The sequence below is a fragment of the Solanum dulcamara genome, chromosome 10, assembly GCF_947179165.1.
Source record: "Solanum dulcamara chromosome 10, daSolDulc1.2, whole genome shotgun sequence".
Taxonomy (NCBI): domain Eukaryota; kingdom Viridiplantae; phylum Streptophyta; class Magnoliopsida; order Solanales; family Solanaceae; genus Solanum; species Solanum dulcamara.
Genome location: NC_077246.1, coordinates 24,263,607 through 24,335,695, shown reverse-complemented (window position 1 = coordinate 24,335,695; position 72,089 = coordinate 24,263,607). Strand labels below are relative to the sequence as shown.

Sequence of the window (72,089 nt, the reverse complement as noted above, 5' to 3'; positions counted from 1 at the left end):
ACGATGGCTCAATCCGTATATTGTATAATAATGCTGAGGTATGACGGCCCAATTTATATATAATATAATATGTCATAGGACGTACGGCCCGATCCCCATACAACAAAATATGCTGAGGTACATTTGGCCTGATCCATATATATATTATAATGCATATACGTGCATGTAAAACTCTGTAACATATCAACCATCCCTCAAATATCACCATAAAGCATGTTCAAGAGCCCCTAGGTGTAGGAGCTTACACCTGCCATCACTATTCATCCTATAGAAGGCTCAAGGGTCATAGTTCAACTACTTCAAGGCCCTTATCATTCAAAAGTGAGTACAAGTCATGAGTTACATCCAAAATCTATAAATGGAACTATCTCTAACTCATATCACATATCGTTTCACTTACATTAAGTCATTACAAGAGAAGGGAGGTATAGGCTTCACGTGTAATACTTTTCATCACGTAGAAGACATACAAGAACATAACTCAACTATTGCAGGAGTTCTAACATCGAGAAGTGAATAAGATTTATGAATCATGCTCGGGGTTCTATGAGTGGAATTATCCCCACATTACATATACCATACACCTATGGCTAATAATTGCCAAGAGAAAAGAAGAGTTAAGCCTTACATACCCTCTGCTTTTCGTCATCTAGGAGACAGTGAGAGACACTAACTTAGTTAGCATAGGAGCTCTCACTTCAAGAAGTAGGTAGGAGTCGTGAATCATATTCGAGGCTTCATGAGTAAATTTGTCCCCACATTTCATATGCTTATCATACTTAAGACTAAGACATGCCAGGATAAAGGAAGGATATCTTTACATACTCATCATTTTCTAATGTATGGAAGGCTTGAGAAGCCCTAGTTCAATTACTGTAAAAGTTCTTTCATTCAGAGGTAAATGAGGACCGTAAATTACATTTGGCATTTATGAGTAGATATACCCTCAAGCTCATATCATTCATTACTTAACGTGAAGACATGCCAAAAGAAAAGAGAGACAGGCTTTACATAGTTATGCCAAAAACATACCAAGAGAAAGAAGGTGGCTTCACATACCTCTTGTTGATTGCTTTTAACCCGACTTGTCTCGTCGTCCTTTGAACCTATTCAATACGAAGGTAATACTAATATTAATAACCTTTAACTTTCCAGCTTCTAAACCCACAACTAAGCACCCATAGGAATAAATTCCTTAATTGCCTTTCTTGACTAGTCTCGACTAGTCTATTAGTTAATTAAGAAGTTAACGGAATTCGAACAGTATTTCCTCTATAACTCGCCCTATCCGAACTTACAATTAACCCCCAAACCTTAGCAGCCATATTAACCATAAAAACCTGCAGCCAATACACAATTATACCACTTCAATATTACACGAAACAAGTCCCAAACAGCCCGCTAAAACTACGACTCCAAAATACGGTTTTCAATCTTTATTTCGTAAAATCTTAACCACACGAAATGGGATAGGATGTGGCTGAAACCACCAGCACTTATACCTATATTTAGACATGTTTCCATCCCTGAAACATAAATAAATCACCTTCAAACATGATACCATGCTAACGACAACACTAGTTAAACTTTAAGCCGACTAGAATATACCAAAACAGTCCCTACACGACCTGCAGCCTCCTTCAGCAGTGACGTACATATTTTCACGTCTCCAACTTATATTTACACATATATAACATGCTAAAACACTTACCCAAATGTGGGAGAATAGAATCAAGCCATACCTTAACAAACGACCTCCCAAACTTTGCTGAAAATTACTTCAGAAGCTCCTTAACATGCTAAAAGTTGCGGGCTGTTCACATCACTTCTTGGCTGCCCCAAATAGTAATTTCACATTGTTAAACACCATTATTTAACCATAGGATAGCTTAAATAATTAATTCATGGAATAAAAATGGAGGCCCTACCTTGTTGCAGCCAAGTCGTAGCTCTCTCCTTTGTTTCTCTCAAGTTCTGTCAACTTTTCTTAAGTAAACGATGAAGAATGAGAGTATTTTCAACAACTTACACACATATATATCCTTCTTTGGAGAGGGACATGTGGCAGCCCCTAGGGGTGACATGTGGAAACCCCCCTAGGGGTGACACATGGTAACCCCGTAGGGCGCCATCTCATCCATGCATCCAATCCAAAGCCGCCATGTGGAAGCATGGGGCCCACCTAAAGTAGGTGTGTCACCTACTTGGTCCAAGTAGGTGCATCACCTACTTGTCACCTACTTGCTACTTTTCGTAAGTTTAGAATCTAGTTTTTGCTCCTTTTCATGGGTTCGTGGTCTCATCTCACTTTTAGAATCTATATAATCTTTGCTACTTAAGCTCGACGTGTACTCAAGTAGCTTAATTTTGTAAGCCATCCAAGTTTTTAATTTATGTGAGTAAGTTGGGTTCCACGACTTTTTACTTAGCCTCCAACTCCGTTCACATCTTTCCAAATTTATTTCCAATTATTTGGGATGGCCTCATCCTCCCTTCCTTAGGATTTTTTAGTCACATTGTAGCCTGCTAGGATCACATGAAAACTTTCAAGAAGCTTGAGAACATATCCCAAGGTACAAAAGTATGGGGTATAATAGGTGGGAGCATTGCAAAGGCCAAATGGCATATGCTTAAATATATATGTTCCATATGGGCATGTGAACGTTGTCTTTTCCTGGTTTTCTGGTGCAATGGTAATCTGATTGTAACCCGAGTATTCATCCAAGAAATAATAGTATTCTTAAAGTGCTAACTTGTCAAGCATTTGGTCAATAAAAGGTATATGGTAGTAATCTTTCCTTATGACATCATTCAATTTTCTGTTGTCCATGCATATACGCCACCCAGTTACTGTTCTTGTAGGAATTAACTCATTTTTCTCATTAGTCACCACAAGCATTCCCCCTTTCTTTGGTACACATTGAAATAGGCTTACCCACTTACTGTTAGAGATTGAGTATATTATGCCTGCATCTAGCGATTTAATAATCTCTTTCTTCACCACCTCTTTCATGATAGGGTTCAACAGGCATTGTGGTTGTGCACTATCCTTATGTCCTTCTTCCATGAAAATCCTATGCATGCACAAAGCGGGGCTGATACCAAGAAGATTAGCCATTTGCCATCCAATTGCCTTCTTGTGCCTTTTTAATACCTCAAGTGTTGTTGTGACCTTCACCTTAGACAAAGCAGGTGAAAGAATTATAGGTAAGGTATTATTCACTCGAATAAAAGCATACTTGAGATGTGCTAGAAATTGCTTCAACTCCAAGTTAGGAGCTTCTTCTAGAGATGGCTTGGGTAAAGGACCCAATTCTCTATTCAAAGGTTCCATATTCTTTTTCCACATGCTGACATTTGGCATATCAAGCACAGTAGCTAACTCTTTATCTTTCATGTCCTTTTTAATATCTTGACCCATCATGACTCTTTTCAAAGGATCTTTTGTTAAAATATATTGAGCTGAGACTTCCTCATCGATGACAATTATAACAGACAACTCTTCATAGACTGCAAGCAACTTCAGTTCCTGATATACATCGAACACCTCTACTTTTCCATATGCTCTCATAGTCAGTCTACCTACAGCCACATCAATAAGTGCACCGCCTGTTGTTAATAATGGACTCCCCAAGATAAAAGGAACATCTAGGTCAGGCTAAAAATCTAATACAACAAAATCAACAGGAAAGATGAGGGATCCCACTTAAACTTACACATCCTCAATAATACCATCAGATATAGCTACAGAACGATCAGCTAACTGAAGAAAAATGGTGATTTCTTTCAGTTCTCCCAGACCTAATTTCTTTAGCATAGATCTAGGCATCAAGTTTATACTAGCACCTAGATCATAGAGACCTCTTGCATTACTATACTTACCAATGGTTATTTTTACCGTGAAACTACCTGAATCTTTTTATTTAGCTGGAAGCTTAACTTTGTTCAAGATTCTTGAACTACACTCTTCAGTGAGTGTCACTGTTTCAAATTCAGCTAACTTGCTCTTGTTGGACAAATATCTTTGACAAACTTGGCATATTTTGGAATGCCTGCAACACATCAATCAAAGGTAAGTTAATTTATACCTGTTTAAGCATGTCTATGAATTTTTGAAAACATTCCTCTTTTTTCTTTTTAAATTTTTGTGGGAATGGGGGAGGTAGTTTTATTTTTTGCTCTTGCTCCATCTGTGGTCAGCTAGATTCACTAGCTTCAATCTCTACAGTGTTACCTTTGCTTTGTGGCACTAGCTCAATTAATGCTCGTCCACTTGGTGTGCTTACATCATTTACCAGTTTAGGGTTTGGATCAGTGTTACCTGATAAACCACCTTGCAAGCGAGAATTTTGAGCACTTGCTAGCTGTTCCACTTGTTTCTCTAAATTTTGAGTAGTGATTTGGTATTGACGAACATCTGTAGCTAGCTTATCTTGATCATTCTTGAGTTTTTGAAGCATGTCTTCCACACCTATGTTTTCTACACTACTTGATTATTGGTTACTCTAGTCTTGCTGGTTGTAGTGCTGGCCTCTCCCTTGTGGTCTATATTGACTGTGACCTTGATTGTGGTACTGCTTCCCACTTCCTTGTGGTCTGAATTATATTTTTCCTTGATGTTGTTTTTGCTGATTTCCACCCCATGAGAAGTTCGGATGGTTTCTCTAGTTTAGGTTGTAAGTATTTCCATAGTTCTGATTACCTCCACCCTTAGGAGCATTACCCACGAAATTAACTGACTCAGGATTAGCCCCACAGTATTCTGCCACATGTTCACAACTGCTACACACCTCACACCGCATGTGTTGTTGCTGAACCATATTCACTAGAGCTTGCTATTGTCCTTTTGCTAAAGTGTTGAAATGCATTGTCATCATATTTTGCATTGCTGTAATCTGTGTCGTCAATGCTATCACTGCATCAACTTCTAACATGCCTTCTTGTTTTTGAACCACAAGTCTAGATTTTCCTCCATTCCACTTAAGATTTTCCTGAGATATGCGATTAAGCAATGTGTAGAGTTCATCATATATTTTCTCTAGTGCCTGTCCACCTACTGTAGAGTCAAGACGAATTTTGATGTTGGGTTTTAACCCTTATATGAAGGTATGGACCAATACCTCATTAGCTTTATGATGGTGAAGACAACTAATGAGTAGAGATTTAAACATATCCCAAGAGTGGTACATATTTTCTTCATATTTTTGTTTAAAGCTTAAAATTTCAGTCCTCAACTTAGTTTTCTTCCCCGAAGGGAAGAACTTGATAAGAAACTTGCGAGCAAATCATTCCATAAAGTGATGAAATTTAGTGGTTCAGACTTTAACCACCTCTTAGCTTCCCCCAACAAAGAAAAGGGAAATAATGTTAACCTCACATAGTCAAGAGATACCCCATTAGGCATATAAGTATCGTTGATCTCCAAGAAGTTCGGGATGTGAACTTGAGGATCTTCATGAGAAAAATCTGTAAACTGCCCATTAGAGTGCAACAGCTACACCATATTTTGTTTCAGTTCAAATCTTCCTCCAGTGGGTGGTTTTTGAATGTTAGAGGTGACATTCGATGTGAATGGGATTGCCACATCACGTATTTTCTTGGCTTCCATCTCCACATGGATCTCTACAGAAACTTCTTTAGTATCACCCAGATTTACCTGTGGTATGGGATATAGAGCAACGGATCTCCTTCTTTGCTGATGTAGAAATCTTTCAAGCTCAACTAACAGTTCTACAATGTTTCCACTTCTGTCTAGTGTGCCTTTGTGAGTATTCTTGTCAGAAATAATAGCTAAGATAAGGTGGTTAACACCAAAACAAATAATAAAGAAACTTCACAAATAAAACTATCGCCAGATTAAACAATGTTCCCCAGCAACAACGCCAAAAACTTGTTGCGTTCAAATGCACATGCAAGTGTACGCGGTCTCAAAATTAATATAATGACCCTCTTTAATAGTCGGATATCGAACCCACAAGAAAATATAATTAGGCGTTAGTTAGCTTTTCAATGATTCAAATTATTCATGCATGTTTTCAAAGGGTTTAGTTCATTTATATAAAAGGGCAGCCCGGTGCACTAAAGCTTCTGCTATGCACGGAGTCCGGAGAAGGGCCTGACCACAAGGGTCTATTGTACGCAGCCTTACCTTGCATTTCTTCCGAGGCTATTTCCAAAGCTTGAACCCATGACCTCCTGGTCACATGGCAACAACTTTACAGTTACTTCAAGGCTCCCCTTCAGTTAATTTATATATATAAAAATAATTATACCAATACGATATGAGAAAATGATTGAACTATATTAGAGAAATTTTATCGATTTAAAGAAGAGTCTCAGGGTTGTAGCACTCAAATATTTCTAGTCTAAACTCCTTTACCTTGGTATTCAATAGGTTTTCGATTACTGGTTTACATGATTGATTTTACAATTATGATCTTTCGGGCCTCTAATTGCCTACTCTTGTTGACAACTTAACTACATCGTTGAGCGGGGATAAGCATAAAACAACAAAAATGCATTAATCATCATGTTTAGTAACTAAACATGGTGTATAGATATGTTTCACGGTCATTCTATACATGAATTATTCTAGGCAATTCTAGGACAAACATGCTCCTTATATTCTAGTGTTCTATCCCCTTTCTATCTTCTGAGTTCTGGGTTGACAAACAATTTGGTCTAATGGTGATCAAGTATTAAAATAAACAAAACAAGAATATAAGAGTAATCACATACAAAAACCCATTTTCAACCAAAAAAATCAAGATTCAAACCTTCATGTTTTGGCTACAACCCAAGAACAAGGGGATTTAGCCACTCATAATTTGTAACTTAATTACATAAATCATTACTAACATAAAAAATTTAATTCAAATAAAACAAAAGAAGAAAAAATCATCAAAAGTAGTTCTTCCTTCGTCTTCTTCAATCCTTTCCCGACAATCTGATCTTCTTTCTAATAAAGTATGTAAAGGTGCTATTTATAGCACCAAAAATACGGAATTAAAGTAGGCGCATTGAAGTCCGCGACATGGACTTGGTTCATTTCAGTGCAATTTTTCATTTTCTGTGGCGGCAGAAATTTATTCTATCCAGAACCGTGGACCTGACGCGCACCATACTGTTAAGTCGAATAAATTTCAAGTTTTGAATTTATTCACTGAAGCTCAAGTCCGCGACGTGGACATACTTCTTTATAATGCAATATTTTCACATTTTGTTCCCAACTTCTCTTTTGAGCTCCACTTTCATTCCGACCATGCTTTGAATGTCCATTCTTTCTCAATTATCCCTGAAAGTGTCTAATCATATTGGTTGGTTACAACAATACACAAATATGCAAAAATATGAACTAAACTATAGGAAATTGCTCTTAACTTGACTAATGAATTATGAATTTTATGTGCTATTGGACACATAAATATACCCAAGATCAGATAACAATTAATTATACAAATACAAATGTTGAACCTGATACAACATTAATACAATTGCATTTGCTAATAAAATTTATTCATTAATACAAATTATATTCGGATATATATATATATATATATATATATATATATATATATATATATATATATATATATATTATGTTGTTGTACTTCCTCCTTTTCGTTTTTGTTTGTCGATTTTGACATATTAATACTTTGATTGTGTCAATCTAGCCAATAAGGATACAAATGCCATTTTATCTCGTTTAGCAATTAGCAGTATCCTTAAAATATTAAGTACGCATTTCATTGCATTATGTTATGGAAAACTTACATAAATACACTATATTAAAAAAATATTTACTACTTATAGCAATAATAGTTTTTTTACTGGTCACTTATAATACATTTATAATACAATTTTAATACATATAAAACTCTTATGATACAAGTTTTATTCATGGATAATATATTTATCACACTTTAATACACTTATAATATATTGTGTCAATTTCTTACCAAACAATATAATATATTTTAGAACACTTATAATACATTTATATTGCATGCATAATTCACTTTAATACATGACAGATACATCACAATATTGCTATGTATTGCTATAGATGATAATAAATAAAAAGTATCACTAAAATTAATAATTATTTATTAAAAAATATTTTTCCTTGTATTTTTTCTTATGTTATATGGTATATTAGTGGCGAAACTCCGTGCTTTGCACGACCTAATATTTATTTATGAAATTATTATTTTTAAAATAGTATTGATTAAATAATTTTTATCTAAAATAAATTTATATATATATAGTAAATCATCTCGTTATGTGCACAATGAATACCTACAAATATTATAACACTGAAAATTTTAAGTGGCTTTGATTAAAAATAATATTAAAATTTTAATATAAAATAAGTTATATAATTGTGTGGTATTAAATTATTAATCAAAATTAAGTTATATAGATGTATTTGTATGATAGTAAATCATCTTATTAAGTGTAAAATTAATTTCTATAAATATGATTAATGTTGAAAATTTTAAGTAGTGTTGATTAATTTTTATCTTGACATAAATTATATATATTTATGTGATAGTAAATCATCATTTTTTTTGTTTTGAAAAAAATCTAATATTGGAGTGGAGCCAAGATCTTGATATTACTATGAAGTCTCAAAGAAAATTTACTTCAAATAAATTAACTCCAAATTTCCTAAAATGCTATATATATTTGTGTGGTTATAATAAATTATCTTTTTTTTTGGAAATATCTAATATTGGTGTGGGGCCAAGAGCTTGACACAACTATGAAGTCTCAAAGAAAATTCAATTAAAATAAATTAACTCCAAATTTCCTAAAATGCCCCTTCTACTAAATCTCAAGGAAATGTTACACAAATAAAATAAGAGATAAGTGTTAACAACACAATTAAACTATCACATCTTTTTGAGTTTCATACCCAAACTATTAGAAGTGTGAGTTTCATACCTAAACTATAGCTTATTAGTTTAAAAAACACACCTCAATAATACACTCTCTTTTATCTGAAAAACTCTTGTCACATGGCATTTTATATGAATAAAATATTTCACCTTAATAAAATAAATTAAACTTTTAAAGTGTTACTATCCAAAAAAATATATTTTTTAAAATTAAAATTAAAAATATTTTTCTCACCCAACTCTACTACCTCCCCCCTCCCCCCTTCTCCCACCCCACCCCACCCCACCGCCCAACAATCCCCCACCCTTATATTTTTTTAAAATTTATTTATTTATAAAATACTTTTGAAAAATTCAGACATTACCTTCTCCCCTAATCCTTCTTAAAAAAATTGATATTATTTTTATTTTTTTAAAAAATAAATTAAAATTCTACCTACCCCATCTAACCTCTGCTCCTAATTTTTTAAAATATTTTTCTCATTTTGTGTTAGATATTTACATTTTTTTTTTTCTATTTGTATACTGAATATAACAAAAATAAATTTTATTTTTAAAAAAATCTTGCGGCAAGTGTGTGTGTGTGTATATATATATATATATATATATATATATATATATATATAGATAAACACAAAACAAGAAAAAAATTTAAAATGAAGGATTAGGTGGGTGAGAAAGAATTATTTCTTTTAAAAAATTAAAACAATATCTAAATTATTGGGGGGGGGGGAGATGAAGTAAGAATTTCTTTTAAATTTTTTACAAAGAAAATTAAAAAATAAATTTAAAATTTAGTGGGTGGGAGCAGGGTACGGTGAGAGAAAGTGGTGGATGGTAAGAAAAATATTTATATTTTATTTTATAGTATTTTTGGGGGGATAGTAATACTTTAATATTTAACTTTAACTAATACTAATAATTTATTTAATTTTTTTCAATGTGAAATGTTTTGTCCATGTAGAATGTGATGTAACTATTTTTTTATAAATAAAACAGAGAGTGTAGTACACACACTATAAAAAGAATATAATAAAAGAGAGATATGTGTTTCTCAAACTAATAAATAATAGTTTATGTATGAAACTCACACAACCAATAGTTTAGGTATGAAATTCAAAAAATATAATAGTTCAAATATGTTTTTGACACTCATATCATAAAATAACTCCAATTTTCTATATTGTTCCTATAACTATCGGAAGTTGCTCAGTTATTGCCCTATGTATAAGTAGTAATATATACTCTGCAAATTTTTTCATTAAGTAATCTTTTCAATATACTGTAAAATGCGATTTGACAACATTAATGTTTTATTTACATATTTTATGAAAATTTACAAACTGTAAAAAAGTTGAATAGGATATTTTCTTGTATTTCTCCTCAATATGTACAACCACATATAGAAAAAATAACAAAGAATCAAAAGTATATTCCTGTATATTTGTCTACATCTAATTGGATTAAAATCTAACAAATTAACCAAATTGTATTTGTTGATCACGTGACCTCCTCCTTGGTTGTTTCTAATGTGTAGATAGGATTATGTCCAACACAAGATGATCAAATGGATGTAATGCCAGGTGTCTTGTTTGTGAGCAAACCTAAGACAACTAGTGAAATTTGAAAATGAGACTTGGAATTCTTGTTTATTGTTGTCACGATCCTAATTCGGATGTGATGACATCTGTCCTTTCTCACCGGAGAAGTTAGTCTAAAATCCAATATTTACAAAAAAGTACAGCGGAAACAATTTAAATAAGTAAATAATAAACAAAAGCGAAAGTCTTTCAACTTAAATACCCCCAAAGATTTGATTGTCACATGTACAAGCCACTAAAATAACAAGACGGAAATAAAATCACAAGTCTCAATATATCTTCAACTCTCAAACAAATTAAAGAATAAAAATACACGAAGTGCGAGAGTTCGCTGAATATCAATAGCTACCTCTCTCAACTCCCAGAAGCCTCGAATGATCAGAAAAAATGGTGATCAAAGTTCAAGCTCAGAACCTAAACAAGTGTAGAAGCAAGAGTGATTACCAAACAACACGGTACCCAACGAGCTAACTAGAAAAACTAAGTAAATCTAAAAGGATTCACGAACTCCTTTCCAACCCAACCGAACCTCCAAACTAAAACCTGCACAGAAAATTCAGCCCAACCTAATAGTTCATGCCAAACAGTTCAATAAGGTTTAAATCACAACTCAATTATCACAAGATATATCGTACAAATCTCACAAGTCACAAATAGCCATCAAATTGCCAACACACATATGCAGAATATGTATATGTACACTCAATGATTATGCATGTGTGCAATTGCCGGGAAAGACCTCAACATAATAAAATTTGACCAGAAATGACATCAGTCTCATAATCTCTGATCGAAAATGACCTCCGTCCCACAACCTTGCCGAAAATGACCTCGGCAATATAATCCCACTGGAAATGACCTTGGCAATATAATTCCGCTGAAAATGACCTCGGGAATATCATATCTCTGACCAAAAAAGACCTCGGTCTCACAATCATATACCTCTCATCACTGTGTTTTAGAACTAATGCAAACAACATTCTCAACAAGTAATGAGGAATAATCAATTCAGACAATCCGCAATCAAAATCACACTATCAAGTATTTCATGAAATACACATAGATATCTAGATTATGTCATGTGATACTCAATATTCAAAAATATCACACATCATCTTTTATTAACCTCGTCTATTTACTTTAGATTAGTTCATATCACAATTAAATGTGTAACCTCATCCCCATTATGCCCCAACACATATAAAATGGGATATTCGAGAATTGTAAGAGATTCTCAGAGTTTTAAGAATTCACTTGCCTTAACCAAGACGTGATCAATCAATCCATGTGAGCCTTTCCCTTCCGATTATACTTTGAATCGCCACAATCTATTCAAATATTTCTTCACAATTAAAAACCAAGTCTAACAATACTAAGAACGCGAAATTCAATTAAAAAGGGGTCAAAGGCTCAAAATTTAACTTCAAAAAATGGGGGTCTAAATTTAGGTATTTCTACGTGAAAACATTCCTTGGAGTATTAGGAATCGATTGTTGAAAACTGTTTTGAAAATGGGGTTGAAATCAGGTCACAATCATCCTTAAAAAGAATTTTTCATGTTCTTAAAGAAACCTCAAATTTGGGGTCCAAAATCCTCAATTTGAAATCGAAATCATGATAAAATGGATGGGTAACATAAATTCTTGGTCAAGAACACTTACCAATCACCAACACAAGAAATCCCGCATCAAAATTTGTCTATTCGAGCTCCCAAGGTCTAAAATGGGGAAAAGGACTAAACTCCAACCTTAAACCCCTCTCAGATGTCGCTTAAGTGGCTAGGGGTTTGCTTAAGCAGACCTCGCTTTCGCGACCCCCTCCCCTTCGCTAAAGTATTAGCTCAGTCGCTTTCACAACTCCTCAACCAAGTGCTGACCTTCGTTTTCGCAAAGGGATTCTCGCTTAAGCTGTAATGACCCATTAGGTCATTTCGAGGATGAATTCTCCTCCTTTTATAAAAGAAACTTTCCATAAATTTTTAATGGTTTATTTGGACTATTCGATAACTACGGTTATCTTGTTGAGGAGTAACTTTAGATAACTAATTTAATTGGTAGGCTAAAATGATAATGTAGTTAATATATTATACCACTTGTCCCATATTTATTAAAATAAGTAGTAGAGTTTTTCACTTTTAGTACATAATTAATTAGAAGAGAAAAGTTAAAGAGATTAAGCGAGAATCTTACCTGTGTGGCTTGAACGACGGAAGAGAAACACTACAAAGAAAGAGAGAACAATCAGGTAAGATTATAGTTAGGGTCATATTAGTATTCTACAACAACAATAACAACCCAGTGAAATTCCACAATGTGGGGTCTGGAGAGGGTAGAGTGTATGTAGACCTTACTCCTACCAAGGTAGGACGGTTGTTTCCTGGAGACCCTCGGTTCAATAAAAGCATAAAAAGATGTCAGATAAGGCTAAAAAATTAAAAGCAATATGGGAAAAACAAATAACGAAAGCGTCACAGATAAAATAGAGTAATCAAAGTATAGAGAGTAATAAATAATAACAGAAATAACATAAATCAGAGCACACGAAATTGTAATGCGCTAATGCACCTACGAATAGGAAAGAATAACGAGACTGTGTACTAACCTTCTACCCTAATGTGGTTCCTCCACAGCCTCCTATCTAAGGTCATGTTCTCGGTAAGTTGTAACTCTGTCATGTACTATCTAATCACCTCTCCCCAATACTTCTTCGACCTACCCCTACCTCTTCTAAAACCATCCATGGCCAACCTCTCACACCTCCGCACTAGGTCATCTATGTCTCTCCTCTTCACATACCCAAACTATCTCAGTCGCATTTTCCGCATTTGTCTTCCATCGAGGCCATTCTCACCTTGTCCCGAATAACCTCATTTCTAATCCTGTCGCTCCTGGTGTGCCCATACATCTATCTCAACATTCTCATCTCGACAACTTTCATCTTTTGAATGTGAGAAGTCTTAACTGGCCAACACTCTGCCCCATGCAGCATAGCCGGTCTAACCACCACTTTGTATAACTTGCCTTTAAGTTTTGATGGCACCTTCTTGTCACATAACACTCCGGAAGTGAGCCTCCATTTCATCCACCCTACCCCAATATGATGTGTGACATCATCGTAAATCTCTCCGCTTCCTTGCACAATAGAACCAAGATACTTGCAACTACTTCTCTTTTGGATGGTCTGGGCAACAAGCCTAACTTCCACGCCAACCTCCTGAGGTGTCTCACTGAACTTGCACTCTAAGTACTCTGTCTTGATCCTACTCAGCTTAAACCCTTTAGACTCCAAGGTATGTCTCCAATCCTCCAACTTAACGTTAACTCCGCTACGAGTCTCATCAATCAGGACTATGTCATCAGCGAAAAGCATACACCATGGCACCTCATCTTGAATTTGTCGCGTCAATCCATCCATCACCAAGATATGACATAACCCAATCTCTAAAAAAATTAGGGCCTATTGGGAAAGTCCGTACAGAATCACAAAAGCGGCCAAACAAGGGTCATACAGACTCTAGAGACCAGACGACATAAAACCTCAAAGAAGTTGGAAAGCCACGTACTGAAATTATAACCATTTCTAAGGTAACCATTGATTTATATAAATGATTTATTTTCTGTCAACTAATATATTTTTGCAGGAGCCTAAAAACACACAATGAGAAGTTATATGCCGCCAAAATATACCGTCCCCACATCTTGGTGGTCTTATAGCGCCAGAATAAATGGTTAGACAACACATCTTGTGATAATACTTAAATTGGGGGGCTCCAACATACTCGAATAGGCAAGGCTTTTTAGATACAAATGCAATACATGGTGAACTCCCATTTAGCGAAATATTTTATTACAGTGTTAATATGTTAGAATTAACACAAATATCAATAAAAACTCACCTTGACAGTTTGGAAATTGATCTAAGCTGGATGGGATTGGGAGAAAATGCCTTAGCTCCAAAATCTCACTATCTCACCTCCCCCCACCCTCGTACTTCCTCCTTTTATATTGTCTAATTGCATATGAGGAAAATATGTATCGCGAGAGGTATCATACAAACTTGTCCAAGTTCTTCAATCATCTTGAATGAACAACCTTTGGAGTCCCCTGAACATTCTGCTTCTACTTGTTCGGCCAAGATTGTCTCTCACAACTTAGCACACGAGTCACATTGAAAGTTTTGGATTTATTTTGTTTCCCTCAACATTTGACCATGGTTTCCACTACCAACACTCTCATACTTATACCATGAATAGTTTAACACTCTGGAATCATCTCCTACCCTTGTGTGGATCCCACGAACCTCGGGTTGTTTAATGACTTTATTTAAGATGAGATTAGCCTAAATAAGTAATAAAAAATTGACAGGGCTTTACTATGTTTGCAATTTCCCAAAAAAATAATTACGGGCTTTATGTTGTTTCCACGAGACTAAACTAGAAATTGCCAGAAAATTTGAATTTTTATGGCAAACATATTAAATCTTTTGCTATAGTAGATCACCTTGTGATGACAATTTAAAGATTGCTATATATTTCCTTCAGGCTTCTACATATTTCCTTTGTCATAGCAAAAGAATAAGATCGTTTGAGAATCCTCCATCCCATAAAGAAAATGTTGCTCTATCAGCAAGTCCAATAGAAGATTTATTCAATGACCCATGATTTATTGAGGCTATGGCTACATTAGGGGATGGAAGCGGTACAAAGCCTGCACCAACGGAAGGTAATGACATCAATGTTGAAGATGATAAGACATTTCAAATACCTCGATTCAGAATATAATAATTACGTTTTTCTATCATTGTTTTTTCATGTTGCTTTTTTCATAGTGTGCATCTTCATTTGTTGCATTTTTCTATTAATTTTGTGTTATCATACTTTTTATTTCAACTATTTACGAACGTTATTCTATTTTGACTAGGAAGGGTGTTGTGTACATAGACTATACCCCTACCTCATAGTGGTAAAGAGATTGTTTTCGAAAGACCCCTGTTTGTCGAACCAACCACCGACAACTTTGAACTTATTTATCTTCATTTCTTTAGCGATAGACAATCCTATCATATTCGGAAATTATGCTTTCTTGGCTTGGTACAACATATCAAAATAGGTATGAAAAAGGAAAAACAACGGTGGAAAAACAAAGAACCTAATAAGAAAACAGTAACAACCACAAATAAATGTGACAACCTAACACAATCAACAAGTGATGATGGAATCAAAAGCAGACACTATATGAATATGGCTAAACCCCTCGAAAATCAAGATAACACTCCATATCTATTAATATTCTACCCTAATACGTGACCTCTCCATCCTTTTATCTAAAGTCATGTCCTCGATAATTTGGAGTTGCCTCATGTCCTATCTAATCACATCTCTCCAAGACTTTTTTGGGGTTTGTGGCTTTGTTTGGCTTTCGAGATGGGTTATGGGTTACTCATTTAGCCTTGGCTAGAGATAGTTTATTATGTAAAGTGGATTGGCTTATGGTGAATATTGGGGATTTGGAAGAATGACTTATTATGAGTAATCGAGCACCGGACCTAGTAAATAGATATTATATGACTTGATTTGATTATTATTGATATATCACTCTATTTGAAGTATTCTATTATTATAATATTAAATAGTGAATAGTGTGTTGTCAAGACAATTGGTTGCTTCCACTGGTTTCGACCAGTGGCTTTAATTTTAGTTATTTTTATTTTGTTATCAAAAAACAAATTAAGTTTTTATATATTGAGATAGATAATTAAATATTATGTGTGTTGTATTATATGAACATCATTAGATTTATGTTATTTGGAGGAATTGAGACCTAACCCTAGACTTAATATTTAGGATTTGATTATAAATTTGGGTATGTTTTTGGGTCTAGGCTAGACATATAGTGATATGAATGTTGTTAATTTCGAAATCTTATGGTGATTATTCATTTGTTAGATTACATTGATTTGAAAACCCAACGAAAGGGGAAGGCTCAGGTCTTAGAGTAATTGCTTGATTATTTGAGGCAAGTGAATTTCTAAACCTCAGTTTAAGCTTGTAGATGCTTGTATTTCCGTGTTATGTGTACTGGGGATTAATGAGAATTGGACTGGGTTATTGACTTTATGATTGGCCTTAAAAATGGTGATCTAATGACATGTATTGGTGGAATTGATATGTTGTGATTATGGGTTTATTTTGGACATGTGAAATGCCTATGTTGATGTGAGATAGGAAAAATTATTGTTGTTTTCATGTTATTATCGTGAATCATATGAACATGAATTGATTGCATTAGTTCTGACATACTGTGCTAAGACTGAAAATGATATAAAAGATAGGGGTCGGGCCACATGCTCCTTGTCAGGTATTATGAAACAAAGAGTCGGGCCACACACTCCGTGGCAGGATATGTATATTGTGGGGATGGGCCACACGCTCTATAGCAGGGAACATGGACAGAAATATCCCCTATTGATTTCAGAATGTAATTCAGTGGATGTGTACCGATAGGACTGTAATTCAGCGGATCGTGTTGTTTGGTACTCACCCCTTGCTTCTACACTTGTGTAGGTTGTGAGCCCAGACTTGCTTGATCTCCTCATTTTTTATACCATATCTGAGGCTATCATCTCGAGTGTTGAGGTAGCTGTTATATCCATCTAGCGGACACCTCTTACTCCTTTAATATGTTTTAGTCCTATTCTAGAGACAAAGACATTGTGATCGTATTTTGTTTCATACTTCGGTAATGTATAAGTGGCTTATACAAATGAAAACCAATCTTGAGGGAATTTGATTTTTTTTATGTGCTTTCGATTAAGTTAAATTTTGATTTATTTCTTTTTCTTCCACATCTACTTTTCATTAGGTATTAGGCTGGCTTATCTCGGTGGATTGAGATGAGTGTTATCATACCCGGATTTGCATTATGACATAAGCGAGTATTGCAATCACGACGTACCCCCTCGCGATTGCGAGGTCTGCATCAGATGGAAGAAAACCAGCAAAAACTTCTAAGTCTCAAAGTTCTGAATTGACCCTCAGGATTTGTTTGGGATCCCATGTAGACAAATGATATATGCAATCCTACTAAACTCGACGATTCAGACTCAATGGAATTATCGGAATTCAATTTTGAGGCTTGTTTGACCGAATAATCAAAAAGTCACAATTAAACCAACATTATGCCTCAAAAGACCACAATGCCCTCAAAATTTTTGAAAAATATACAGGAACTCTCCCTAGGCCTAAAATAACCATTTATATCCAATGGAGTCCTCGGAATTCAATTCTGAGCATTCGATTCTCAAATATTGACCAAAGTCAAAGCTATGGCCCAAAACCTAAATATTTCCAACTCAACCCCTCAAATCCACAATATGACCTCGATTATGATTTCGTCAACTCTCCTAGACCAATTTCAATATTTCAAAACTAATATAATCGACATAATTTCATTCCGAGACTCAAAATTCTAAATGACCTCAAATACCACTTTTGAGTCATTCTAAACCTCTAAACCTCAAAGTGTATGAAAAATCTCAACCTTTCAAGATATCAATTAAATATGACTCGGAAAAGCTATCGGGAGGGGTAAAATTATTTTTTATGAAAATTTCCAAAAATAACCTTTAGGGTCATTACATCATCTATAATTAAAAATCATGTCCGTCCTCGAACATAAAGTAAAAGAAAGTACCTGAAGCCTCAAAAAGCTGTGGATATCGATACCGCATATCATCCTCCGACTCCCAAGGTTTGACTTTGGTCAACTTTCGGAGTTTCAATACTCAGAATGGAATTCTAGTGAGTCCATTGAATTCGAGGAATGATTTTTGGTCTAGAAGAAATATTGTTCAAATTTTTAGATGTCCCTAGCCTGTTTTGGTATTTTGAAGTCCTAAGTTTGCTAAGTTGTGACTTTTTGATTTTTGGGTCAAGAAGACATGAAATTCAAATTTTGATGGTTCCATCAGCTCCAGAATGTTGAAATTAGATTAGAAGCATGATCAATACGAGTATTGAGGTAATCGACAAGAGTTTGGGGTCATTTGGCTCTTTTGACTTTGAAAGTTAGCATATGGTTGACCTTTGTCAATATTCTTGATAAACATACTCGAATGAAAATTCTGACAGTGCGCTTAATTCCAAAATGTCGAGTTTGGTCTAGAATGACCCTTGGTTCTCTTTCCAAGGCTTCCGGTCTTATCTCCGGGCCCGTTGTGGAATTTTGCCTAAAATAATACTTAGATGTGGGACCCACTTTTTATTAAAATGACCTCGTATGGGAATTTTAAGTGCTCCATTGAGTTCAAAATATCAAATTTAGTGAGGTAGCATATCTAATTTATTTTTATCGGGTCCTAAATGAATTTTGAGGATCCGTTCGGAGACTTTAAATACACCCAAAAACCAGAAAAATCTGGTGCAAGTGCTGATTTTTTTTAGTTTTTTCTCTCAACTTTGAAATCCCACTTTTTGAGCTTTTCAAGTCCAAAATTAGAAATTCAAAGGTCTAAATTCAAGAGAATTTTGTGAGAAATCTAGTGGTGAGCTCAGAATCTTAAGGGAAGGCATCGTGTGAGGTGAATTTACAAAATTAGTTGCTGCTTTGGTCATTTTCAAAATGTAATTTTATTAAACTTTGGGAGATTGTATCTTAATTATATGAACTCCCCTTTTAGCAATATTTTAGGCTAAATTATAGGGTTTTTCGCAAGGAACATCGTGGTATATTTGGTTTGGGTCGTGGGGGTGTCGTTTGTGAGAAATAATTGTGTAAAGGTGCTTTTATGTTCATCTCCTTAGCTTAAAATTTGAGAAATCATTGTATAATCGTCTTGTGTTTTTTTCCACCTCAGATTATGTTGTAATTTGAGTCTTGAGCTTGGGGAGCTGTTTAGAACCTATTTTGGGGTCAATTTCAGAATTTCGAATGTGGGTCTAATATTTTTTGTTTTAGACCCCGAAATTGGTCCGTCTCTAAAAGTTATAAAATTAGTGTCTAAATGACCATAACGATATTGTGATTTAATTTTTGACAGCGTGACAGCGTTCTGAGGCCATTCAGAAGGGAAAAGCTTTGACACAATGATTTAGAGTGCGCGTGTTCAGCCTACAGGTAGGCTATGACTTTTTTTTCTTTAGATTAAGCTGAAATATGTGAAAGCATGTTGAGATTGTTGGAATTTGGCTTGTGTAGCTTGTTTTTATATCTTAGGTGTTAGAAATCATGTTTTAGGCTTTTACTAGGTTTTTTTGAAAGTATGTGACCATTTTTTATATTTGTTAGTATTGTAAGAGGAGTTGGATGATTATGTTGTTTATATTTTGGAGTATGTTGGCTTTATCATAGGTTATAAACTTGCCTTAGTTTCCCCGGCGTCACTCTGGCGGGCTTAGATCCTTGTAGAACGATGTAGCGGGCTAGTGCTTGATAGTTTGGCCTTATCTAGGTGATAACTTTGCTCTTATGAATAGAATTATCCAAACTTAGCATAATTGTGACTTTCGAGATGCGTTGACGATGCTAGACTTTATGATCATTTTGTTTCAACTTTAGGTAATGCTTCGGCGGTATATCAGTTAATTCATTAGGAAAAAAATTCTTGGATCTATTAGCATCTAGTTGGAAAGAAGAACATTCAGCACCATGGGATAAACTATCTATGAGCATTTGGGTACCCAGTCCTAGTCTCCGTTCTGAATTTCCATCGGGGAGCATCCGAGTACCCAGCCTCAGCCTCTACTAGCTTGCTAATATAACGAGCATCCAGGTACCCATCCTCGGCCTCGATTGTAATGATGTGTTACGACGAGCATCCAAGTACCTATCCCCGACCTCGACCGTACAGATGTTTTATGGAGAACATCCGAATACCCAGCCCCAGCCTCAACCACATTGATTATTCGGGCGAGAATCTTGGTCTCAGTCCTAGCCTCGATCTATTAAGTATTCCTGGTTTATTTATTCTTAGAGACTATGGGTTCGAAAATGATACAGTTTTTCGATTCCTAACATCACAAATTCTTGGTTTCTAGCCTTGGTAGTTGTAGCTATTTTGTGTACTCGATGGGTTTATGAGGGACTAGTTGGGTATAGTTAGTTGTAGTTCTTGTAGATAGTACTATTTTCATTTTAAATGCTTATGATGATTTCTGTTTGGGCTTATTCCTCTTTTTCATATTATTTTTACCTTTTTTGCTTAGTCGTCCTATGATGCCTACTGGGTACCTATTATCTTGGTACTCATACTATATTTTGCATCTACTTTTGTGATGTAGGACCGAGCACCAGCTATCGTCACGGATAAATTGAGCCTATTATAGTCAGCTTTGGAGAATAGGGTGAGCACTTGGTGTTTTTGATTGTTTCTGTCTCCTTTAGTATGGATGACCCGTCTTTTGCTTTTTGAGACTAGCCAGTTGTTGTACATATTTCTGGTCTAATTTTGGGACTTGTACTCGCCTTGTATTTTGTTGCATCTCTGTATTTGTGAGTTCTAGGTTCTAGGAAGGATTTTTAGTTGTTTATATCATATTTTGGTTTGCTTTCACTTATTTATTCTGCTTATTTTATAATTTTCCACTCTTGTTTAGTTTCTGCCCTCAAACCTACTACTTGTTATTTTAGGTTTATGGGTTAGCTTACCTATTAGTGCATTGTAGTAGGTGCTATTATGACCTAAGGAATTGGGTCATGACAAGTTGGTATCATAGCCCCAGGTTCGTTGGTCTCACTTGTACAGAGGTAACATCTAGTAGAGTTCCATGGATGGGTACGGAGAGGTTCGTAACTTATCTTTGGGAGGCTACAAGATGTCATTAGGAATGTTCTATATGTTGTATCATTTCATGCAGTTTTGTGTCTTATTAGTTTCCTGAAATCTCATTTATTCCACTCTTTTGAAGGGATGAATTGTTCGCGCGGTACCATAGGTGCTGATGATGCACTAGAGACGGGCAGGCCTAGAGGATAGCCTTGTGGCATAGGTAAGAAAGCAACACCAGCTGTCGATCCAGATATAGCTCCTGAGCATGTAAAAGAGCACCAGGACGCTCCTATTCCTCCTCAGCCAGAGGGGCCACCACCAGCAACACAACCTCCAGCCGCACCTGTTATGACTTTAGCATTATAGGAAACGACTTCTCAGCTGCTTATGGCTATCAGGTTTATAACACAAGCCCAACTCCAGTTGCAGACATGCCAGTACCATGGGATTTTCCAGCATCACCAACACCTGATGTTTAGCCACCTCCACCAGTTGTTGCACCCCCGCCTATAGTTCCAGGGGGTGTGATGTCATTATAGGAAAACATCTCCATTCCTTTGGTCTTGTGGAGTCCATAGGTGCCAACTTTACTGCTTACTAGTTTCGTAGGTCAGCTAGGCAGTAGTGGTATTCTTACTTGCATACCATGCCAGTTGGGTCACCATTGTTTACATGGGCCCTTCTCAGAGGTCTTTCTGGCTTAATACGTCCCCGAGAGCATTAGGGATCTACACCAGGATCAGGTTACTTAGTTGGAGTAGGGTCAGATGATGATTGTTGAGTATTAGGTCAGTTTTCACCAGCTATCCCGACATGCTACTATAATTTTACCTACTGAGGAGGAGAAGGGGTTCGGGTCCACTTTTTTCCAATCGCGGATGAGTTATCACAGGCCGCTTGGCTTTAGGATGCTTTGATCGTGGCTTACAAGATCACTAGTTTAGAGAGTGACCTAGCCGGGTTAGACCATTGGCAGTAGTACTACCTTTACTCGGAGGTAAAGATTGGGGTCAGGGTTGTAGTGATGGTCAGCAGGGTGTTCGGGGATGTCCACAGAGTGACAGGTCAGGTGGCCGGCCAGATGGTCATTGGAGAGGCCGACAAGGCCATTTCTATGCTACTCCGGCGATGGTTGAGGCTGAGGCATCAGATGATGTTATCAAAGGTACTATCCTGATTTTTCAGCAGAGTACTTCAGGTTTATTTGATATGGGTTCCATTTATTCTTATGTGTCTATATATTTTTCTCCCTATATGGGTATTGTTTATGAGTAACTTGGGTGTCGTTGCATGTTTCGATCCTGGTAGGGGATTCTTTAGTAGTGGATCAGGTTTGTAAATCCTTTTTGGGGACTATTCAGGGGAATAAGACCTGGGCAGATCTTATTTTACTTGATATGTTGGACTTCAATGTTATTCTAGGCATGTATTGGTTATCCCCTCACCAGGTGGTTTTGGACTGTTATGCCAAGACCATTACATTAACCATGCCTGGAATTCCCACGATCTTATGGCAGATTGCTTATAGTTACTCATCGATTGGGATCATATCCTTTATGTGGGCACATCGGCTAGTTATGTCTGGGTGTTTGGTGTACTTAGCATATGTCTGTCAAGTGTCCAATGAGGCCCTTACTGTTGATTCAGTTCCTGTGGTTAGGGAGTTTACTGATGTCTTCTCTACTGACCTACCTGGCCTACCCCTAGAGAGAGATATTGACTTTGCCATAGATTTGGAGCCGAGCACTAAGCGCATTTCTATATCACCTTACTGTATGGACCAGCAGAGCTTAAGGAGATTAGTGTGTAGCTTGAGGATCTTTTAGGTAAGGGATTTATTCACCCGAGTGTGTCACTGTGGGGTATACCCACCCTGTTTGTTAAGAAAAAAGATGGGACTATGCAGATATGTGTTGATTACAACTAGCTAAACAAGGTGTCGATGAAAAATTATTACCCCATGCCTCGAACGCTGCGATGTCCTTCTTCATCCACACCACTAATAGTGCTGACTAGGCTCATGATACATCTTTGCCATGCCCGGATGAATAAAATATCAAGAACAATGAGCCTCTTTTAGTATCAATCTGATAAAGTTGCCCACCTTAGGCATACAAATCTGGCCCCCAATTCTGAAGACACCCTCTAAATCAAGTCTGGCCTCCATAGCTCCACCCCTCAACACCTTGTCTCGAATAAGACCTCCATAGCTCCACCCCTCAACACCTTGTCTCGAATAAGACATAGCTTTTTATCATTAAGATACCTCTCTCGAATCTGCTTAACTAAGGATGAGTGAGCCTCGATAGAAGCAATAATTCCTCCACTCTTCACAGAAACTCTCACTCGAACAAGATTGTTGGCTAATCTCTAAAAGCTCTAGCCAGGGGCCTCATATCAACACGAATCTCCGTCAGACTCCCCATACTAGAAGCCTTCCTACTCAAAGCATCAGCCACCATATTGGCCTTCATTGGGTTATATAAGATAGTCATGTCATGGTCCTTCAGTAGCTTATGCCATTTACGTGTCTCAAATTTAGATCCTTCTGACTGAAGATATATACTGAAGACTCCGATGATTACTGAATACCTCATAATGCACACCATATAAGGAATGACGCCATAGCTTCAACACAAATACCACTGCTGCTAACTCTAAATTGTGGGTATGGTAGTTCTTCTCATGAGCCTTCAACTGTCTAGATACATAGGCAACCACCTCCCTATCTACATCAAAACTCTACCCAAACCAACACCAAAAGCATCACAATAAGGTGAAGTCTACACCCTCCTCAAGTAAGGTCAAAACAGGAGCTGAAGTCAACAAGGTCTTGAGCTTTTTAAAGCTCGTCTCACACTCATCGGACCAATGAAAGTCTACTGCCTTCTAAGTCTATCTAGTGAATGGGGCCGCAATAGTAGAGAATCCTTGCACGAAGCATTGGTAGTATCGAGCAAAAACCATAAAACTCTGAATCTTGATAGGGGAAGTAGGCCTGGTCTAGTCCCTAATTTCCTCGATCTTGGCCGGATCCACCCTAGTACCCTCCTTGTACACCACGTGTCCTAGAAATGCCACAGAATCAAACACAAAACTCACATTTGGAGAACTTAGCATACAACTTTTGCTCTCTCAATTTCTGAAGCACCAACCTCAAATGACTAACATGATCCTCCTATGTCATGGAGTACACCAAGATATCATCAATGAAAACAATGTAAAAGGAGTCCAAATACGACATAAAAACCCCATTCATCAACTCCATAAATGTTGCTGGGGCTTTAGTCATCTCAAATGATATAACCAGAAACTCATAATGGTCATAATGAGTTCGGAAAGCAATCTTAGGAACATCTGACGGTCTAATCCTTAACTGATGATAACCAGATCTCAAATCTATCTTAGAGAACAAGATCACTCCCTGAAGCTGATCAAACAAATCATCAGTACGAGAAAGAAAATATTTGTTCTTGACCGTCACCTTATTCAATTGCCTATAGTCGATACACATCCTCATAGACCCATCATTCTTCTTCACAAACACAACTGGTGTACCCCAAGGTGACACACTAGGGCAAATAAACCCCTTACTCAACAGATCCTGCAATTTGTCCTTCAATTCTATCAACTCTGCCAGAGCCATGCAATAAGGTGGAATAGAGATGGGCTTAGTGCCCGACTCTAAGTCAATAGAAAAGTCAATATCCCTATCCTGAGGAACTCTCAGAAGATCAGTAGAAAATATATCTGCGAACTCCTTAACTACAGGAATAGACTTCATAGGAGGTGGCTCAGCACTGGTATCCCGAATAAAATCCAAATAGGACATATACCCTCTATCAATAAACCTCTGAGCACGCGTATAAGAGATGACCTTACTAGGATAGGAACCACTGGTTCCCTTTCACTTGATCCCTGGAAGACCCGGTATTGCTAAGGTCACAGTCTTAGCATAACAATCAAGAATAGAACGATAAAGAGAAAGCCAATCCATACCCAATATCACATCAAAGTCTACTATCCCCAGTACAACCAGGTCTACTAAGTATCATACTCGACTAAAGAAACAAGACAGGATCGATACACTCAATCTACCACTAAGGGCTCACCTACGGGTGTAGAGACATAAACAGGCACGGGCATGCGATCATAAATAAAATCAAATCCAGATGCAAAATAGGTAGACACATAGGAGAATGTAGATCCAGGATCAAATAACACAAATTTAGGTCCATGTAAAATTGGGATGATACCTGTAATAACCGCATCAAAAGCCTTAGCCTTGGGTCTCCCCCAAAAAGCATAGCACTGAGTTCCTCTACTACTACCCACCTGACCTGTACCCCTATATCTAAAACCATAACACCACCACCAGAGGCCCTACCACCTCTACCTATCGGAGCTCTACCTGGCCTCTAGCCGAAGGCACCGAATCTCTCTCGAGAGTCGTTGAATAAGTGCATAGGGGTCCTAAATAAGTCTATAGTAGGCACTGGCACATCAAATAACCCATAACTCAGCAACTAAAACATAAACTCAGAATAGAAGAAATCTACAAAGACGCTGATGGAATACCATAACCACCTCAGCTCGAACTCTGAGACCTTCGGGCTAACTGACCACTATCGGCTGCTGGCATAGAAACATGAATAGTCTCTAGTGCTGAAACTAACTACCTCCTCTATATGAACATCTACCTCTAGATGAGATACCCAAATACTAACCACTAACACGGGGCCTCTTGGGATCCCCAAACTTCTCTCTAACCATCAATTCCACCTCCTTGGCGGTGCTTATAATAGATTGAAAGAAATCCCCCTCACGAGCTGATCTAAACACATAGGATCGAATAGAGAATGTCAAACCCTTCACAAACCTACGGACTATCTCTACATCATTCAGGATCTACGTTATAGCATACCTCGACAACTGGAAGAAATGAGACTCATACTTGGCAACTAATATGCCTCCCTATATCAAACTCCCAAATCTTAGTCTATTCTCCTCCCGTACGCTCTATGGGATGAAGCAATCCTCAAAATCACTAGCAAAAACTCTTCACTCAACCGGAGGGGATCCAACTAGTCTGGACCTCATGAATGTCCTTTACTACTTCCTAGCTGACCCACAGAGTTGGAGTGAAATAAATCAAACACCCCGGCCATCATCCATGCTTACTACCTCCACATCTCACGACACAATGTCAAAAACTCATATGCATCCTCACTCTTACTACCCTAGAACTAGAGTGGTTTCATCTTCTAAAACCTCTTATAGCACTGGTGAAATACTATAGTTATAACCATATTTGGAGCAATTTGTGCACTGACAGCTGGTATAGAAACTAATAGTGGTTGGCCTACCTGAATCGGAACCACTAGGACCTGATGTTGCTCTGGAGTTTGTACACTAACTCTAGTCTATGAACCCTATGGTGTGTTTCCACCACCTTTAGTGAAACTCTACAGCATACCCAATATCCTCAATAAGGTCTCCTAAAGCAATGGTTGTGCGGGATCTAGAGGAACCTGGTCCTCAGCAATCTCAACTCATGGCTCTTACGAGGCCTCTTTAGCACAACCTCGGGTAGGTGTCGCTCCTCAGGAACGGCCTCTATCGGTAACCACTCTATGGCATCGGCCTCTCACTCTGCCCCTACCTCTACCCCTACCCATACCCTTTGTTGTAGTCTCAACAGCTACCACAGGGATTGCCTACCCTCTACTAATAGATGTAGGTTCGGTCTTCAGCATCTGCCAAAATAACATATCATACTCAGCACTAGCACGAATGACTTGGCAAGATAAGAAAGAATGCATAAAGAAGGTTTCCTACTAGTCTTCATAGCCTCTCGAAGATAAGTGCAGACATCTCTATACCGATCCTCGAGACTCTACTTAGACTGGGCTTGTATACGTGAGACCTATGAACCTAGGGCTTTGATACCAATTTGTTATGACCCAAATCTGGGTATGATAGCACCTGTCCTTTCCAACTAGATAAGTCAGTCTAAAACCTAACATTTACAAAAAAGTACAGTAGAAATAGTCTAAACAAATAAATAATAAACAAAAGTGGAAGTCTTTAAACTTAAATACCTCTAAAGATTTGGTTGTTACATGTACAATCTACTAAAATAACAAGATAGAAATAAAATCACAAGTCTCAAACAGAGTAAAACATAAAATACAGGAAGTGCAAAAGTCTGCTACATATCAATAGCTACATAACTCAACTCCCAAAAGCCTCAAATGATCAGAAGAGATAGTGATAAAAGTATAGGCTCAGAACCTATACAAGTGTAGAAGCAAGGGTGAGTACCAAACAACATGGTACCCAGCAAGATAACTAGAAAAACTAAGTAAATCTAAAAGGATTCACGAACTCCTTCCTAACCCAACCGAATCTCCAGACTACAACCTCCATAGAAAATCTAGCCCAACCTAACAGTTAATGCTAAATATTTTAATAAAGTTCAGATCACAGCTTTCTTATCACAAGATATATTATACAAATACTCACAACTCACAAAAAAAGCATCAATCTGTCAACACATATATGTAGAATATGTATATGCACACTCAATGATCATGCATATGTGCAATTGCCGGTAAATACCTCGACATAATAAACTCTGACTGGAAATGACGTTGGTCTCATAATCTCTGATCGAAAGACATGGAAGAATGGACTAGTATTAGTGTCTATAACTTAACCTATAAGTCGTTGAAGCTCCTACGAGTCATATGAGTGGCTCGTAGACTTAATGATGAGTTGGAAATTTTGGCTAAGGGAAGAAGTGAGTCTACGAGTCAAGTTACAACTCATAAAAGTTTAGAAGAGTTATAGAAATGAATTGTCAAAGAACTTAAGATACCTGAGCCTGCAGGTTGTTCAAACCTTGTAGAACGACTCAAGTCTATGACTCATTATAAAGTTAATGATTCATAAGGAAGAGTCATCAAGAAACTTCAGAGGCTTAGAGGTTTTTCTCAGAACTTACACGACGAATCCTCCTTATGAGTGATAGGATGGTCTATGAATCGTAGAGACCAATCGTAAGGTCAGTTTGACATTTTTTAATAAAGGGGCATTTTAGTCCTTTATTATGTTTTGGGAATGAAATCTACCATATCTAAGAACCCTAACCCTTCCCAATTCCCTCGTTTCTCATATTAACTCCATCAAACAAAACCCTTCCTCTCAAGATTTCTCTCAAGGTCTCCTCCTTTCCCAAGCAAAGTTCTAGGGTTTCTTTAAGAGAGATCAAGCCTCCATTTTCAATCTTTCATTATAGATTTATTCTCCAAGGTATGTGGGTCTCATTCATGGGTTCTTCCACCCATGAATCCCAAGTATTTTTCTATCTTAGCAACTCAATTTCAATTGTGAATTTCATGGGTTTTCATATCGTGATTTCCAAATGCATTATATTGGCTCTTAATTTCATGGAATTGATAATTTATCAAATTTCCTTACGTGAGATCAAGTCCTCTCACAGGTTTAATGCTTTCTAGTTATAGTTAGTCTCTTTTTTGTATCAGGGATGAGTTAGCCGACCTTAATAGGTTAGCCGACTTATGAACCACCATAGGATCGGAGGTAAGGTTTATGTCCCCCTCCTTGTATTTTATTTTGATTATTTATATTAAGGCTTGGGGGTGTTGCTCAACCCCTGACTGTGCACGAGAGGTGGGAGCCTCGTGTAGGGTCTGTTCCCTTAAAAAAAAGTGAATTGGTGGGTTATTTCAAGTATGTTTTAAATTGATGCATTCCATTACTCTCATTCATGCTAGTATTGATGTAAATGAGCTGAAGTTGAATTGTCTAAAACCACCATGTTTTACCATGACTTTTAGAGAATGTTGAATTGATTGAAATTTGTTTTAACCCAATATTTACAAAGATTTTTTTACTACGAATGTGAAAGTCTTTAAATAATGATTGAATGATGATGAAAGAGCTTCTTAGACAAAGAATGGATTATATGTGATAAGGACAATTCTAACATTTGAATCATCAAGCTTTAATGAGCTATTCTACCAATTAATGATTTATGTCTCAAAGTATATATGTGCTTATGTTTATGTTATTATGATATATGTTATTCCGTGGAATTTGACTTAGCACCAAAAGGGGCATTGAGGTGGGATTCAGTAAGGGAATCCTAGTTGTAACCTCTTGTCTCATTAACTATGTGCCAGCATAGAATCCCTTGTAAGCTTTAGGCTAGTGGATCCATAAAAGCACTTAAAGTTAAAGTTAAATAATGGATGAAGTGATGGAGTTCTACCCGGCAAGTAAACTCCCCATGCCAACGTAGGAGGTTATGTTGGATTTCATGTAATAGCTCGTATGGTCTTAAATATCGGTTGTAGTCATCTTCCCACAAATGAATGTTCAATGCCATTTCTTGATGTCTCATGCATACATCTATTCACATACTTTATCTCATAATGCCATAATGTTTTTTATTTTATATTTCATGTTTACATACTTAGTACATTCAAAGTACTAACACATACTCTATTTCCTACATCATATCACCATGTAGGGATCGGCGTTGCTCCACACTCACCTCCATGTCGCTAGTTGGATTGGTTGAAGGCTACTATTTTGGTGATTTCCCATGTTTCGAGAATAATGTCCCTTACCTTTCTAACTTATGATGTGTAAAGACTTTTAAATACCTTTCATGGTACTTACTTTTCATTTCTAGTGAGGTTGAGCAAGGTACATGTCTTAGCCCCTGCCAAGTCTTTTAGTAGAGGTATGATTGGACATAAATATACAACATTCTAAGTTTAACATTGACTCTTTTTCCATGATTTTTCCTTAGTCACTCTACCCCTTTTTATTTCCATTGGTTATTGAATGTCATTACCAAAGCTAAATGAATACTAAGAGGCTTAGATGAGGTATCTTCGAGTGTATCATTTGTCATATCAGGTTTAGGCCCTAGGCTTGAGTCATGACATGTACATATTTAGTACTAGTCCCTATGCTTGATTTTTGATGAGCATTTTGAAAAAAAGGGGATAACATTATAAGTGTGATGCTACTAGTTTTGAGATTTGCTCTCTTAGTCTTGGCATAGCATATACAAGAAGTTAAGATATTAACTTGCTAGGAGTGCGATGTCCCAAATATGGTGTTTGTGACTGCTAGAGGAAAACACTGAATTGTGGCTAAGTCATTAGTTAAGAAGAGGCTTACGATATGGGGAGAAGGTTGAGGTAAGCATTATATTTTATATAGTATCCATGAGAACTAGGTTGAAGGGGTTATATATAGATGATGATGACCCTCCTATTATAGTTCAAGTTGCCTTCAGTTAGGTATATGTGAACCTAATAGATAAGTGTTATCAAGCTAAGAAGGAGGAGTCAGACTATTAAGAGTTAGATAAAAACGAATTTATAAGACATTACGGGTAATGATTATAGAAAGACTTATATAGAAGCACAATGAAGTTAAGAGAAGCATCTCAGAACGAAGCCCCAGAAAGAATCTTAGTACCTACACTTGGAGAGTTAAATAGACATAAGATTAGCATTTTACAAGTATTAGAGTAAAGCGAATATAGACCAGTTTAGAGGATATGGAATAGGTCCATAGCCTTAAGAGTGTCGACTTCAGACCTAAGAATCTTATTTCCAATACTGCCAAGTTTGCGTCATTTAGAGTTCAGAGTAGAAAGTTATGATTGTTTTACTGGAACATTCCGGACTAGGCAATTTGGCGAGCTCACCTGCCAATTTGGCGACTCACCAAATGGTTCGGCGAATAGCCGATTTAGCTTGCCGAATGGGTCTGAACACCTTAAAACTCTGAATATTTTAGTGATCTAAACGACCCTTTTTTATACTCACTGTTGACACCTAATTTTGACCGACCTATAATTATTTTTCAAATCAGTATCTTAATAGATATGCATTTTTTAAAATTATTTCTTTATTAAATAAATAAATTTATATTTAGTTTTACCTAATAAATCGTATATTTTGACATTCAAAATTTATAATATTTTTCTATTTATTAATAATATAACAATATCTTTATTATTATTATTTTTTTTAATAATGAGCTTCATAAGTTCGAATATTTTTACAGGTCTATTTAGTATATATTATATATGTGTATTTTTTATTTATATAAAATATATTACTTAACTAAGTTTATTTTATAATTTAGTTATTCATATTAATATATACATATTACATATCTATTTTAATACATTTTATATACATGTGTTTATAAAGTTAATACTTAATTGAGTTTATTATATATTTTAGTTAACTATATTAATTATACCTCTAGTTTAGTATGTACTATATACATACGTACATTATATATATATATATATATATATATATATTATGGTTATTAATTAGATAGCAATCTATTCAATTTTTTCTACATTTTATTTTAAGCATAGTCCTTTTAATCTAATTTATTATCATTCTAGTCAAATAACTTCTGATTAATTATAACTCTAGCCTAATCGAATTCAATGTGGTCTATTTTTAAATCTCACTTTTAATCTTATCCGTTCATTTGATTGATCAAACGGCTCCCATTTATTCTTTTCCTTTTCACACCCTAAACCCTAACTAATATTTTCATTTTGTCATCTTCTTCTCAAGAAGAGAAGAAGATCATCGCCACCTCTTCTCTCTCTAGACTCTCCTCTCCAATGCCACCTCCCGTCTTCCTCCACCACGGCGAACTACAGCCACCGCCGCTGCTCTTTCTCCTTCGAGTTGTTGTCCAACGAGCAGCAGCCACCAAAGTAGTCAGTAGCTCCATCACCAAAAACAACATGCAGTAGCCATAACAAACAACATTTTCCGACGAGCTGCTTCTCCTCCGAACAGCCATCGCTCCACAACAACAACCAGTAGCCACGACACACAGCTACAACAACCAACAAAGACCAGCAACAACCTTCAGCTACAGCGAGTAATTCAAGAGAAGCAACACGAACACGCTACAACAACTCCTCTCATTTCCCTCTGTCTGTTCTCGCCGCCGGCGAGACCAACCGGCAAAACCACAAACAACAGCGAACCAGTGAGCTTTAGCTCCGGCGAACAACGAGCTCCGAGCTCACACGATGAACAACAAAAGAGCAGCGCTGCTATTCAAATTTGAACCACCAGATCCAACATCAACCTCCAGCGGCGAGAAGACGTTGCTCTAGCAAGCTCCGACGTTGAAGACGAGACGCCGCAAAGATAAGAGTTCAGATCGTTCTATTGAAGATGGATCTTTAAAGGTCCTTTCCGATATCATCGTTTTAAATTTTTAGTTTAAACTTTATTTGTTGAAGATCGATTTGGCTACAGATCTAATATAATTTTTATGGTATTGTTTGCTACGTCAAGATCATGAGTTGTTAAGTTTAATTTGCCTACGAATTTAATATGAGATTTATGATATCGTTTGTTATATGGAAATCATAAAATTGATAATTTTTCCTTAAGTTGAGTTCAATAATTTTGTTTCAACTGTCACATAGATCTATAGAAATCCGATACTAATTTTGTTTTGAACGTTTATGTTAAAAGTTTTAATATTTTTTTTATATCTTTGTTCAGATCCATACATTGAATTTATTTACACATTGAAATATGGAATATTATACACTGATAAAAGTTTAAATTTGTTTGTAAATTTTGTTGAATAATTTCCTTACAATTATTGATAGTGGGTCCCTCTGGCCATAACTTTTGATTTTTGAAATCTCTTTTTTGAATAAATTTTGGATCAAATTTGGGAAATCAGATGTAGTTTGATTTGCTTTTGACAAAATTTTGGAAACCTTGCCAGCTTTTTTGAAATGATTTAGACTTATTTGGCTGAAGTTTGAATTTAAAATCTAGCCAGTTGTCTTTGTTGAATTTACTGTCTTTTATTATCCATTGATTTATTTATATAAAGAGGAGAAAAACATACACATAAAGAACAATACACACAGAGAAAAAGGGAAGAACACAAAAAACACAAAGAGTAGAGAAAGGAAAAGAACAAAAAAATATTTTACTTTACATTCTTAATACATCAAACGAAAACGAAAACAATAAGAAGAGTTTTCTTGCATAATTTAATATTATATTTCTAGCTTGGTACCATAGTTCAAATTTTTATTTACTTACTCTTCCTAACTAAAGTATCCATGTTAGTTTCAACCTTTTTTTATATGTTAGCTTATTATTTTTTATATGTGTGCGCACTAGATAAATATGCCGAAGGGACCTAGTCAGTTTTAATTATTAAAAGTTATACTTTATCGATGCTTCGATTTAATATGTTGCTCACAAATTTTAAGATCAACCTATTGTTTGAATATCGGTAAACTTGATGCATTTTAATTAATCTTCTAATTTTAATATTTTTACTTATTAATATATATATATATATATATATATATATATATATATATATATATATATATATAACCTATCCATCTTTTATATTTTGTTCAAACTACCAACCATTCTATTATTAAATATCATGTACATACGCTTTCTATCGATAATTTCTAGCATGTTAATTAAATCATATGTCATGGTTTAAGCTTAATATTTTCAGCATATTAATTGAAATTACATTTAAATGACTTGTTTAATATTTTTTTAGCATGTTAATTTATATAGAAATCATGTCTAGGATTTAATAATATTTAGTAGGCTACTTTGATAGATACATTGCCTATAGATTTGTTAAAAATATTTTTAAAATATTATGTTATCTAGAAAATCATGTCCATGGGCCTTATTGAATATTTTAGTAATTATAAGTCATCTTTAAATTTTAGTACGTTATTAGGATGTAATGAATATTTTCAGAAGGTTATTTTAGGTAGAAATCATGCCTGTAGGTTAACCCTAGTTAATCATGCCTAATATGGGTGACATATATTTTGGCAATTTAGACATCATGTTCATAAGACTTAAATTAATATTTTTAACATGTTAATATGCATAGAAATCATGTTTATAGGATTTTAATAAAGGTTTATCACAATATGCCTATAGAATTTTAATAATTATTTATTATATTATTTTATATTAAAATTGTGCCTATAATATTTTAATTAATATTTCAGCATATAATGGTATTAAAAGCATATTTACTATTTGTCATAAATTTTCAATATATTGTTAGAAATTATACTTATAGAAATTGAAGTAAGTTTTCATAATATTATTTTATAAAGAGATTATGCCTGTGATAATTTAATAAATTTTCAACATAACATTTAAAAACCGTAGCTATAGTATTTTAATAATTTTTCAGCATGTTATTAACTAAAAATAATATTAATAGGATTTTATAAATATTATTTGATAATAATTAAAAATTATCAAGAATGTTTTTATTTTATCATGTTTGGTTGTTTTTTTGCATTAAGCTTCGTTTATCTGATTGTATGCTGCAACCAATTGAGGGAAAACACCCTGACCCAATTCCTTACAATTTTGATGGAAACAAGTGATGCGCTTACCACTCGGGAATCCAAGGCACGACACAGAAGATTGTTAGGGCTTGAAGAATCAGGTTGAGTCTTTGATTAGAAGAGGAATAATAAAATGAACTCCAACACCTCCGAATGTGTTTTGCCAAATCATGAGAATCGAGAAGTCAACATGATTTCTTAGAAGAAGAATACAACTTAGGAGAAACCATCGCACCTGTCTGGAACGCCGAAGAAGTTACCACTGCATCTCCAGTGCAATCTGTTATCACTGTTCAACTAAGGGAACCTCTTACTGTCCAAACATATCTCCCGAGAGTTGTAGTAACCACTACAATTGCTAGAAAGGCTGAGTTTGACACCAAAGAAGTCCCATGGGATTATAAAACAGAATCCAAGGGCAACATGATTGACGCCATTGTGGCTCATGGAATGACTAGGTCGAGAAGGTGCTATGCTCCGGAAGATCTAAATCGAGGAGATCTTAGGAAGGAACATAATCCCAAGAAGAATGTTACCGATGCTGAAGTCATGGAATTTTAGAGGAAGATGCAGGTGAAAGACTATTTAGTCGAAGAGCAACTAAAGAAGACGTCAGCTCATATATCCATAATGTCTTTACTAATGAGTTCTGAGGCACATAGGAAGGTTTTAATGGAAGTGTAAAATGGGGTTTGCATTCCAAAAGAAACCACAAGTGAAACTTTAGCTGTAATAATTAGACGAGTGATGGAATCTAACAAAATCTCTTTCCATGATGATGAGCTACCAATGGAAGGGGCTGGACATAACAAAGCACTTCATATCACAGTCAAATATTGTGATAAGATTGTGACCCGAGTTTTGATTGATGGTGGTTATGGATATAACATCTACCCTTTCACAACTCTATGAATATGGGAGATATAGAGGAAAGTCATGTAAAAGTTAGAGGTTTTGATGGAGCACAGAGAAGTGTCATCGGAGAAATCTATCTCACATTGCAAGTGGGACCAGCAGAATTCCCTATCTTATTTTAAGTGATGGATGTCATCCAACTACAACCTACTGCTGGGAATACCATGGGTCCACGTGGCAAAAGCAGTCCCTTCAGCTCTTCATCAATGTGTAAAGTTTGAGTAGGGTCACACAGAAGTTACCATTCATGGTGAGCTTAATCACCCTATCTATTCTGTCAATTCCGTTCCACTCTCCGAGGAGTTAGACGGAGACACTTTTCACACTTTAGAAATCATGCAAGCTGCAAGGGTTGACGAGAAGTTAGAGTCGGCTGAAATGAAATTTTCAGGAGTAGCAAAGATGGTCGTGGCAGAGTTGTTGAATTACGGGTATCAGCCTAAGACAGGGCTTGGACCTAGGGCCAATGGCATAGTTGAACCCATCCGGTTAAAGCATCATAAAGGTACCACTAGGCTAGGATATGGACATACATCGAGACGAACCCACAACACAGGATCCATCAAGACAATGTTTGTACTAGAGCAAGTTCCAATTCTAGACCACGCATTTGACGATGACCTAGAAGAAGGAATAGGAAATTTATTCGTGGACATGATTGGAGAAGAGGAAGAGATAACTCTCAGAAAATTAACAATCTATGATTCCAAGCCTGGAGAAACCTTGCAGGATTGGATAATCAGTCCATCCCTATTTTGACAAGAGTCCTGCACTCTTATTAATAAAAATCCTAGTTCAACGGTTATGACATGTAACGAATCCATCGAGCAAAGGAAAAAAATGAACACGATCACAAAGAATATGATGAAAGCATGATGCCTGAAAACATACCTCAGGAGGTCGAGCAGTTTTGAGATCCAGGAGAAACCTAATATGCATGAAATAGAGGTTTTCAACTTAGAGATGAGGAAACTGTGAAGGAAACACGAATTAGCATATATTTGGAGGCTGAAAGAAAGAAGGATTTAATAGAATTGCTTAGGCAACATGTCGACATATTTGCTTGGTCTTATGACGATATGTCGAGGTTATGCACCGATATTGTCTCACATAGACTACCAATTGATCCCACCTATCTACCCGTTAAACAAAAGACAAGAAAGCTCAAACTAGACTTGAGTCTAAGGATCAAATAGGAGGTAACCAAGAAGATTGAGGCGAACGTTGTAAGGGTTACAAATTACCCCACTTGGTTGGCCAACATAGTACTAGTGCCAAAAAAATGGGAAGATCAGAATATGTATAAACTATCGAGATCTTAACAAAGCTAGTCCTAAGGATGATTTTCCTCTCCCAAATATTCATATACTCATCAATAATTGTGGAAAACATAAATTTCAATTATTTGTCGATTGTTTTGCGGGATATCACCAGATACTGATGAATGAAGATGATGTAGAAAAGACAGCATTTATCACTCCATGGGGGTATATTACTATAGAGTAATGCCATTTGGCCTAAAGAATGTTGGTGCAACCTATATAAGAGCCATGACTGCTCTTCTTTATGATATGATCCACAAGGAGATTGAACTATATGTGTATGATGTCATTATCAAATCCAAGAGGAGTTCGAACTACCTAGATGATTTGCAAAAATTCTTTAAGTGGTTGCGAAAGTATAATCTAAAATTGAATCCAGCAAAGTGCACATTTTGAGTACCTGCAGGAAATCTGTTAGGATTCATTATTAGCAGGAGAGGCATAGAGTTGGACCCCTCTAAGATCAAGGCAATTCAAGAATTACCTCCCCCCAAGATAGGAAGGACGTGTTGAGTTTCTTGGGAAGGCTTAACTACATCAGTCGATTCATAGCACAATCCATAGTAATTTGTGAACCCATTTTTAAACTACTAAAAAAGGATGTTGCCATGAAATGGACGGAGTGATGTCAAAGGGCTTTCGATAAAATCAAAGAATATTTTTCCAACCCGCCAGTATTAGTCCCACCTGAGCCCAGGAGGTTGTTGCTACTATACTTACCTGTCATGAATAATGCATTTAAATGTGTATTGGGACTACATGATGAGACAGGTAGAAGAGAGAGAGCCATTTACTACTTGAGCAAGAAGCTCACACCGTTGAGGCAAGATATACCTTTTTGGAATGAATGTGTTGTGGTTTGACTTGGGTCACGCAGAAATTTAGGCATTACCTGTTTGCATATACCACGTACTTGATCTCAAGAATGGATCCACTAAAGTACATCTTTCAGAAGCGAATGCCAATATATAAATTAGAAAAATGGAAAATTTTGTTGAGCGAGTTCGACATTGTGTACGTGACACAGAAGGCCAACAAAGGACAAGCCTTGGCTGACCATCTCGTAAAAGATTCAGTGGATAAAGATTATGAGCCTCTCAAAACCTAATTCCCTGATGAAAAGGTGTTGTTTGTAAGAGAAGTCATGTCAGAACCATGCGATGGTTGGAGGATGATTTTTGATGGAGCATCAAATTCTAAGGGAGTTGCAATAAGAGTAGTTTTAAATCCAGAAACAAGTCAATATTATCCAATTTCAGCCAAGATTTTGTTTGATTGTACCAATAACATAGCAGAGTATGAAGCTTCTATTCTCAGACTTAGAATGGCCATAGACATGAACGTCAAAGAGATTTTGGTCATAGGCGATTCTGACTTATTAGTTCATCAGGTGCAAGGAGAATGGGCTGCTAAGAATGTGAAGATCTTTCCTTATTTGCATTGCATAAAGGAGTTGAGTAGGAGATTCACAAGGATTGAATTCAAACATGTCCCTCGAGCTCAAAATGAATTTTCCGATGCTTTGGCGACAATATCCTCAATGATTCAGCATCTAGACAAGAATTACATCGACCCTATTGAAGTAAAATTATATGATAGACATGTGTATTATTTTCATATTGTTGAGGAAGTGGATGGAAGACCATGGTACTATGACATCAAGAGATTGATAGAGGCACAGGAATACCCCAAAAATGCTACGAGCAAGCAGAAACCGACTTTAAGAAGAATGGCCAATCATTTCTTTCTTAATGGAGAAATCCTATATAGGAGGACTACAGATTTAGGATTGTTGAGATGTGTTGACGCCAAGGAAGTGACGAGACTTTTAGAAGAAATACATGCAGGAATATATGGACCTTATATGAATGGGTTCACTCTTGCTAAGAAGATCTTAAGAGCTGGATATTTTTGGATGACCATGGAGAAAGATAGCATTCAATACGTGCAGAAGTGTCATTAATGCTAGGTGCATGGAGATTTTATACGAGTTCCACCAAATGAGCTTAATGTTATGGGTTCCCCATGGCCATATGCTGCTTGGGGCATAGATGTAAATTGACCCATAGAGCCTCCTGCATCAAATGGACATCATTTCATCCTTGTGGCAGTCGATTATTTCACAAAATGGGTCGAAGCTTCAACATACAAGGCAGTAACTAAGAAAGTAGTGGCAGACTTTGTTCGCAACAATGTAGTTTGTCGGTTTGGGATTCCAGAATCAATCATAACAGATAATTCGTTCAATCTCAAAGTGATATTATAAAGGCAATTTGTGAGCGGTTTAAGATTGCCCATCGAAATTCCACAAGTTATCGGCCACAGATGAATGGAGCAGTTGAAGCTGTAAACAAGAATATCAAGAAGCTTTTAAGGAAGATAGTGGATAGTCAGAGACAATGGCATGAGAAGTTACCATATGGTCTGCTCAGTCATCGTACCACAATCAGAACTTCTACTGGGGAAACTCCTTATATGTTGGTTTATGGTTCATAAGTAGTAATACCTATTGAAGTGGAAATACAATCTTTAAGGATTATTCAAGAGGTTGGTTTAGATGATACAGAATGGATTCGCAGCAGGATTGAACAGTTAATGCTCATTGATGAGAAAAGAATGGAAGCAGTTTGTTATGGTCAACTATATCAGAACAGAATAGCTAAAGCATTCAACAAGAAATTCAAACCCCGACAGTTCACACCGGGAAAATTAATATTGAAGAAGATATTTCCTCAGCAAGGAGAAGCTAAAGGGAAATTTGCACCAAACTGGCAAAGCCCTTACGTGGTTCATAAAGTACTATCTAGAGAAGCGATAATCTTGGCAGAAATGGACGGCACAGTGAGCACGAAGCCAATCAATTTAGACTCCATCAAAAAGTACTACGTCTGAAGACATCAAGACTGGCTTTCATTTTTTATATATATTCTTACTTTCCATGATTCATAACTATGCTCGACCTGACTTCCCTCGGCGGGATACGTAGGCAATCCTTGTTGGATTCGGTCTCTTCATATTTTCATTTTTCAATTGTATTCAGAACTACGCTCGACCTGACTTCCCTCGGCAGGATACATAGGCAATCCTTGTCGAATTTGGTCTCTTCATAGTTTCATTTTTCAATTGTATTTAAACTACCTCCTGACCTGATTCCACTTGGATACGTAGACAGCCTGAGTCAGGCTTGGTCATAGCATCACATATTTTTATTCTTACATTTACCCCTTTGTAATTGAACTACGTCCTTACCTGATTCCACTTGGATACGTAGGCAGCCTAAGTTAGGCTCAGTCATTGCATTGCATAATGTTCACTTCTTATCCTTGAACTACATACAAACCTGATTCCCATTTTGGGATATATAGGCAACCTTAAAGGTTCGGTCATACCTTAGAAAACCCTTTTTAGGTTAGGTATCATTAGAACATGAAGGATCTCACAAATGAATGAAAAGAAGCGTAATTAGAAGACAAGACTACGAGAAAGATTATACTTAGATATGGAGAATCTTGACGGACTTCGAAGCATGTCATAACCTTAAGTGATAAAGGATTACTCTCTCTCTTTATATATATATATAAATAATATATACATGATATACTCCTTTGCTAAGAACAGACTATTTTTTAATATATACTTCTCTACTATTCCACCTACCAAGTTTCTAGGTTAAGATACTACGGACGGACTAAAGAAGTATTAGAGGTTTCCAGTGATGAAGCCTAAATCTGCGAGTCAATAAAAATCAACAGCCCCCTCCCAAACTAATTTTTTTCTTTGAGCGCAGGAAAATAGAAGATCGAGGAAGACAACCTCAAGTCTAGGGGATAACTGAAGACGCCAGTCGACTTCTCAAAATCATAAGCCAAAATATCCTTCCGTTACTTTATTTATCGAAAATACTTTATACTTGGATTTGCTTTCTAAAAGATTTGCTTTTCAATCTTTTGCAGGTACGCTCAAGATCTGGATCAGAATACTGAAGACAAAGGGGCCCCATAGGATAAATAGGATAGTTTACTTTTTGTCAAAATTAACTCCATTGCCATCAAACATCGTCCAAACTCTGTCATCTGGAGGCTGTATTTAGAAAACATCATCCAAACTCCATCGTCTAGAGACTACACATAGCAAACATCATCCAAACTCCGTCATCTAGAGGTTGTACATAGCAAACCTCATCAAACTCTGTCGATCAGGAACATGCGTACAATCATCGTACATCTACAGTTAAATTCTATATTGCAAGATTTACATCGCCGGATACAGGAGTTACAGTACAAGTTTTACATCGCCGGATACAGGCGTTACCTTTATAATCACTACACCGCCGAATACAGGCGTTACATTACAAGTTTTACACAGTCGGATACAGGCGTTACATTATAAGTTTTACACTGCCGAATACAGGTGTTACATTACCAGTTTTACATCGTCGAATACAGGCGTTATATTACAAGTTTTACACCGCCGGATACAGGCGTTGCATTACTAGTATTACACCGCCGAATACTGGCATTACATTACCAGTTTTACATCACCGAATACAGGCATTACATTATAAGTTTTACATCGCCGTATACAGGAGTTACATCACCAGTTTTACATCGCCAAATGCAGGCATTACATTTACAAGCTCTACACCGCCGAATACACGCATTACATTACAAGCTTTACACAGTCGGATGCAGGCATTACATTACAATCACTCCGCCAATCAGAGGTTTTTACATTATCAGACACCGCATTACAACATGGAACTCCCTCTAAGAAGCAAACCAGGGCAAGCTAGTAGAATGTCAAGTATCCTTAGCTACGTCAAGGATTCGCTTTCAAAACTCAACTCGAGTCGATTTTCCAAGTTTGGATTTGAATTTATGTATAACTTCTTTCATGTATCAGCATCACCATAACTTGATACTTGGGCAATTTCTTTTGAAAATTCATGTTCTTTTCTCTACCATAGGTCTTCAGTAGAAATTACTATGAAGCATTTCTCATTTCGAGTTTGTTTCTTAGAATTACCTCCAACCTGGAATATGATAATAACCTCAGTTCGAGCATGATCATATTCATTTTATTCGCGCTAACATCGTACGCCATCACCTGTAAGACTCGGTGTTACCATAATCCAACACTAGAGAAAATTTTGAATTCAATCAAAATTTATTGTGATTCTACCATCCAGAACTATACACGGTCTGGTTCTCGTATAACCAGAGATATGTAGAAAACTTGAAAATGAAGTCTCGATCGCAATATTTTTGCAGCTCCCATTCATTTCATTGGGTCCCTCCGAAGTTATTCCATCGGTCGAACAAAATCGGCTACTCTGTCAAATTTCTTTGCTAGTCAATTCATCCCTCATTCCCAAGCAAAGAAGGGGAAAGCTGTTGATACCCAATTTTGACCGACCTATAATTACTTTTCGAATCACTATCTTAATAGATATGAATTTTTTAAAATTATTTCTTTATTAAATAAATAAATTTATATTTAGTTTTATCCAATAAATTGTATATTTTGACATTCAAAATTTATAATATTTTTCTATGTGTTAATATTATAACAATTATCTTTATTATTATTATTTTTTTTAATAACAAGCTTCATGCGTTCGAATATTTTTACAGGTCTATTTAGTATATATTATATATATGTATATTTTCTTTATATAAAATATATTACTTAACTAAGTTTATTTTATAATTTACTTATTTATATTAATATATACATATTACATATCTATTTTAATATATTTTATATACATGTGTTTATAAAATTAATACATAATTGAGTTTATTATATATTTCAGTTAACTATATTAATTATACCTCTAGTTTAGTATGTACTATATACATACGTACATTATATATATATATATATATATATATACATATATATTTACATAGTATATACATAAGTAGTTGCTTTATGTATAAAAATATTACTACTTGATAAAGTTTATGATTTTACATATTCAATATATATATATATATATATATATATATATATATATATATTATGGTTATTAATTAGATAGCAATCTCTTCAATTTTTTCTGCATTTTATTTTCCGCATAGTCCTTTTAATCCAATTTTTTAAAATTCTAGCCTAATAACTTCCGATTAATTATAACTCTAGCTTAATCGAATTCAATGTGTTCTATTTTTAAATCTAAATTTCAATCTCATCCATTCGTTTGATTGATCAAACGACTCCCATTCATTCTTATCCATTTCACACCCTAATCCCTAACTAATATTTTCATTTTTTTTCATCTTCTTCTTAAGAAGAGAAGAAGACCATCGCTGCCTCTTCTCTCTCTAGACTCTCTTCTCCGATGCCACCTTCCGTCTCCCTCCACCACGGCGAACTGCAGCAGCCACCACCGCTGCTCTTTCTCCTTTGTCTAGCGAGCAGCAGCTACCAAAGCAGCCAGCAGCTCCGCCACCACCACCAACACACAGCAGCCATAACAAACAATATTTTCTAGCGAGCTGCTTCTCCTACGAATAGCCATCGCTCCACAGTAACAACCAGCAGCCACGACACATAGCTGAAACAACCAACAACTACTAGCATCAACCTTCAGCTGCAGCGAGCAATGCAGGAGCAGCAACACGAACATGCTGCAGCAACTCCTCTCAACTCCCTCTGTCTCTTCTCGCCGCCGGAGAGACAACAGGTGAAACCACAAACAACAACGGACCAGTGAGCTTTAGCTTCGGCAAACAGCGAGCTCCGAGCTTGCACGATGAACACCAAAAGAGCAGCGCTGCACTTCATCTTTGAACCACCAGATCCAACATCAACCTACAACGGCGAGAAGACTTTGCTCTAGCAAGCTCCGATGATGAAGACGAGACGCCGCAAAGATAAGAGGTCAGATCGTTCTATTGAAGACGGATCTTTACAGGTCCTTTCCGGTATCATCATTTTAAATTTTTGGTTTAAACTTTATTTGTTGAAGATTGATTTGGCTACAGATCTAATATAATTTTTATGGTATTGTTTGCTACGTCAAGATCATGAGTTGTTAAGTTTAATTTGCCTACGAATTTAATATGAGATTTATGATATCGTTTGTTATATGGAAATCATAAAATTGATCATTTTTCCTTAAGTTGAGTTCAATAATTTTGTTTCAACTATCACATAGATCTATAGAAATCCGATACTAATTTTGTTTTGAACGTTTATGTTAAAAGTTTTAATATTTTTTTTATATCTTTGTTCAGATCCATACATTGAATTTATTTACACATTGAAATATGGAATATTATACACTGATGAAAGTTTAAATTTGTTTGTAAATTTTATTCAATAATTTCTTTACAATTATTGATAGTGGGTCCCTCTGGCCATAACTTTTAACTTTTGAAACATTTTTTTTTGAATAAAATTCGGATCAAATCGGGAAAAGCAGATGTGGTTTGATTTGTTTTTGACAAAATTTTGAAAACCTTGCCAACTTCTTTGAAATGGTTTATGACTTATTTGGATGAAGTTTGAATTTAAAATCTAGCTACTTGTCTTTGTCGAATTTACTGTCTTTTATTGTCCATTGATTTATCTATATAAAGAAGAGAAAATATACAGATAAAGAACAATACACACAGAGAAAAAGGGAAGAACACAAAAAACACAAAGAGTAGAGAAAGGAAAAAAAAATATTTTACTTTACATTCGTAATACATCAAACGAAAACGAAAACAATAAGAAGAGTTTTCTTTCATACTTCAATATTTTGTTTCTAGCTTGGCATCACAGTTCGGATTTCTATTTACTTACTCTTCCTAACTAAAGTATTCAGGTTAGTTCCAACCTTTCTTTATATGTTAGCTTATTATTTTTAAAAAAAAAATATTTTTGCCTTGCTTGTTTGTTTTATTCAAGTAAAATTATATAAACATGTTATACCTCTATATTATTTGTAAACTGATTGTATTTTCTTTATGGTTCAGCAGGGTTTGGACTTCAAAGTTCAAGACACGAAGACTTCATTTGGAACAAGATTTAGATAGCTTTACTTCTCATTTTATTATTTCTATTTGTTTATTATTCTTTCTTAATTATTTTGGCCTGTAAAAAATTGCTCATATATTAATAATGAATATTTGGAGACTGTCTAAAGGGGAGGAAAAATCTACGTGCTACTTGTATTTATTTTACTTTGACATAATTTTATGTGTGTGCGCGCACTAAATAAATATGCCGAAGGGACCTAGTCAGTTTTAATTATTAAAATTTATACTTTATCGATGCTTCAATTTAATATGTTAGTCATAGATTTTAAGATCAACCTATTGTTTGAATATCGGTAAACTTGATGCATTTTAATCAATCTTCTAATTTTAATATTTTTACTTATTAATATTTATATTAAATAACCTATCCAACTCTCATATTTTGTTCAAACTACCAACCATTCTATTATTAAATATCATGTAAATACGTTTTTTATAGATAATTTCTAGCATGTTAATTAAATCATATGCCATGGTTTAAGCTTAATATTTTCAGCATATTAATTGAAACTACATTTACATGACTCGTTTAATATTTTTTAGCATGTTAATTTATATTGAAATCATGTCTAGGATTTAATAACATTTAGTAGGCTACTTTGATAGATACATTGACTATAAATTTGTTAACAAATATTTTTAGAATATTATGTCATCTAGAAAATCATGTCCATAGGCCTTATTGAATATTTTAGTAATTATAAATCATCTTTAAATTTTAGTAGTTATTAGGATGTAATGAATATTTTCAGAAGGTTATTTTAGGTAGAAATCATGCTTATAGGTTAATCCTAGTTAATCATGCCTAATATGTCATCTAGATACATTGACTATAGATTTGTTAACAAATATTTTTAGAATATTATGTCATCTAGAAAATCATGTCCATAGGCCTTATTGAATATTTTAGTAATTATAAATCATCTTTAAATTTTAGTACGTTATTAGGATGTAATGAATATTTTCAGAAGGTTATTTTAGGTAGAAATCATGCCTATAGGTTAATCCTAGTTAATTAAGCCTTATATGGGTGACATATATTTTGGCAATTTAGACATCATGTTCATAGGACTTAAATTAATATTTTTAACATGTTAATATGCATAGAAATCATATTTATAGGATTTTAATAAATGTTTATCACAATATACCTATAGGATTTTAATAATTATTTATTATATTATTTTATATTAAAATCGTGCCTATAATATTTTAATAAATATTTCAGCATATAATGGTATTAAAAAGCATGTTTACTATTTGTCATAAATTTTCAATATATTGTTAGAAATTATTCTTATAGAAATTTAAGTAAGTTTTCAAAATATTATTTTATAAAGAGATTATGCCTGTGACATTTTAATAAATTTTCAACACAACATTTAGAAACCATAGCTATAGTATTTTAATAAATTTTCAGCATGCTATTAACTAAAAATTATATTAATATGATTTTATAAATATTATTAGTTAATAATTAAAAAAAATCAAGAATGTTTTTATTTTATCATGTTTCTTTTTTTTGCATTAAGCTTCGTTTATCTGATTGTATGCACACACATATAATTGTTATGACCTTCACAATTTGTCTATATTTTCAAGCGTGCTAATTAATTAATCTAGAGGTTTACTTAAGATTATATGTGCTAATTGCTTGTCCTATCTTTTTTGTTTGACGATGTGTCTAATTAGGATGCCTATATTTTCTTTGGTCTAAAACATACCCTAATAGTACATCCAATGCCTCTTGGATATTAAGTTGGGATGATAGACATGCTTTAGGACATTAGTTTTCATTTATTTTTAGATCACTTCAGGATTATAATAATAAATGAACATAGGAGGGGTAGGGATAGTTAGACCCTTCGAAAATGATGGAAGTTGACCCGAGCAGAAAAATGATAAAAACTTTATACATTTTGTTTTTTGATTAATAAGTCGGCGCTGATCTGAAGAAGACGGGAATGTAGATATTTTTATTTCCTGTCAACTTTTAAATATTTTTGTTTGTATATATTTGGGGTAGTTTAATATTTTATAAACTTAATGATTTTTAGGCATCACTAATCTTATTAGAAGTTTTACCCAAATTATATTTATGACATATTACACATCCATATATCTACACTTGTCTATTATCTTATTTACTTTTTTCTTTTTTTTCTTTTACAACGTGTCTTCAAATAAAGTAACCAGTTCTAATACTCAACATTCATATTAGTTACCATAAATTTAGGTAAGCTTATTTATTCAAATGATTTTAAACATACATCTGTATTTCCATACATAAAATTTTCATATGTTTCAAGTATATTATTTATTATTTATTTTACCATACAATAAATGTATTATTATTAAATTTGCTCCATTCATATTATAGACGTATATATATGACATACCTTGTATTTTCACCATTTTCTCAAAATTAATAAAAAAAACCTTCTTGTTAATATTTTTAAAAACAAACAACAACAACAACAACCCAGTGAAATCCCACAACATGGGGTCTGGGGAGGGTAGAATGTACGCAGACCTTACTCCTACCAAGGTAGGACGGCTGTTTCCTAGAGACCCTCGGCTCAGTAAAAGCATAAATGCATAAATGCATAAGAATAGGAAATTAAAAGCTTTATGAGAAAAACAATAAACAAATAACGAATAGATAACAAATAAATACAAATAAATAAATACAAATAACAAATAACGATTAAATAAATAATGATAGCGTCACAGGTTCAATAGAGTAATCAAAGCATAGAAAGTAATAAATAATAACAGAAATAGCAGAAATCAGAATTCACAGCGCAAGAGATCGTAATGCACTACTACGCCTATGAATAGAGAAGAAAAACAAGACTATGAACTAGCATTCTACCCTAATGTGGGTCCTCCACACCCTCCTATCTAAGGTCATGTCCTCCGTAAGCTGTAACTGTGCCATGTCCTGTCTAATCACCTCTACCCAATACTTTTTCGGCCTACCCCTACCTCTTCTATAACCATCCATGGCCAGCCTCTCACACCTCCGCACTGGGGCATCTGTGTATCTCCTCTTCACATGTCCATACCATCTCAGTCGCATTTCCCGCATCTTGTCTTCTACCGAGGCCACTCCTACCTTGTCCCGAATAGCCTCATTTCTAATCCTGTCGCTCCTGGTGTGCCCACACATCCATCTCAGCATTCTCATCTCAGCAACTTTCATCTTTTGAATGTGAGAAGTCTTAACTGGCCAACACTCCGCCCCATACAGCATAGCCGGTCTAACCACCACTTTATAGAACTTGCCCTTAAGTTTTGGTGGCACATTCTTGTCACACAGCACTCCGGAAGCGAGCCTCCATTTCATCCACCCTACCCCAATACGATGTGTGACATCATCGTCAATCTCCCCGCTGCCTTGCATGATAGACCCAAGATACTTGCAACTACTTCTCTTTTGGATGGCCTGAGCACCAAGCCTAACTTCAACGCCAACCTCCTGAGGTGTCTCACTGAACTTGCACTCTAAGTACTCTGTCTTTGTCCTACTCAACTTAAACCCTTTAGACTCCAAGGTATGTCTCCAATCCTCCAGCTTAACATTAACTCCGCGGCGAGTCTCATCGATCAGGACTATGTCATCCGCGAAAATCATATACCATGGCACCGCATCTTGAATTTGTCGCGTCAATCCATCTATCACTAAGGCAAATAAAAAAGGACTAAGAGTTGATCCTTGATGCAGCCCCATCACCACTGGAAAGTGCTCTGAGTCCCCTCCTACTGTCCTTACCCTAGTTTTGGCTCCCTCGTACATGTCCTTGATCACCCTAATGTATGCCACAGGTACACCTTTAGCCTCCAAACATGTCCATAGTATTTCTCTTGGGACTTTATCATAAGCCTTTTCTAGGTCGATGAATACCATATGCAAGTCCCTCTTCCTCTCCCTATGCTGCTCCACCAGTCTCCTCATAAGATGGATGGCTTCTGTAGTTGAGCGTCCCGACATAAATCCAAACTGGTTCTCTGAAATAGACACGTCTCTCCTCACCCTCATCTCTACCACTCTTTCCCACAGTTTCATAGTATGGCTTAGTAGCTTAATACCTCTATAGTTGTTGCAACTCTAGATATCCCCTTTGTTTTTGTATAGAGGGATCATTACGCTCGACCTCCATTCTTCGGGCATCGTTGCCGTTTTAAAGATGACATTAAATAACCTAGTCAACCACTCCAAACCTACCGAGCTCGTGCTCTTCCAAAATTCCCCAGGAATCTCGTCAGGTCCGGTTGCTCTTCCCCAGTGCATCCTACGAACGACACTCTTAACCTCCTCGACCTTAATACTCCTGCAATACCCAAAATCGCGACGCCTCCCTGTATGTTCTAAATCTCCCAACACAAAGTCTCTGTCCCCTTCCTCATTCAAGAGTTTATGGAAATAGGACTGTCATCTCTGTTTAATGAGGGTCTCGTCTACCAATACTTTTCCATGCTCGTCCTTAATGCACTTCACTTGGTCCACATCGCGTGCCCTTCTCTCCCGCGCCCTGGCTAACCTGAACAATTTTCTATCCCCATCTTTCTCTTCTAGTTCAGCATAAAGGTGTTCAAAAGCTGTTGTTTTTGCCATCGAAACCGCTGACTTCGCCTCCTTTTTCGCTATTTTATAAAGTTCCATATTCGTCCACTTCTCCACCTCATCTGTGCTTTCTATCAACTTTGCGTACGCCATCTTCTTCGCTTTCACCTTTTCTTGCACTTCTTCGTTCCACCACCAGTCTCCTCGATGCCGACTACGACTACCAATCGAGACTCCCAACACTTCCCTTGCCACAGTCCTAATACAACTAGCCGTCCTATCCCACATACTGGTCGCATCCCCATTACTATCCCAAGCCCCCATGACCTTCAACTTCTCTCCCATCTCCAGGGCATTTGCAGTGGTCAAACTCCTCCATCGAATCCTAGATCGATCATCCCCGACCCTCTTATTCCTCATCATCTTGATCCATAAATCCATCACCAAAAGCTTATGTCGGGTTGTAAGGTTGTCTATCGGAATGACCTTACAGTCTTTGCACAGACCTCTATCGACCTTTCTCAGGAGTAAAAAGTCTATCTGAGTCTTAGCCACCGAACTATGGAATGTTACCAAGTGGTCTTCCTTCTTTGGGAAACTCGAATTGGCTATGACCAACCCAAAAGCTCTTGCGAATTCCAAAAGTGAAATGCCTCCTCCATTTCTGACCCCGTAGCCAAAGCCTCCATGCACATCATCGTACCCTCCTGAAATAGACCCGATGTGCCCATTGAAATCTCCTCCCACAAAAAGCTTCTCAGTAGGTGGTATACCTCCCACTAACTCGTCCAAATCCTCCCAAAAGCGCCTCTTATCCTCCTCTCTTAAGCCCGCTTGTGGCGCATAAGCACTAATAATGTTGAGTGTGCTTCCTTCAACGATCACCTTAATCGACATCATCCTATCGTTGACTCTCCTAACCTCCACAACCTGATCCCTTAGATCATTGTCTACTAAAATGCCTACCCCATTCCTATATTTCGATCTACCTGAAAACCAAAGCTTATACCCGTCTACCTCCCTAGCTTTAGAACCTACCCATTTGGTCTCTTGGACACAATCTATATTAATCTTTCTCTTCTTTAGAATCTTAACTAGCTCTAATCATTTTTCTAAAACTTAATTTAAGGACTATCTTTAGATAGGCTCTAAGGGATGCTTATCACCTTTCCCTCGAGTAACCAAAACCCTTACCTAGAATCTCACTAGTTTCAAAAATCAAAACAGAGTTTACATTTATATTTTTTTTAAATGGTTTTTCTAATATTTTTTATTTAAAATTACGTGGCGACTCTAAACATTTTCAAAATCAGAGGCATAGCCACTTTTATGTTGTGAACTATTTCGACCTGTTCAAAAATAGGGTGCGACATCTTGACGACTTTGCTGGGGATACCCCATGTACTTAGCATTTTAGGTTTTAACCTTAGTAAAATTTAGTTTTATAATTAAAAAATATTTATTTATTATTTGTATATTATTTTCTTTAATTATTTAATCGTGACTTATTTTATTACTCTTCATTTGAAAAGATGCAAGCTAAATCCAAACTTGTGCTCCTTGTTTGTTTAAAAACACTACATGCTACTGCTTTCCTTACACTGTTATATGCACTTTCTATCGAGTCCTTGACCGTACACAATACACACACTGGTTCACGTGGGGAGTGTCTCATACTCCCCCAAACCTTCTTTTGGATTCCTTAGTTTCAGAGTTGGTGCAATAAGATTAGTGTGCTTTCTTGCAAACATTCAGTCTCACTCTTGAACATCTAGGAAAAATCTTACTCTAGATAGAAGGTCATGATGCATATACCTTAGGCAAGACGATCCAAGGCATCGTCTTCACAATTAGGAAAGTCATCCTTTGTTAAAGGTTACACACCTAACGACATATTTTATGTGGAAGTTGTCATGAATGATCTAATCAAAAACACATGACAGATTTGGAATAAACATATTTATCATACCCTTACTTTTCTTTCAGATGAGTATCAACCAAAACCTCCCAAGTACAGTGACCTTTAAGTTTTTGGATTTTGAGATCACTCCAACACTAGAAGAGTTTAGTGATTTTTTGGAATTATCGATAAGAGGAAAAACACCGATATGTCCATCAACCATAAGTGTAAGAGATTTCCTTGGGCTATTAGGGCTGCATATCTTGCCATCACTAAGGAACGCAGAAAATGGAAAGGTAAAGTTGAAGTATCTTTTCCAAAGATTTGGTCATCTCGAGAGCTTTGATAAACATCGAGATGAATTTGCCTACACTTGTAGGCAATGGATACATATGCGGACAATGATATTTGTGATGGCCTTTTTGGGGGCTATGGTATAGGGGTTGTATTTTTATGGACTAATGCCATTTGGTCTAAAAAATGTTGATGCAACCTACATAAGGGCCATGACTGCTCTTTTTCATGATATGATCCACAAAGAGATTGAAGTATATGTGGACGATGTCATTATCAAATCCAAGAGGAGTTCGGACCACCTAGATGATTTGCAAAAATTCTTGTAGAGGTTGCGAAAATATAATCTAAAATTGAATCTAGCAAAGTTCGCATTTGGAGTACCTACAAGAAAACCGTTAGGATTCATTATTAGTAGGAGAGGCATAGAGTTGGATCCCTCTAAGATCAAGGAAATTTAAGAATAACCTCCCCCCAAGACCAGGAAGGACATGATGAGTTTCTTGGGAAGGCTTAACTACATCAGTCAATTCATAGCACAATCCACAGTAATTTGTGAACCCATTTTTAAACTACTAAAGAAGGATACTGCCACAAAATGGATGGAGGAATGTTAAAGGGGTTTTCTACTATACTTATCTATAATGAATAATGCATTTAGATGCGTATTGGGACAACATGATAAGACAGGTAGAAGAGAGAAAGACATTTACTACTTGAGCAAGAAGTTCACACTGTATGAGGCAAAATATACCTTGTTGGAATGAACGTGTTGTGCTTTGACTTGGGTCCCGCAGAAATTTAGGCATTACTTGTCTGCATATACCACGTACTTGATCTCAAGAATGGATCCACTCAAGTACATCTTTTAGAAGCCAATGCCTACAGGTAAATTGGCAAAATGGCAAATTTTGTTAAGTGAGTTTGACATTGAGTACGTGACACAGAAGGCCATCAAAGGACAAGCCTTGGCTGACCATCTCGCAGAAAATACAGTGGATAAGGATTACGAGCCGCTAAAAACCTATTTCCATGATGAAGAGGTGTTGTTTATAGGAGAAGACATGTCAGAACTATGCGATGGTTGGAGGATGTTTTTTGATGGAGCATCAAATTCCAAGGGAGATGGAATATAAGCAGTTTTAATTCCAGAAATAGGTCAATATTATCTAATTTCAGCAAAGATTAGATTTAATTGTACCTATAATATGGCAGCGTATGAAGCTTGTATTATCGGACTTAAAATGGCCATAGACATGAACGTCAAAGAGATTTTGGTCATAGGCAATTCTGACTTATTGGTTCATCAGTTGCAATGGGAATGGGCTACTAAGAATGAGAAGATCCTTCCTTATTTGCATTTCATAAAAGAGTTGAGTAGGAGATTCACAAGGATTGAATTCAAACGTCCCTCGAGCTCAAAATGAATTTGCCGATGCTTTGGCGACAATATCCTCAATGATTTAGCATCCGGACGAGAATTACATCGACCCTATTGAAGTAGATGGAAGACCATGGTACTATGAAATCAAGAGATTGATAGAGGCACAGGAATACCCCAAAAATGCTACGAGCAAGCAGAAACAGACTTTAAGAAGAATGGCCAATTATTTCTTTCTTAATGGAGAAATCCTATATAGGAGGACTCCAGATTTAGGACTATTGAGATGTGTTGACGCCAAGAAAGCGATGAGACTTTTAGAAGAAATACATGCAGGAACATGTGGACCTAATATGAATGGGTTCACTCTTGCTAAGAAGATCTTAAGAGCTGGATATTTTTGGATGACCATGGAGAAGGATAGCATTCAATACGTGCAGAAGTGTCATTAATGCTAGGTGCATGGAGATTTTATACGAGTTCCACCAAATGAGCTTAATGTTATGGGTTCCCCATGGCCATATGCTGCTTGGGGCATAGATGTAAATTGACCCATAGAGCCTCCTGCATCAAATGGACATCATTTCATCCTTGTGGCAGTCGATTATTTCACAAAATGGGTCGAAGCTTCAACATACAAGGCAGTAACTAAGAAAGTAGTGGCAGACTTTGTTCGCAACAATGTAGTTTGTCGATTTGGGATTCCAGAATCAATCATAATAGATAATTTTGTCAATCTCAATAGCGATATTATGAAGGAAATTTGTAAGCGGTTTAAGATTGCCCATCGAAATTCCATAAGTTATCGACCACAGATGAATGGAGCAGTTGAAGCTGCAAACAAGAATATCAAGAAGATTTTAAGGAAGATAGTGGATAGTAAGAGACAATGGCACAAGAAGTTACCATATGCTCTGCTTGGTTATTGTACCAAAATCAGAACTTTTATTGGGACAACTCTTTGTTTTGCGGGAACAGACCCTACATAAGGCTCCCACCTCTCGTGCACAGTCAGGGGTTGAGTAGTACTATCACGACCTAAAAATCGAGGTCATGATGGCATACATCTCAAAACCCAATCTGATGTGTAACCCTAAAAATAAAACTCATACTAGACTTTCAAAGGGGAAAGTGATGCCACAATTTAAATAAAAAGAAAAACAATACAGAGAAAATTATTCCAAAACCTGATGTCAAAAGTATAAAGAGCATCTAATACAAGGTTCAAATCTGAAGATACAACATAAGTTTCTAAATGATCCAAAAGACTGAAAAATAAAGATAGACTAGTGACGATCAGAATTCTGGGACCTCACCACTAATCTAAGAATATACAATCCGCTAGAATATCAACTGTCACATAAGATACTCCGACTAGTATCTGCATCAAAAAGGGATACACAAGTAGGGGTGAGTAAAATTCACATGTACTCAGTAGGTTTTAGCTGACTGAGTATAAGGAATTAATCAAACCTATGAAATAAACTAAGGAACGCTTCCACCTGCATACAAAAAAGTCTCACTTCGGCATCGGTGCTGCCAATTTATATATATATAGTGACGCGAGTAAAGTAAACCCATAATAACAGCTCAGAATCACAATTAATCAGATAATTCAAGCAGCATAGATATCAATGCAATGCAATACAATATGATGATGCAATAATGTGATGGTACGGTGGAATCAAGACTGTCGCACAGCTTGTCGTATACACTTGCCGAGCTGTGCTACCAAGCAGGACCCATGGGGTCTCGCAGACCATATACCCAATCACAATATCTCATTATCCTTGCCACTTCCTTGTGGTCAAGGGATCATAATGCATCCACTACCCTACCATAATACTGCCTCGGACAGGGACTCAAGATACAAAGGTTTAAAGGTGTTTCATTTTCTTTCTCAAAAAGAATTTCCATATTTCTCAACTCCTATGATGAATGAGGATGAATGCATCAAAACACATATGACATGGAAGTAATATTCAACTCACATGTGGTAGAAGGTTCAAAGTTCTCAAAACTTAACCTACACATGATATTCACCCTCAATAAATAGTAATAGGAATATTCATCCCTTTCTCAACAATATTTCAATACTCAAGCATTCTCAAAAACCCCAACTCAACCTCTCAGGCGAGCATCACAAGTTAAATAATATACTCAAGTCTCTCTCTTAGGCAAATCAGGAATCACATACTCTTAAAGCAAATAAGATAACAAATAAGGCCTCCACACGGGCTATGTAATAAAAATATACCCCCACATGACAATACATTAATAAATAAGCCCCCACACGGGTATCATAATATATATAACATTCTAAACTCATACTAAGACCTCAACCCAAAGTATATAACATATGAATGACTAATTACCCCATCTCAATCTCAAAGAAGGATAGCCAAACCTACCTCAATTGCCGAAACCGCACTCGAACACCTTCATCGAACAAGCAAATCTCGAATTCAATGCCCAGACTAATAACCCACTATCAACAATAAAACATACACATCACAAGGAGTCCAATGACACCCATATTGATAGGTTTCGGAACCGAGAGTAAAATGGTCCAAAAATTAATTATTTCCGAAAAAGGTCAAATCTGGAAATTTATTAGACAATCACATTCTACTTGTAATAAGGAACTCTTGGTTGAAAAACCCATAAAAATAGAGCTCAAAATGAGTTAGAAATCACCATTTTCCTTAAATTCGAATTAGGGAAGAAACAAAGAATTTTGGAGTTTGAAACTAAACTTTAGGGGTTAAAATCATCAAAAACTTAATAAAAAGGGAAGGTTTTAGGTCAAAAATCACTTACCCAACACTTTGCCTTAAAAATGTCTTATCAAATCACCTCAAGGAGTTCAAAACCCAAACAAATGATGAAAAATATTGAAATGGGAAGAAAGGGGCATTTTCTGCCTAAAAAGTTACTGTTCACGCGTGTTACTGTTCACGCGTGTTTTTACAAATTTTCAAAAATCACCCTCAAGGTTATTATAATATCCACCACTAAAAAGGATGTTCGTCCTCGAACATAAGATAAAATAAAGTACCTGGGGTATCAAAAAGCAGTACCGAGCCTACATATCAGACTCTAACTCCCAAGTCGCCTCCTCAGCAGGCCGATGCTGCCACTACACCTTAACCGAAGTAACCTCTTTGGTCCTGAGTCTATGAAGCCGCCTATCTAGAATAACTATCGGCTCCTCCTCATAAGTCAAATATGGACTCAACTCTACTGCGTCATAAGAAATCACATGAGACTCATCCGGTATGTACTTACGAAGCATGGAAACATGAAATACCGGATGGACAACTGACAATTTAGGGGGTAAGGCCAACTTATACGCCACTCTACCTACTCTCCTCAGGATTTCAAATGGGCCAACATACCACGGTCTAAGCTTGCCCTTCTTTCCGAACCTCATCACACCCTTCATGGGCGATATTTTAAGCCATACACAATCATCCACCATGAACTCTAAGGGACAAACCCTCCTATCAGCATAACTCTTCTGACGACTCTGAGCTGTCAATAGTCAACCCTGAATCAAATGTACCCGCTCCACAGCATCCCTAAGTAAGTTAGTATCCAATGCATCAACCGCAACAGAATCAAACCATCCAATGGGTGATCGACACCTACGACCATACAATGTCTCAAATGGTGCCATCTGAATGCTGGAATGATAACTGTTATTATAAGCAAACTCTGCTAAGGGCAAGTGTTGGTCCCATCGGGTACCAAAATCAATCACATAGGCCCTAAGCATATCCTTCAACACTTGAATAGTCCGCTCAGACTGACCATCGGTTTGGAGATGAAATGCTAAACTCATCTCTAGCCGCGTACCCAAACCACACTATAATGCCTCCCAAAAGTGATAGGTGAACACTAAACCCCGATCCGACATAATAAAGATAGGCACCCTATGCAGCCTAACAATCTAACAAAGATAGATCCTAGCTAACTCATCCGCATTGTAGCTAGTCTTCACCGGAAGGAAATGGGCTAATTTGGTCAATCGATCCACAATCACCCAAACAGAGTCATACTTACCCAATGCCATGGGTAATCCAGACACAAAGTCCATAGTGATACGCTCCCATTTCCACTCAGGAATAGGCATCACTTGTTGGCAATTTAGACACTTAGCCACAAAATCAATAATGTCTCTCTTCATGCCACACCACCAATATTGTTGTTTCAAGTCATGAAACATCTTTGCCACTCCCGGGTGAATCGAATATTTGGAACATGAGCCTCCTCCAATATCATACGTACCCATTCACTCACCTTAGGCACACAAATGCGACCATTAATTCTCAAAACTCCTTCCGGATCAAGAGAGGCTGATTTTGCTTCACCACTCAACACTTTGTCTCAAATGGCCCACAACTTGTCATCTTCAAACTGGTGTGTACGAATCTTGTCCATCAAACTAGACCTAGCCTCCACAAAGGCCAAAATTCCATGATATGTAGAAATAGCAAGTCGGACCAACTATCTAGCCAATGACTGAACCTCCAATGCCAAAGGCCTCTCAACAGCCTTAAGGAAGGCCAAACTACCCATGCTAGATGCTTTGCGACTCAGGGAATCCGCTACCACATTAGCTTTGCCTGGATGATAAAGTATGGTGATATCATAGTCTTTCAATAACTCTAACTACCTACGCTACCGCATGTTCAGATTCGGCTGAGAAAAGATATACTTAAGGCTATGGTGGTTAGTATAGACCTCACAATGCACTCCATAGAGATGATGCTTCCACAACTTCAGAACAAACACCATCGCTGCTAATTTTAAGTCATGGGTAGGATAGTTCTTCTCATGTACCTTTAACTATCGAGAAGCATAAGCTATAACTCTAAATTTTTGCATCAATACACCACCCAAGCTGACTCCCGAAGCATCACAAAACACAAAAAAGGCCACGCCCTCCTCGGGTAAGGCTAGAATAGGTATTGAAGTCAATAGTTCCTTGAGCTTTTGAAAGCTCGCCTCACACTCATCAGTCCACTGAAATGTCATGGTCTTTTGAGTTAGCCTAGTCAATGGGGCTGCAATAGAAGAGAATCCTTGAACAAACCGATGATAGTAGCCTGCCAACCCAATAAAACTCTAAATCTCGATAATCAAAGTAGGCCTAACCCAATCACGAACCGCTGCAACTTTGGCTGGATCAACCATAGTACCATCCTTGGTCACTATATGACCCAAGAATATCACAGACTCAAGCTAAAACTCATATTTGGAGAATTTTGCATAAAACTTCTCATCTCTCAATGTCTGAAGGACTGTCCTCAGGTGCCTAACATGATCCGCCTCATTCTTGGAATAAAACAAGATGTCATTAATAAACACGATCACAAATGAATCCAAATGAGGTCGAAATACCTGCTTTATCAACTCTATAAAAGTAGCTGGGGCATTAGTTAATCCAAAGGACATAACCATAAACTCATAATGCCGATAACGAGTCCTGAATGTAGTCTTCAGGATATCAGATTCCCGAACTCTCAACTGATGGTAACCCGATCTCAAATCAATCTTTGAGAACACCGATGTACCTTAAAGCTGGTCAAATAAATCATCAATACGAGGGAGAGGATACTTGTTCTTGACAGTGACCTTATTCAACTGTCGATAGTCAATACACATCCTCATAGTACTATCTTTCTTCTTCACAAATAAAATTGGTGTACCCGACAGTGATATACTAGGTCTAATAAACCCCTTCTTCAATAAATCTTCCAATTGTTCTTTCAACTCCTTCAATTCTGCCAGAGCCATCTGATAAGGAGAAATAGAGATGGGTTTAGTATTAGGGTCCAAATCAATCACAAAATTGATATCACGGTCAGGAGGAACTCCCGGTAAGTCTATAGAAAATACATCTATAAACTCTCTCACCACCCTCGTAGTCTCTATAGGCGATGACTCCGTAGTGAGATCACATACATGAGTCAAATAAGACAAACAACCCTTATCCATCAAGCGACGAGCACGAATATAAGATATCACTCCCTTAGGATATGAACTCGGATTACCCTTCCATACCAAGCTAGGTAACTTGGGATAAGCTAAGGTCACGGTCTTTGCATAACAATCTAATATAGCATGATAAGGAGATAACCAGTCCATACCTAGTATCAAGTCAAAATCAAGCATTTCTAATAAAATCAAGTCTGCACGGGTCTTTCTACCTGAAAATATCACCAAACATCCCTTGTATACCCAATCCACCACTAAAGATTCACCTACCAGGGTAGAAATAGTAATAGGCACATCAAGGAACTCACTCACATAATCAATACCCACATCAAAATAAGTTGACACATAAGAATAGGTAGACCTTGGGTCAAATAATACTGAAGCAGAACGATGGCAAACTGGAACAATACCTGTAATAACTGCATCAGAGGCTTCTGCCTCATATCTACTCGGTATAGCATAGCATAACTGACGGTCACCCTTAGCCTGCGAACCACCACAAGCACCACCTCGTGCTCCACCATTAGCACTACGAGTGCTACCTCTAGTATTCTACAAAGAACCCCGAATAGCTGGAGCATCTGTAGAACAAACAACTGGTGCCCCAGGACGCCTAGTAGAAGGAGCACATTTGGGGAAATCTTGGGCCTTATGCCCAAACTCATCACACACATAACAACCTCGAGGACCTGAACCCTGTGGGGGATAACCAGAAATGTCAAAATGGCCTCCGGAGCCCGAAAAACCCTAAATAGCTGTCTGGACTGGTCTGCCCTAATAACCATGGGTTCCTGAACCCAAATATTCTCTACCCTTGGAGGAATGACCGCTGAAATGACCCTGCTGATGGAACCTCTTGTCCCTGCCCTGTCTAGTATGTCGGATACTCTCTATCATCATGGCATGATTAATAATACTCTAAAATGTACCTCTAGACAGTACAAGAGAGGCTGTAGCCTCCTAAAGATAACTGGCGAATCCCTTCACTAGCTTACAAATATACTCGAACTAAGTAGGAATACTCGACATAGCATAACGAGATAACTCATGAAAGCGAGTCTCGTACTCAGATATAAATAGGGAGCCCTGATTTAGTCTATCGAAATCATCCATGCGTTGATCACAGAGGCTATAAGGCATAAATCTCTCAAGAAACATCTCAATAAACTGTTCCCAACTCATCATAGGAGAACTAATAGGTCTACGGGCAAAAACTGACCTCCACCATTTCTTGGTTACTCCCGCAAATTGATATGAAGTATAAGCTACTCCATGTGCCTCTCTGCTGTACTATCAAACCTTGAAGGTGCCAATCAAAAAAACCTCTCAAAGCTCTTCTGCTCAACTATCGATATAGCAGCACTAGCAAAAACTGGCAGAGCTGCAAATCTCGGAGGTGCAATAGAAGGCACTAAAGAAGAACCATGAGTATGAAATCCTACACTAGGCCCCTGAACTGGCGGTGTAGCACTAACTATGATAGGAGAACCTATGCTACCTGGAAGAATACAAGAGGTAGGAGCACCATCCATTCTATCCAATAATCGAACTAGTAGCTCCTGAATCATCGGAGCACTATTAGGAACCACAGGAGGCTGGGATGGCCTCTGCTCCTCAGTTTTCTGCTCCAAGTCATCCTCATGCTCGTACATGGGCTCAAGTGATGACTCTCTAGCTCATCCACGAGTAGGTGTCGTTCCTCTCGCTCGACCTCATCCCTTGACTCCACCACATCCTCTACCTCGCCCGCATACTGGGGCTTGGGCAATAGGTACAGCCTCACCCTTAGTAATTATGGCTCTAGTCTTTACCATCTATGTAGAGGGAATAAATCATAGGTATACAATATTTGATATGAATAAATTACACGAAGGGAATAAAATAAAGGAAATCTTCCTATTAAGTACCTTATAGCCTCTCAAAGATAAGTACGGACGTCTATGTACCGATCCATAAGATTCTAATAGATACCCTGCTCTTTAACTTATGAGACCGGTGAACCTAGTGCTCTGATACCAATTTATCATGACCCAAAAATTGAGGTCATGATGACACACATCTCAAAACCCAATCTGATGTGTAACCCTAAAAATAAAACTCATACTATACTCCCAAAAGGGAAAGTGATGCCACAATTTAAATAAAAAGAAACAATAAAGAGAAAATTATCTCAAAACCTGGTGTCATAAGTATAAAGAGCATCTAATACAAGGTTCAAATCTGAAGATACAACATAAGTCTCTGAATGATCCAAAAGTCTGAAAAATAAAGATAGACTAGTGATGATTCGAATTCTAGGACCTCACCACTAATCTAAGAATACACAATCTGCTAGAATATCAACTGTCACATAAGGTACTCCAACTAGTATCTGCATCAAAAAGGGATACAGAAGTAGGGGTGAGTATAATTCACATGTACTCAGTAGGTTTTAGTTGATTGAATATAAGAAATTAATCAAACCTATGAAATAAACTAAGGAATGCTTCCACCTGCATACAGAAAAGTCCCACTTCGACATCGGTGCCGCTAATATTTATATATATAGTGACGCGAGTAAAGTAAACCCATAATAACAACTCATAATCATAATTAATCAGATAATTCAAGAAACACAGATATCAATGCAATACAATACAATATAATGATGCAATAATGTGATAGTACGGTGGAATCAAGACTGTCGCACAGCTTGTCGTATACACCTGGACCCATAGGAGTCTCGCAGACCATATACCTCAATCACAATATCTCATTATCCTTGTCACTTTCTCGTGGTCAAGGGATCACAATGCATCCACTACCCTACCATAATACTGCCTCGGACATGGACTCAAGATACAAAGGTTTAAAGGTGTTTCATTTTCTTTCTCAAAAAGAATTTCTATATTTTTCAACTTCTATGATGAATGAGGATGAATGCATCAAAACACATATGACATGGAAGTAATATTCAACTCACATGTGGTAGAAGGTTCAAAGTTTTTAAAACTTAACCTACACATGATATTTACCCTCAATAAATAGTAATAGGAATATTCATCCCTTTCTCAATAATATTTCAATACTCAAGCATTCTCAAAAACCCCAACTCAACCTCTTAGGTGATCATTACAAGTCAAATAATATACTCAAGCCTCTCTCTTAGGCAAACCACGAATCACATGCTCTCAAAGCAAATAAGATAACAAATAAGGCCTCCACACGGGCTATGTAATACAAATAAACCCCCACATGGCAATACATTAATAAATAAGCTCCCACACGGACATCACAATATATATAACATTCTCAACTCATACTTAGACCTCATCCCAAAGTATATAACATATGAATGACTAATTACCCCATCTCAATCTCAAAGAAGGATAGCCAAACCTACCTCAATTGCCGAAACCGCACTCGAACACCTCCACCAAACAAGCAACTCTCGAATTCAATGTCCGTACTGATAACCCACTATCAACAATAAAACATACACATCACAAGGAGTCCAATGACACCCATATTGATAGGTTTCGGAACTGGAGTAAAATGGTCCAAAAATTAATTATTTCCAAAAAAGGTCAAATCTGGAAATTTATTGGACAATCACATTCTACTTGTAATAAGGAACTCATGGTTGAAAAACCCATAAAATAGAGCTCAAAACGAGTTAGAAATCACTATTTTCCTTAAATTCGAATTAGGGAAGAAACAAAGATTTTTGGAGTTTGAAACTAAACTTTAGGGGTTAAAATCATCAAAAACTTAATGAAAAGGAAGGTTTTAGGTCAAAAATCACTTACCCAACACTTTGCCTTAAAAATCTCTTCTCAAATCATCTCAAGGAGTTCAAGAACTCAAACAAATGATGAAAATATTGAAATGGGAAGAAATGGGCATTTTCTGCCAAAAACGTTACTGTTCACGCATGTTACTATTCAAGCGTGTTTTGTACAAACTTTCAAAAATCACCCTCAAGGTCATTACAAGCACCCCCAAGCCTTATCATAAATAAAAATAATAATAATAATACACGAAGGGGGACATAAACCTTACCTCCGAACTTAAGGTGGTTCATAAGTCGGCTAACCTACTAAGGTCGGCCAACTCATCCCAGAATACTAGGTGGAAAAGTGATAAACCTATGAGAGGACTCCTCTCAATACAATGCGACTAAGAAAAACGTAAATGAGGGAGACTCTCCCCTTCCATGTAAATACGAGAAAGAAACCTACACTAGTCCTATTCAACTAAGCTACATTAAAAACATAGCTAAATCGAAGTAGAGCAAGTATACGAAACTTCCCATTTTTATGGATCGAGAGCGATCGTGTCATCATTGTCCTTCTTAATCTTTTCATACCGAGTTTGTCCATGTGATGCAAGTGCGTCATGCAAGGCAAGTATATGTTGTCATGATGTTGCTGATTTGGATATGAATAGTGTGTCCGTCATTGAAGGAATTTAAAAAATGGCTAGATTTTCAAGATCGCTCGACTAACGTCTTCGATTATCTATTCAAGCCTCAACTTCTTGGGTTTCCCAAATGTGGGAGGTACAGCAATTCTGTAGCTTTGGATGTGCTGCATTTCTGTCACGACCCAAAAACTGAGGTCATGATGGCACACATCTCAAAACCCAATCTGATGTGTAACCCTAAAAATAAAATTCATACAAGACTCCCAAAGGAGAAAGTGATTCCACGATTTAAATAAAAAGAAAAAAAACAATGAAGAAATTATCCCAAAACCTGGTGTCATAAGTATAAAGAGCATCTAATATAAGGTTCGAATTTGAAGATACAACATAAGTCTCTGAATGATACAAAAGACTGAAAAATAAAGATAGACTAGTGACGATCCGAATTCTGGGATCTCACCACTAATCTAAGAATTACACAATCCGCTAGAATATTAACTGCCACGTGGGGTACCCCGACTAGTATCTGCATCAAAAAGGGACACAGAAGTAGGGGTGAGTACAATTCACATGTACTCAGTAGGTTTTAGCTGACTGAGTATAAGGAATTAATCAAACCTATGAAATAAACTAAGGAACGCTTCCACCTGCATATAGAAAAGTCCCACTTCGGCATCGGTGCCGCCAGTTTATATATATAGTGGCACGAATAAAGTATAATAACAACTCATAATCACAATTAATCAAATAATTCAAGCAGCACAAATGTCAATGCAATGCAATGCAATATGATGATGCAATGATGTGGTGGTACGGTGGAATTAAGACTGTCGCACAGCCTGTCGTATACACCTGCCGAGCTGTGCTACCAAGCAGGACCCATGGGGGTCTCGCAGACCATATACCTCAATCACAATATCTCATTATCCTTGCCACCTCCTCGTGGTCAAGGGATCACAATGCATCCACTACCCTACCAGAAAACTACCCCGGTCAGGGACTCAAGATACAAAAGTTGGGATCACAATGCATCCACTACCCTACCGGAAAACTGCCTCGGTCAGGGACTCAAAATACAAAGGTTTAAAGGTGTTTCATTTTCTTTCTCAAAAAGAATTTCCATATTTCTCAACTTCCCATGTTTTATGATATGATAAATGAGGATGAATGCATCAAAACACATATGCATGAAAGTAATAATCAACTCACATGTGGTATAAGGTTCAAAGTTCTCAAAACTTAACCTACACATGATATTTACCCTCAATAAATAGTAACGGGAAGAACACACTTTCATTTAAATATTCACCCCTTTCTCAACAATATTTCAATACTTAAGTATGCTCAAAACCCCCAACTCAATCTCTCAGGCAGCATCACAAGTCAAATAATATACTCAAGCCTCTCTCTTAGGCAAATCATAATTCACATGCTCTCAAAGCAAATAAGATAACAAATAAGGCCCCCACACGGGCTTATGTAATACAAATAAACCCCGTCATGGCAACACATTAATAAATAAGCCTCCACACGGACATCACAATATATATAACATTCTCAACTCATACTACAACCCCATCCCAAAGTCTATAACATATGAATGACTAATTACCCCATCTCAATCTCAAAGAAAGATAGCCAAACCTACCTCAATTGCCGAAACCGCACTCGAATACCTCCACCAGACAAGTAACTCTCAAATTCAGCGCTCGGAATGACAACCCACTATCAACAATGAAAAATACACGTCACAAGGAGTCCAATGACACCCATATTGATAGGTTTCGGAACCGGGGGTAAAATGGTCCAAAAATTAACTATTTTCGAAAAGGGTCAAATCTGTAAATTTATTGAACAATCCCATTCTATTGGTAATAAGGAACTCATGGTTGAAAAACCCATAAAAATAGAGCTCAAAACGAGTTGGAAATCATAATTTTCCTTAAATTCGGATTAGGGAAGAAACAAGGATTTTTGGGGTTTGAAACTAAAATTTAAGAGTTAAAATCGTCAAAAACTTAATGAAAAAGGAAGGTTTTAGGTCAAAAATCACTTACCCAACACTTTGCCTCGAAAATCTCTTCTCAAATCACCTCAAGGAGTTCAAGAACTCAAACAAATGTTGAAAAATATTGAAATGAGAAGAAAGGGGCATTTTCTGCCCAAAAAGTTACTGTTCACGCGTGTTACTGTTCACGCGTGTTACTGTTCACGCGTGTTTTGTACAAATTTACGAAAATCACCCTCAAGGTCATTACAATTTCCCCATTTGCAAAGTTTGCCAATGTGCTGTGATGCACATTAGAAAAAACCATAAGTACTGCAGCTTGTCTTGAGTGTTGAGAGTTTGAGCAGATGATAGGTGCAGTATCTCTGATGTCTTTGTTGTTGATGGCTGCCTCTATTCCAGCAATCTGCAACTTCATAAAAAACAAATCAACCAAACCAACAAGTTGTTGCTCCTCTTGTTCTTGCTGGTGTTGAATCATTCCAGGTTTTGTACTATGGTGTACCTGCACAAACCAGCAAACAAGACCAAAAAGGACCAACACAAACTCTTTATATGTTGGTTTATGGTTTAGAAGCAGTAATACCTGTTGAAATGGAAATACCTCCTATAAGGATTATTCAAGAGGTTGGTTTAGATGATGCAGAATGGATTTGCAGCAAGATTGAACAGTTAATGCTCATTGATGAGGAAAGAATGGATGCAGTTTGTCATGGTCAACTATATCAGAACAGAATGGCCAAAGCATTCAACAAGAAAGTAAAACCCCGACAGTTCATACCGGGACAATTATTATTGAAGAAGATATTTCCTCACCAAGGAGAAGCTAAAGGGAAATTTTCACCAAACTGTCAAGGCCCTTACATGGTTTATAGAGTATGTTGACACCCAATTTTGACTAACCCATAACTATTTTTTGAATTGTTATCTCAATAAATAGGCATTTTTCAAAATAATTTTTTTATTAAATAAATAAATTTATATTTAGTCTTACCCAATAAATCATATATTTTGACTTTATAATATTGTTTATATTTATTAATATTATTACTATTATCTTTATTATTATTGTTATTATTATTATTATTAATAATAACAAGCTTAATACGTTCAAATATTCTTACGTATCTTTTAGTATATATTATGTAGGTGTGTGTATTTTCTTGATATAAAAATATTTCTTAACTAAGTTTATTTTATAATTTACTTATTCATATTGATATATATACATATCACATATCTATTTTAATACGTCTTGTATACATGTGCATATAAAGTTATTACTTAAGAAAGTTTATTATATCTTTTACTTAATTATGTTAGTATATGTTATACATCTATTTTAGTACGTATTATATACATGTGTACGTCATATATACATACCTAGTCTATACATAAGTAATTGTATAATTATAAAATCCCAAATTTAATCTCAACCATCCATTACATCTTTGATTTATGGCCATAATTTATTCTATTATTTTTCTATACTCAAACCCTAACCTAAACTAATTTTTTCATTTTTCTTTTTTGGTCATCTTCTCCAAAGGAGAAGAAGACAACAATGGCCGCCTCATCCAACCCCTCCCTCTCTTTGGCGCCGCTACGCCTACGAAGGGGAGCAACCACCGCATCTCCCCTTTTGTCTCCTCTCCCTCGTCTCTTCTCTTCATCTCTGCGTGAGCTGCTGTCCGGAGAAGAAAACAGCAACACATCAACAGTAGCTCTTCAACGCTGCAAACACCAGCAATCACCTCCAGCTGCAGCGTCGCCTGCAACAACAAATCAGGCGCAGCAGCAAGACAACAGCTGCAAACCAGCTGCTCAACAACACCAACGACGGCAAGCAGCAACCACGCGCCTGCAACATCGAATCAGCAACCAACTGCACCGCCTGCAGCAACAACACGCGCAGCTCCACAACGAAGACAACAACCATCGACGCTGCCAAAATAAATTCCAGCAGCATTCAAACGCACTCTACGAAATTCTAGATTCGGATGTATATGTCAAGATATAATTTTGTTTTAAGACGGATCTGGTATGTTCCTATCTCATCTTTTCAACCCCTTTGTTACTGTTAGACATTAGATATGTGAAGTTGGTTCGTATATTTTTTTCCGTCTTTAGATTGGGCTATTGATTTTGTTCAAACTCATAATTTCTTTTGGTGTTTAATTGGCTTAATATTTTGTTAAAACTCCTATGTTTGATCAGATTCAAGTCTGTTTCTTTAATTATGTTAATGTAGTAGGTTGATTTTAGTAGATTAGAGTTGTTATTTTGACATCTGGAACAAGAAATTGGATATTCGCTAATCTGCTAATATTTCACTCTTTTGATTGATTTCACAGTTTGGTTGAAATTAAAATTAGAATAAATTATGCATTTAGCTCAATCATGGTATATTCCGATTAGTTAGATAATTATTCCGTAAATTCGATTACCTCTAAGCTAATTATTATAATTTTTCTTAGTCTTTTATTTTAAATATTGTGATTATGACTGATTCTTTGTTTGCTTAAGTTTACATGCTTAATGTTCTAAATTGATTTCTTGTTACCTTATTTAATTTTTACTCATCTCATTATGCATTACATACTTTCTTTGGTGAGCATTATTTTTTAAAATTGCTTATGAAATTATGAGCATGATGTTGTCTATAATTAACTATTTTCTCTAAAGTGATTTACATAATTTTTCTACATTATTGATAGTGGGTCCCTCTTGCCATAACTTTTGACTTTTGAAACATCCTTTTTTTGAATAAAATACAGATTCAAATCTGGAAAAGCAGAGGTGGATTGATTTATTTTTGACAAAATCTTGATAACCTTGTCATTTTCTTTGAAATAGTTTATGATTTATTTGGTTTGAATTTGAAATCTGACCGGTTGTCTTGGTTGACTTCATTGCCCTTCACTCATTAGTTATTAGTATAAGACATACACAAGAAAAAAAAAAGAAGAGGATACTTATTGCTTTTAAGTTCTTTCTTTTGCCTTTTTTCTACTTCGACTTGTTTGGATCTTGGATATTGCTACCGCTTTTCGTTGGCATATTAATAAAACTCATATTAATCGATTAGTACTTCTTTTTCCTATTTTTATTGTATATTCTTTACTTTAGGTTCTTACATATTATATCTTGTTAAAATAAATATATGGAGTATCTAGGTTAGTTCCCACTTTCTTTTATATATTGGTTTATTATTTTAAAATATGTTCTTGCTTTGTTTGTTTGCTTTGTTGTAGTAAAATTATATAATCATGATGTACCTCTATATTATTTGTATATTGCTTGTATTTTCTTTATGGTTTAGCAGGATTTGGATTTCAAATGCAAGTCATGAAGATGTTCATTTGGAACAGGATTCAATTAGTTTTAGTTCCTGTTTTATTATTTTTATTTGTGTATTATTCTTTCTTAATTATTTTGGCATGTAAATTGTGTACATAATAAAGGGGGAGAATACATGGGGAGGGAATATACTTGCTACTTGGTTATTTATTTATTTTTTAGTTTATCATAAATTTATGTGTGCTTGGGATACATGTGATCTAGTTATACTACTCATTTTCACATGCTTAGGTTCATTTATTCACGATATAAATATTTTATTTTTACAAAATGTTTTCTTTAATCAAAAAAATAAAAATAAAAAAAAATAAAATAATCTAAGGATAGTTTGTTAAATATCGTTTATCATCATATATGTTTTCAAAAATAATTTGTCTATTTTATATGTGTTATCTTTGTTTATTAAATTTTAAATCTCATTAGAATAATTACTTTGATGATGTTTCTATGTTATAACTTGTCTTTTAAACTTAAAACCATGAATATAGTTTCAAACAATAACTTTATCATATTAACTATTTAGACATTATACATGTAGGATCTACTAAATAATTTTGAATATGATGATAAAAATGTTTAGATTTAAATGTCATTTCGTATAGACATCATTCCCATAGGATTTTATAATTTTAATACATCATGTCTATATATTTTAATTAATATTATTTTAACATACCATTTTGTATAGACATCATATCCATATGATTTATAATTTTTAATATATCATGTCTATATATATTTCAATCAATATTTTTAACATGCTAATCACTTAGAAATCACTCATAGAATTTAATGTTAAATACCATATAGCAATTCATGTCTATGAGATTTAATGAATATTTAAGATTTATAGTGCTACGAAATTCTAGATTCGGATGTATATGTCAAGATATAATTTTGTTTTAAGACGGATCTGGTATGTTCATATCTCATCTTTTCAACCCCTTTGTTACTGTTAGACATTAGATATGTGAAGTTGGTTCGTATATTTTTTTCCGTCTTTAGATTGGGCTATTGATTTTGTTCAAACTCATAATTTCTTTTGGTGTTTAATTGGCTTAATATTTTGTTAAAACTCCTATGTTTGATCAGATTCAAGTCTGTTTCTTTAATTATGTTAATGTAGTAGGTTGATTTTAGTAGATTAGAGTTGTTATTTTGACATCTGGAACAAGAAATTGGATATTCGCTAATCTGCTAATATTTCACTCTTTTGATTGATTCCACAGTTTGGTTGAAATTAAAATTAGAATAAATTATGCATTTAGCTCAATCATGGTATATTCCGATTAGTTAGATAATTATTCCGTAAATTCGATTACCTCTAAGCTAATTATTATAATTTTTCTTAGTCTTTTATTTTAAATATTGTGATTATGACTGATTCTTTGTTTGCTTAAGTTTACATGCTTAATGTTCTAAATTGATTTCTTGTTACCTTATTTAATTTTTACTCATCTCATTATGCATTACATACTTTCTTTGGTGAGCATTATTTTTTAAAATTGCTTATGAAATTATGAGCATGATGTTGTCTATAATTAACTATTTTCTCTAAAGTGATTTACATAATTTTTCTACATTATTGATAGTGGGTCCCTCTTGCCATAACTTTTGACTTTTGAAACATCCTTTTTTTGAATAAAATACAGATCAAATCTGGAAAAGCAGAGGTGGATTGATTTATTTTTGACAAAATCTTGATAACCTTGTCATTTTCTTTGAAATAGTTTATGATTTATTTGGTTTGAATTTGAAATCTGACCGGTTGTCTTGGTTGACTTCATTGCCCTTCACTCATTAGTTATTAGTATAAGACATACACAAGAAAAAAAAAAGAAGAGGATACTTATTGCTTTTAAGTTCTTTCTTTTGCCTCTTTGCTACTTCGACTTGTTTGGATCTCGGATATTGCTACTGCTTTTCGTTGGCATATTAATAAAACTCATATTAACCGATTAGTACTTCTTTTTCCTATTTTTATTGTATATTCTTTACTTTAGGTTCTTACATATTATATCTTGTTAAAATAAATATATGGAGAATCTAGGTTAGTTCCCACTTTCTTTTATATATTGGTTTATTATTTTAAAATATGTTTTTGCTTTGTTTGTTTGCTTTGTTGTAGTAAAATTATATAATCATGATGTACCTCTATATTATTTGTATACTGTTTGTATTTTCTTTATGGTTTAGCAGGATTTGGATTTCAAATGCAAGACATGAAGATGTTCATTTGGAACAGGATTCAATTGGTTTTAGTTCCTGTTTTATTATTTCTATTGGTGTATTATTCTTTCTTAATTATTTTGGCATGTAAACTGTGTATATAATAAAAGGGGGAGAATACATGGGGAGGGAATATACTTGATACTTGGTTATTTATTTATTTTTTAGTTTATCATAAATTTATGTGTGCTTGGGATACATGTGATCTAGTTATACTACTCATTTCCACATGCTTAGGTTCATTTATTCATGATATAAATATTTTATTTTTACAAGATGTTTTCTTTAATCAAAAAATAAAAATAAAATAAAATAAAATGATTTAAGGATAGTTTGTTAAATATCGTTTATCATCATATATGTTTTCAAAAATAATTTGTCTATTTTATATGTCTTATCTTTGTTTATTAAATTTTAAATCTCATTAGAATAATTACTTTGATGATGTTTCTACGTTATAACTTGTCTTTTAAACTTAAAACCATGAATATAGTTTCAAACAATAACTTTGTCATATTAACTATTTAGACATTATACATATAGGATCTACTAAATAATTTTGAATATGATGATAAGAATATTTAGATTTAAATGTCATTTCATATAGACATCATGTCCATAGGATTTATAATTTTTAATATATCATGTCTATATATATTTCAATCAATATTTTTAACATGCTAATCACTTAGAAATCACTCATAGAATTTTATGTTAAATACCATATAGCAATTCATATCTATGAGATTTAATGAATATTTAAGTATTTATAGTGCTATGTCCCTTGTTGATTTTTTTTAAAACTCATTATATGGATGTAATAAATATTGGAAAAATGTTTTTACGTAGTGTCAATATGAAATAATTCCCAGCTTAAAAGCATGTCATTGGGGTATAGAAATTGTGAGTATGTTTTAATAAATATTCTGGTATTATTCCATTTTGA

General features: G+C 35.8%; 4 protein-coding genes across 4 annotated transcripts; 3 read left to right on the top strand and 1 right to left on the bottom strand.

Moving 5' to 3' along the window:
* Positions 1-23,628: 23,628 nt before the first annotated feature.
* On the bottom strand, positions 23,629-25,097 carry LOC129869722 (uncharacterized). The gene is made up of 4 exons (XM_055944359.1): positions 24,824-25,097; positions 24,516-24,664; positions 23,858-24,007; positions 23,629-23,733 (listed from the first exon to the last, which is right to left on the bottom strand). Exons 1-4 carry the CDS (start codon positions 25,095-25,097, stop codon positions 23,629-23,631), a joined length of 678 nt encoding a protein of 225 aa, XP_055800334.1.
* A 13,014-nt stretch (positions 25,098-38,111) lies between these two features.
* LOC129869721 (uncharacterized) lies at positions 38,112-38,930 on the top strand. The gene has a single exon (XM_055944358.1). The coding sequence runs from the start codon at positions 38,112-38,114 to the stop codon at positions 38,928-38,930; it is 819 nt and encodes a 272-aa protein (XP_055800333.1).
* Positions 38,931-39,292: 362 nt separating this feature from the next.
* On the top strand, positions 39,293-40,969 carry LOC129869720 (uncharacterized). Its single transcript, XM_055944357.1, has 3 exons — positions 39,293-39,444; positions 39,502-39,846; positions 40,921-40,969. The coding sequence occupies exons 1-3, from the start codon at positions 39,293-39,295 to the stop codon at positions 40,967-40,969; spliced, it is 546 nt and encodes a 181-aa protein (XP_055800332.1).
* An 11,667-nt stretch (positions 40,970-52,636) lies between these two features.
* Positions 52,637-54,128, top strand: LOC129869719 (uncharacterized). Its single transcript, XM_055944356.1, has 2 exons — positions 52,637-52,841; positions 53,740-54,128. The coding sequence occupies exons 1-2, from the start codon at positions 52,637-52,639 to the stop codon at positions 54,126-54,128; spliced, it is 594 nt and encodes a 197-aa protein (XP_055800331.1).
* The last annotated feature ends 17,961 nt before the right edge of the window (positions 54,129-72,089 follow it).

Excerpts from the sequence above, each read along its gene's own strand:
- LOC129869722 (XM_055944359.1), bottom strand. The coding sequence starts at position 25,097 with ATGTCCTATTTGGATTTTATTCGGGATACCAGTGCTGAGCCACCTCCT. Across the intron at positions 24,008-24,515 it reads TTATGGAGTTGATGAATGGG|AGTTTTGATGTAGATAGGGA; the intron begins GTTTTTATGTCG and ends TGGTTTGGGTAG. Across the intron at positions 23,734-23,857 it reads TATATGGTGTGCATTATGAG|GCCAATATGGTGGCTGATGC; the intron begins GTATTCAGTAAT and ends AACCCAATGAAG.
- LOC129869721 (XM_055944358.1), top strand. The coding sequence starts at position 38,112 with ATGTCAGAACCATGCGATGGTTGGAGGATGATTTTTGATGGAGCATCA.
- LOC129869720 (XM_055944357.1), top strand. The coding sequence starts at position 39,293 with ATGAATGGAGCAGTTGAAGCTGTAAACAAGAATATCAAGAAGCTTTTA. Across the intron at positions 39,445-39,501 it reads ACTGGGGAAACTCCTTATAT|GATTATTCAAGAGGTTGGTT; the intron begins GTTGGTTTATGG and ends ACAATCTTTAAG. Across the intron at positions 39,847-40,920 it reads AATTTAGACTCCATCAAAAA|GTACGCTCAAGATCTGGATC; the intron begins GTACTACGTCTG and ends AATCTTTTGCAG.
- LOC129869719 (XM_055944356.1), top strand. The coding sequence starts at position 52,637 with ATGCCTACAGGTAAATTGGCAAAATGGCAAATTTTGTTAAGTGAGTTT. Across the intron at positions 52,842-53,739 it reads CATGTCAGAACTATGCGATG|TCGATTATTTCACAAAATGG; the intron begins GTTGGAGGATGT and ends TCCTTGTGGCAG.